The sequence below is a fragment of the Salvelinus fontinalis genome, chromosome 6 (genome assembly GCF_029448725.1).
Source record: "Salvelinus fontinalis isolate EN_2023a chromosome 6, ASM2944872v1, whole genome shotgun sequence".
NCBI classification, from domain to species: domain Eukaryota; kingdom Metazoa; phylum Chordata; class Actinopteri; order Salmoniformes; family Salmonidae; genus Salvelinus; species Salvelinus fontinalis.
The window spans coordinates 55,079,493-55,151,581 of record NC_074670.1 but is presented as its reverse complement, the minus strand read 5'-3'; the positions used below and the strand labels follow the sequence as shown (position 1 = coordinate 55,151,581).

At 42.4% G+C, this 72,089-nt stretch overlaps 4 protein-coding genes and 1 pseudogene across 4 annotated transcripts; 3 read left to right on the top strand and 2 right to left on the bottom strand.

Annotated features, from left to right (window-relative positions):
- Positions 1 to 23,414: 23,414 nt before the first annotated feature.
- On the bottom strand, positions 23,415 to 29,981 carry LOC129858162 (uncharacterized). Its single transcript, XM_055927173.1, has 5 exons — positions 29,830 to 29,981; positions 28,942 to 29,097; positions 28,663 to 28,791; positions 24,807 to 24,944; positions 23,415 to 24,714 (listed from the first exon to the last, which is right to left on the bottom strand). Exons 1-5 carry the CDS (start codon positions 29,830 to 29,832, stop codon positions 24,625 to 24,627), a joined length of 516 nt encoding a protein of 171 aa, XP_055783148.1. The 5' UTR covers positions 29,833 to 29,981; the 3' UTR covers positions 23,415 to 24,624.
- Positions 29,982 to 30,094: 113 nt separating this feature from the next.
- LOC129858161 (Bardet-Biedl syndrome 12 protein-like) lies at positions 30,095 to 32,869 on the top strand. Its single transcript, XM_055927172.1, has 2 exons — positions 30,095 to 30,203; positions 30,494 to 32,869. The coding sequence occupies exon 2, from the start codon at positions 30,506 to 30,508 to the stop codon at positions 32,429 to 32,431; it is 1,926 nt and encodes a 641-aa protein (XP_055783147.1). The 5' UTR covers positions 30,095 to 30,203; positions 30,494 to 30,505; the 3' UTR covers positions 32,432 to 32,869.
- A 1,690-nt stretch (positions 32,870 to 34,559) lies between these two features.
- On the top strand, positions 34,560 to 45,979 carry LOC129858163 (fibroblast growth factor 2-like). The gene is made up of 3 exons (XM_055927174.1): positions 34,560 to 35,277; positions 37,695 to 37,798; positions 43,445 to 45,979. The coding sequence occupies exons 1-3, from the start codon at positions 35,100 to 35,102 to the stop codon at positions 43,628 to 43,630; spliced, it is 468 nt and encodes a 155-aa protein (XP_055783149.1). The 5' UTR covers positions 34,560 to 35,099; the 3' UTR covers positions 43,631 to 45,979.
- On the bottom strand, positions 44,427 to 60,067 carry LOC129858639 (nucleoside diphosphate-linked moiety X motif 6-like; annotated as a pseudogene).
- An 882-nt stretch (positions 60,068 to 60,949) lies between these two features.
- Positions 60,950 to 67,220, top strand: afg2a (AFG2 AAA ATPase homolog A). Its single transcript, XM_055927171.1, is given in 7 exon segments — positions 60,950 to 61,152; positions 61,912 to 62,009; positions 62,205 to 62,357; positions 63,341 to 63,434; positions 63,436 to 63,864; positions 63,951 to 64,082; positions 64,223 to 67,220. Coding segments are annotated over 5 exon segments (735 nt in total). The 5' UTR covers positions 60,950 to 61,152; positions 61,912 to 62,009; positions 62,205 to 62,338; the 3' UTR covers positions 64,284 to 67,220.
- Positions 67,221 to 72,089: the final 4,869 nt, after the last annotated feature.

Sequence of the window (72,089 nt, the reverse complement as noted above, 5' to 3'; positions counted from 1 at the left end):
TGGCCAGGTCACAGTTGCAAATGAGAACTTGTTCTCAACTAGCCTACCTGGTTAAATAAAGGTGAAATAAAAATAAAATAAAAAAAGAGATTGGAACCAGAAATCTCAGATTAGGACTCATCAGACCAGAGGACAGATTTCCATCGGTCTAATGTCCATTGCTCGTGTTTCTTGGCCCAAGCAAGTCTCTTCTTCTTATTGGTGTCCTTTAGTAGTGGTTTCTTTGCAGCAATTCGACCATGAAGGCCTGATTCACGTAGTCTCATCTAAACAGTTGATGTTGAGATGTGTCTGTTACTTGAACTCTGAAGCATTTATTTGGGCTGCAATTTCTAAGGCTGGTAACTCAAATTAATTTATTAATTTAACTTTGGGTCTTCCTTTCCTGTGGCGGTCCTCATGGGAGCCAATGTAATCATAGCGCTTGATGACTGAACTTGAAGAAACTTTAAAAGTTCTTTAAATGTTCTGGATTAACTGACCTTCATGTCTTAAAAGTAATGATTGACTGTCATTTCGCTTTGCTTATTTGAGCTGTTCTTGACATAATAGGGACTTGGTCTTTTACCAAATAGGGCTATCTTCTGTATACCACCACCAAATTAACTTTAATCCTCATGAAGCTGGTTGAGAGAATGCCAAGAGTGTGCAAAGCTGTCATCAAGGCAAAGGTTGGCTACTTTGAAAAATCTAAAATATATTTTGATTTGTTTAACACTTTATTGGTTGCTGCTATATGTGTTATTTCCATAGTTTTGATGTCTTCACTATATTTCTACAATGTAGAAAATAGTAAAAATAAAGAAAAATCCTTGAATGTGTAGGTGTGTCCAGACTTTTGACTGGTACTGTAGTTCTCAATCAGGTTAAAGCCTTTACCAACAAGGGCTTGTTGCCCTATGTCGATTCCACAAACAGTGTGAATTGGTAACACCACAACCATGTCTTTCCAGGAGACGTGCAGTACCAGTAAACCTAAACAGTTGGTGGTTAAGGTATACGAGCCCTACACCACTTCTGGCAGTCTTATCCAGCTGGCCGGACACTGCAGACAGGACAAGACCATTTATGAGACTCCTGTTTCCACAAATCAAGGACGAAGATGTTATCGCCAAGCTAAGGTTGGTCAAAATTCTCTGTGCTACACCAAACTGTACCTATGCTGGGGGCCTCCCGGGTGGCGCAGTGTTCTGTGCAAGCTGTGCCACCAGAGATTCTGGGTTCGAGCCCAGGCTCTGTCGCAGCCGGCCGCAACCGGGAGGTCCATGGGGCGACGCACAATTAGCCCAGCGTCGTCTGGGTTAGGGAGGGTTTGGCCTGCAGGGATATCCTTGTCTCATCGCGCACTAGCGACTCCTGTGGCGGGCCGGGCGCAGTGCACGCTGACCAGGTCGCCAGGTGTACGGTGTTTCCTCCGACACATTGGTGCTGCTGGGTTCCGGGTTGGATGTGCGTTGCGTCAAGAAGCAGTGTGGCTTGGTTGGGTTGTGTTTCGGAGGACGCATGGCTCTCGACCTTCGCCTCTCCCGAGTCCGTACGGGAGTTGCAGCGATGAGACAAGACTGTAACTACTACCAATTAGATACCATGAAATTGGGGAGAAAAAGGGGGGTAAAAAAACTGTACCTATCCTGTAACTCGCAGTAATGTATACCACAAATATTTGGTTAAATCACATTATCTGGTGATCTACAATCTGTAGATAAGAGAACTGGTGATCAGCGAGGTGGTCATGATGAAATTGCCATTCACAAAGAAACACAGTAAGAAAATACATTATGATCAGTGTGGTAAAGTTCAGGGAACAGCTGTGGGAGGAGTGTTGTCATGATCAAACTGCCATTCGGCTCCTCTTGAATCATCTGCTTGAAATCCAACATAATGTCCAATCCATTGAGAGGGATACAGATCTGCTGCAATGATGCACGCAAGCAAAGGAATTCTGTTTCTCTCAATCTAGAATCCACTCCAAAAAGAAGCCCAGGCACCACACAGTATTGTCTGCATGACAATTTTTTTAAATTCTACTCTATTGTACAGTTTGAATGACAGTTGTTCTGTGCCAGCATAACATCAACAGGCACAGACATTATATTTAGAACAAATATTTTATAGTAAAACTAGCTTGTCAGAGATTTACAACAGTAAATTGTTGTATTATTGTTTCTCCACAGTTAGCTAGTAAACTTAGCTAGCTAGCTGGATAGCCAATAATTGTTATTTACATCTGTTTGGAAACTTATCTTGCATCATGCCTATAATTTTGTGAGATTGAAATGCATCCACGGTCATAATTATAACCTATGTCAACACTCCTCAATTATGTTACACAGCTAGCTAGTACAATTATTTACAGTTGCTGATGTTACACGTGTGCTAACAAGTTACAAACGGAAGGCATGGCGCATAACAAGTTAACAGGCGCCAGGCTAACTAGCCAGCCAACTCCAATCATGTGCTAACAATTGCTGGTAATCCTAGCTTTAGCCTGTGGCTGGTTGTAACGTTGTAGCTTGCTGTTTAGTGCCATATCTATGACTAAAAAGAGAAGAGGCTTTACAATTGAGATTCTAGATCTCTGACTGTAAAACCTTCTATTTTTAGTCATAGATATGGCTAAATGTCAGAGCAAAAACCAAGCCATGAGGTTGAAGGAATTGTCCATAGAGTTTCGAGACAGGATTGTGTCGAGGCACAGATCTGGAGAAGGGTACCAAAACATTTCTGCAACATTGAAGGTCCCCAAGAACACAGTGGCCTCAATCATTCTTAAATGGAGGAGGTTTGGAACCACGAAGACTCTTCCTAGAGCTGGCCGCACGGCCAAACTGAGCAATCTGGGGAGAAGGGCCTTGACCCAATGGTCACTCTGACAGAGCTCCAGAGTTCCTCTGTCGAGATTTGAGAACCTTCCAAAAGGGACAACCATCTCAGCAGCACTCCACCAATCAGGCCTTTGTGGTAGAGTGGCCAGACAGAAGCCAGTCCTCAGTAAAAGGCACATGAAAGCCCGCTTGGAGTTTGCCAAAAGGCACATAAAGGACTAAGACCATGAGAAACAAGATTCTCTGGTCTGATGAAACCAAGATTGAACACTTTGGCCTGAAAGCCAAGCATCACATTTGGAAGAAACCTGGCACCAATTCTACGATGTATAATGTTGTTGGCATACTGTTTTTTTTTTCAAAAACCTGCTACAGAGCGCTCAGGACCTCAGACTGGGGCAAAGATTCCCCTTCCAATAGGACAATGACCCTAAGCACACAGCCAAGACAATGCAGGAGTGGCTTCGGGACAAGTCTCTAAATGTCCTTGAGTGGCCCAGCCAAATCGAACCAGATCAAACATCTCTGGAGAGACCTGAAAATAGCTGTGCAGCGATGCTCCCCATCCAACCTGACAGAGCTTGAGAGGATCTGCAGAGAAGAATGGGAGAAACTCCACAAATACAGGTGTGGCAAGCTTGTAGCGTCATACCCAAGAAGACTCGAGGCTGTAATCGCTGCCAAAGGTGCTTCAAAAAAGTACTGAGTAAAGGGTCTGAATACGTAAATGTGTAATTTCATTTTTTTTGAATATTTTTTTTAACATTTGCCAAAGAAATTATTATAATAATGTTTTTGCTTTGTCATTATGTGGTATTGAAAGGCTGGTAATGGCTCACATCAACACCATTATCCCAGAAACTCTAGACCCACTCCAATTTGCATACCGCCCAAACAGGTCCACAGATGATGCAATCTCTATTGCACTCCACACTGCCCTTTCCCACCTGGACAAAAGGAACACCTATGTGAGAATGCTATTTATTGACTACAGCTCAGCATTCAACACCATAGTACCCTCAAAGCTCATCACTAAGCTAAGGACCCTGGGACTAAACACCTCCCTTTGCAACTGGATCCTGGACTTCCTGATGGGCCGCCCCCAGGTGGTGAGGGTAAGTAGCAACACATCTGCCACGCTGATGCTCAACACTGGAGCTCCCCAGGGGTGCGTGCTGAGTCCCCTCCTGTACTCCCTGTTCACCCACGACTGCATGGCCAGGCACGACTCCAACACCATCATTAAGTTTGCAGACGACACAATAGTGGTAGGCCTGATTACCGATAACGACGAGACAGCCTATAGGGAGGAGGTCAGAGCCCTGGCCGGATGGTGCCAGAATAACAACCTATCCCTCAACGTAACCAAGACTAAGGAGATGATTGTGGACTACAGGAAAAGGAGCACCGAGCACGCCCCCATTTTCATCAACGTGGCTGTAGTGGAGCAGGTTAAGAGCTTCAAGTTCCTTGGTCCAAACACACCAAAACAGTCGTGAAGAGGGCATGACAAAGCCTATTCCCCCTCAGGAAACTAAAAAGATTTGGCATGGGTCCTGAGATCCTCAAAAGGTTCTACAGCTGCAACATCGAGAGCATCCTGACTGGTTGCATCACTGCCTGGTACGGCAATTGCTCGGCCTCCGACCGCAAGGCACTTCAGAGGGTAGTGCTTTCGGCCCAGTACATCACTGGGGCAAAGCTACCTGCCATCCAGGACCTCTATACCAGAAGGCCCTAAAAATTGTCAAAGACCCCAGCCACACCAGTCATAGACTGTTCTCTCCACTACCGCATGGCAAGTGGTACCGGAGTGCCAAGTCTAGGACAAAAAGGCTTCTCAACAGTTTTTACCCCCAAGCCATAAGACTCCTGAACAGGTAACCAAATTATTACCTGGACTATTTGCATTGTGTGTCCCACCCAACCCCTCTTTTACGCTGCTGCTACTCTCTGTTTATCATATATGCATAGTCACTTTAACTATACATTCATGTACATACTACCTCAATTGGCCCGACCAACCAGTGCTCCCGCACGTTGGCTAACCGGGCTATCTGCATTGTGTCCCACCACCCGCCAACCCCTCTTTTTACGCTACTGCTACTCTCTGTTCATCATATATGCATAGTCACTTTAACCATACCTACATGTACATACTACCTCAATAAGCATGACTAACCGATGTGTGTGTATATAGCCTTTCTACTGTTATTTTCAAATGTCTTTTTACTGTTTTATTTCTTTACTTACCTGCACACACGCATACCTTTCTCTCCGCACTATTGGTTAGAGCCTGTAAGTAAGCATTTCACTATAAGGTCTACTACACCTGTTGTATTCGGTGCACGTGACAAATAAACTTTGATTTGATATTGTGTGTAGATTGATGAGGGAAACAAACTATTTAATCCATTGTAAAATAAGGCTGTAACGTAAAACATTTGGAAAAAGTAAAGTGGTCTGAATCCTTTCCAAATGCACTGTATACCGTAATGTGACTAACATGACTTTACTTCACAGTAAGTTTCTCCCTCAGGCCATGGATGAGGCAGGCAATGATTCAATCCAGGCTTAGATTCGTCTTGACAAAAGGTTTTTCCCCAGGTGCATGAACAATGAGAATATTTACTGAGATGTGGATGAGAACCGTTGGCCAAATGCTTAAGACGGGCTTGATTCAAACTAGTGCCTGCTAACTAGTTTCTTTCTTTTCACTATTTTCCTTTGTTTACTGTAATTTTGACTGTTAGCCTACATTTGATTACAGTAGACCTACTCCTATGGTGTAATTATATGTGAAAATCAAAATGACGATCACAAATGGAATGGAAATTATGGAAATAAGATTTTCAGTGCATTTTGATGGGTAGTATAGCCTAAAGTGAAAATAGTGTAATGTACTATATTACTTTCAGCACTTCAAAGGGCAATTTTTAAACATGTATGTTGCATTTTTTTGCTATTGGTTTAACTGGTTGTTAAAACGGTTAAATTGATATCATTATGTTGTGTTTTGGTGATTTAAACCAATGTACTCATTATATTTCACAGTAAACTTATATTTTGATCAAGGGTTGTGTGGTGAAAGTAATTGAATTAAAATAATCAGAACACATTTACAATATCAGTTATTTAATATTCTTACATTAAATTACATGTTTTTGATTAAATACAAAAAAACAACAGTATAGGATCATCAAAAATGATGAACAAATACTTTTTCTCCTATTTCATAAGTTCTCCACCTTTTCAATCGATTTAATCTCATTGTGAGATACTTATTTTTGATTTAATAAGATGCATAGTTTGGAGTAATGGGTGAGATATATGGACAACTAACAATGTGAGTAGCATACAAACATACAAACATGTTCATGTGAATAAATAAAGAAATATGAACAATCAAATGATAAACTGCATGGACATCTTCTTGCACTATAGGGCACCAAAAAGGCTGTCTTGTGGTAATAAAAAAAGAAAAAAACATTCTTTAGCTTGAGTAGGATAACACCATTTCATAAATAAATATGACATAAATAGAATAGTAAGGTGGCAGTAATGGCCATGCCTCTGATGTGTTCACAGAGTAGTGTCTTCTACACATTCCCATGTCTTTTCCCACGTTTTTTCCCCCCAATCTTTTCCTCACGCCAATCTACTGATGGCCTGAAAAACATATTTTGGTAGTTAGCACACTGCACACTACAATCATTTGCCTTCGTTGAAGTGTAGATGACATTGTTGTTAAAAGTCTGACTGATTTATAAAAACCTGATACCTTTTGAAGCAGAGATTCCAACTGTTGTACACATTTCTGGCTGTCCTTTGGATAGGAATCACATCCTTGGCAGACTGTTTTCTGAGGGAATAAAGGAACACAGAAAATGTTAGTTGGCTCTCACAATGTAACTTATTTTCTGGATAAAATGCTCATTTGAAGTTACTCTTGGATTTGGACTTAAAATAGGCCTAGTAAAGTAGCTATTTACCCCTAACATACTTTCCACGTTCCCTCAAATGATTATGTTGAATAATGATGATCATGATGATGCTAGTAATGTAATTTGGAAAATAATGGCAAGGCTCACCTCTCTCTCCTCCTGACTGCAGGAGTCCAGACTTCCCAACTAAAAACCCGAACAAAGCAACATGTTAATAGTTTTCCACACAGTCTTGCTATGTACATTTTTATATAAATATAAATTTTTCACATTTTCTTAAGTGACTCACAATCAGTTGGTTGTTGAGGTTTTTGATAACTTTACGCTGAAGCCTCTTATTTTGGGCCTTGAGATGAGGTACCGTGGCCCGGAAGCACTCCAAGGCAGATTGGGAACAGCACTCCTGTAAAAAAAAGCAAAAAGAGACACTAAATTATGGAATGGAACAAGACTGGTTATTCTCCACTAATTAAACTAGTTGTGGCAAATCAATTGATTGTATTTTGATACTCTGTTACACTCGCATGTAAACGTTGTAATGTGGAATAGGAACCACATGAGGGCGCTGCTGTATTTAAGTGATAATACGCACGAAGCCAGTGTTTATAGGATACATTGGCACTAGTGTTTAGTTTTGGGCTGGCAAACCGTGCGAATATATCCTCCAAACACCGGATTCGATGGCATTATCACTTTTATACAATGGGTTACCAACATATTCAAATAATGATTGAAATATTTTCATTAGTGCTATTTTGAGGAATTTATTCATACTATGTCATCCTTCCACGATATATAGTCCTGACACATCAAGGGTTGTTACCCAAGCCGGCTGGTCATTCGTTCTATCGGTTTGATTGCCAGGGACTAGACCAAGTCGTTGTCTTTTCGTTCGAAATCTATGAATTCGACCCAGTCACGTTTACTTCGTGCCAGCTCTTAGCCGTGGTATATTGCCCATATGCCACATCTCCTCGGGCGTTATTGCTTAATTAAGCAACATACAATCTTCAAGATAAATCAGCCATTCATCACACTGCTACATTTCATTAACCAGAACTTCTACCAGAATACATACAATATTTCCAGTTCATGCCAGCCAAATGTATTATATTGAGCCACATACACCTAATGCCCACAATGCCTATACTTCATAACATAACCCGCTCTCAAGTATGTTGGTCCTCTCATAGACATAGTTAAATTGTAATAAGACATGCATTTTCTTACAATTTATATTGATTGTGTTATCATTTGCTACAAAACCCTGACACACAATGGTCATATTCTGCTTATCAAGGTAAGACTTTCCCGTCTACCCTGGCACATCACATCCACACCCCGACAAAGAAACAATAATGTTTCCACCAATGTATCCAATACAGAATAATATCTTTCCCCGCTTCACTGAGATTAAATAGAGAGATGTTTTCACTGTTGTTACTTGCTGCCTGTTTCCAGTTTCTCCACTTTGACTGGGTGTTTCACAGAATAGAAAATAACTCTCTTTGCTGACATGACAACACATTTTCCATGTGGAGGCTTTCATTTGTCTCTACCATTAGGCAATGATATTTTCCCCATGCGGTGGGCCTCAAACTTTTGAGTCTCAAACAATAGCTGTTAGACGGCTACACTCTTAGAAAAAAGGGTTCTAAAAGGGTTCTTCGGGCTGTCCCCGTAGGAGAACCATTTTTGGTTCCAGGTAGAATAGTTTTGGGTTCCATGTAGAACCCTATGTGGAAATGGTTCTACATGGAACCCAAAAGGGTTCTACCTGCAACCAAAAAGGGTTCTTCAAAGGCTTTTCCTACGTGGACAGCCGAAGAACCTTTAAAGGTTCTAGAAAGCACCTTTTTTTCTAAGAGTGTACAGACACAACTTTATATTTAGTGTCAAAACGATAACATGGAAACATTTTGATCAAATGTTTACCTATTAAACATTGGTAACAGACTGGTTCCATGGTATACTAATGAAATATTTGGCCAAGTTTAGGACAACTATGTTCAACTCACTGTAAGATAGAGTCAAACATTTAGTAAAACCACAAGGAATTCTTATTAAAAAGGAATCTTTAACAGCACAGTAGCACAGTTTGTCTCTTGGGGATAAGCCACAGAGACATGGTAGTGTGATTACTCATTACAGTTCTCCTAAATGTGCACAAGAGACATGGAGCTCACTTTCATATTGACTCATTCATGCACAGAACTCTGACAATAACACATGCCAAACTGGATTGACTGTCAGGGCAACTGATAAATAGCTGAAAGAAAAATAATTCTCTTATCAAGTGTTTTTGTTTTATGAAAGAGTTTGTGAGTGTGTGGGCCTCTACTCTAATCATATGTTAACACTGTAAATGTATTACACCTACTAAGATAAAACCAACACATTTATTTTTTTTGTAGATTGTCCATTAATACTTTAAGTTAGTTTATTTGATTTAGTAATTCACATACCGTAAAACCAATTGACCCATGCTAGTAATTTAGCTGAAATGTTTTTAGTAAAACAAAATAGTTTTCCATGAAAATATGTAGTACTGTGTACCTTTCTACTGTCTCCACATCCTGTTATAATGACTAAAGGATTACTAAGTGAATTACATCAAATTAGACTATTATATTAAACTAAGTATTTACTCATTATTGGTGATATAGCTAATTAACTATACACATAATTTATGCAAATCTATTACACATGTAATTACACTGTTTATTGCTTTATAGTATTGCTGATTGTGTCATTTTTTTACCATAATGTATCAAACCATTATTTCCTGACCTCACAAGACCACATTTGCCTGCTCTAGTACTAGCGTCCTACATTATGCAATATACAGTAGGTGGGAGAGCATAAATGACCACAATAACAGAGGTCATTCATTGTTTGTGAGTTTTCTGACTGATGTTCGCGTGAGCTCCATATGTTTGCAAAGTAAATGAGCTATAGTGGATTTCCCTTTAAAAATCACTTACTTCCATATCCATTGAAGGAGTGTTCGACATCACACTGTTGTGCTGCAAGACAACAACAAAAAATGTTGGTACTGAGGTTGCATTTTATACATATCAGCCCCAGATATGTAGTATTACCATCATGGTAATACTTTCTGAGCCCTTCACAGCCTTTATAAATGTAAAAAGGCAATAGATGCATTGCAGTACACAGTATAATGCATAATAAAACATGCTATAATCATGCATAAAAGCTCGTGGTTTCTTGCAAGAGTCCATCAAATACATTAAGCGCTTATAACGCATAAGCTTTGAGAAAGTGTTAAATAAATTGCAGGTTGACCTACCTTCACACTTCTGTTGAGCACTTTTAATTCCTTTATTACTTCAGTCAGCTTCAGTAATCTCCTACTCTTGTCTGCATGCACCAAAACACAGGCGATGGCTAGAAGACAACAAACAAGCAGCTTCATCTTTTCTTAACTTTCTTTAACGATGGCACAAATTACCCAAAGGATGCTGTTCAAAATGTTTACTGGTAATGTGGACAGGTGTCTAACTTACCTATATATTTGTCCATCAGGACACAGGAAAACCACGTTTGAGATATTGGAAAACTGTGGAAAGTGATTGAATGAGTAAACACATTTTCTTTTCCACTGGCCATTACCACAGCGTGAGCTCAGAGTTGCATCAAGTGGTGGGTGCGTGGGGCGTACGGAAGCGAGAGTGACAACGAAAGCATGCTTTCTGCACACAAGGCAGGAAACTACAGAGCAGATTCACTCTGAATCAGAGGACCTATACATCTAATAGGTTTTATAGGTAACAATAGCCTAAATGTATCTGCAGACACATCAAATAGCTGTTTGTGTGTGGTTGGCCTCCTACACAAGCATAACCTGTAGGAACAACAGGAAATTCTTTGAAGGACAACAACAATGACATTACAATGGCTAAGGGAACTCCACAATATTTCCCTCTTCTGGGAGGATATACTTTTGTACCAACAGAAAGGAACCCTTTAAACCAGAGTCCCACCTGAAAGCTTCCCCCGAGACTGAGGCCTGCTGTTTATTACTCCTGAAATCTAAATAAAATTCAGCTCATGTTTTACTATCAGTGTCTGTCCTTGTAGTATTGCTCATTTTGGGAAATGTATAGTTTTGATAATTATGGTAGAATTCCGCATCAATCCCACAGTGGTGAAATCTCAAACAATTCCATAGAAACCAGTGAAAGCTGGAGAGAGGGCTGTTGATTTCAAACAGACATACGAGCTAGGGGGTGATGTTTCCAGCGTGTGTAGGACCCTGGCTGAAGTTCATCAGTACCGTATTCTCTGTGTATTGTCACATGTTATGATTGCATCTTTAGGTTGGTGTGGGGGTCGCTGAATCATAGAATCACTAGTCAGTAAGAATGTAATGAGTTCAGTCTTACATCATCTGTGGTGGCTGAGTGTGTTTCAAAACACTTCACAATTTCATTATCTCTGGCACTTAATTCATACATTTTAAATTGAACAAATGTCAAATAAAATATACAGATCATACCTTTACAATTACCCAATCTTATTAATTTGATAATCAAACTGGGGTAAAATGCTAGTGTTTTTTTACTTGGGGAACGTATCTTCAATGAACTATTTGTCGTTATAGCAGTACTTTAACACTTCAGCTGTTATTTTTTACCTCTTGTCATTTTTTGTTGTTTGATTCCAAACGGTGTCGTAATAATTCCCTGTTGGGGAAAACTGAACAAGCATCACCATGATTTCATGTGAGATAACCTCCAGTGTTAGTCAGACAGGAAGCTGTGTAGTGTCCAAGTGTGTGTAAGCCGGTTTCTGCAGCGTCAGCGGTCTGAGGTTACCTAAGGAGTTCCATCCTCTTACAGAGTGGATGCTGTACTACTGGCTTCTATCTGAGAGGAGGAAGTGAGCTTGTGACAGATTCAAGAGAAAACCCCTCCTTCCCTGTCGCGCTGGTCTTTGTTTCAGCATATAGGAAATAGTGGGTGGGGACTGGGCCTACGAGCTGTGAAGCGAGTAACACTAGCAGTACTCAGTGTCATTATATAGGGGAAAGACCATGGCGAGCACCCCTTATCGTCCTGTTGGAAGGCATATCTCTGTAGGACTGTTATTTCATTCCTAGGGAGTACATTTAGTTGTCTGAGAGTTGGTTATCACTCATGGAAGGCATTTCTGTCCTCAGGTAGACACGAGATGAATCACAACTTTCCTTGTCCAGTCATGTGAATCTACCAATACGACCTGGTGTGATAGTGTGCTATATGCTAGTGTGAGCAGTTTTGCATTGAGTGAAGGTAGCTGTCTTGGAGAATTCTGTCACTGTGAAATCAGAGTGAGAGTTGTTTTCTGTGGTCAACCGTGTTAAACGCAGTGCAAGACATGTGGCTTCATTACAGCTGTACAGACAATTTTCATTAACCGTAATAAGGAACTAGATACTGAACTACTCTTCATTACTTTCAGAACATTTGTGATAGTTAATGTACACAGTTGATGTACACATATTTTGTGATGGTTAATGTACAATAAAACTTAGGGCAGTAGTATAAAATGTTTGATTCAAAAGAATAGAGATAGAATCAAAATGTTGATGCGCATGGACCGTGTATGTGCATTAACACATGAATTCAAAATACAACTGTATGGCTCTTGCTCAAGGGATCACATGTTTTGTAATCTGTTATTATCAGGTGCTTGGAAGTAACCTGCCCAGAGACTACAGATGGAAATTAACGGTTATATATACACTGCTCAAAAAAATAAAGGGAACACTTAAACAACACAATGTAACTCCAAGTCAATCACACTTCTGTGAAATCAAACTGTCCACTTAGGAAGAAACACTGATTGACAATAAATTTCACATGCTGTTGTGCAAATGGAATAGACAAAAGGTGGAAATTATAGGCAATTAGCAAGACACCCCCCAAAACAGGAGTGATTCTGCAGGTGGTGACCACAGACCACTTCTCAGTTCCTATGCTTCCTGGCTGATGTTTTAGTCACTTTTGAATGCTGGCGGTGCTCTCACTCTAGTGGTAGCATGAGACGGAGTCTACAACCCACACAAGTGGCTCAGGTAGTGCAGTTCATCCAGGATGGCACATCAATGCGAACTGTGGCAAAAAGGTTTGCTGTGTCTGTCAGCGTAGTGTCCAGAGCATGCAGGCGCTACCAGGAGACAGGCCAGTACATCAGGAGACGTGGAGGAGGCCGTAGGAGGGCAACAACCCAGCAGCAGGACCGCTACCTCCGCCTTAGTGCAAGGAGGTGCACTGCCAGAGCCCTGAAAAATGACCTCCAGCAGGCCACAAATGTGCATGTGTCAGCATATGGTCTCACAAGGGGTCTGAGGATCTCATCTCGGTACCTAATGGCAGTCAGGCTACCTCTGGCGAGCACATGGAGGGCTGTGCGGCCCCACAAAGAAATGCCACCCCACACCATGACTGACCCATCGCCAAACCGGTCATGCTGGAGGATGTTGCAGGCAGCAGAACGTTCTCCACGGTGTCTCCAGACTCTGTCACGTCTGTCACATGTGCTCATGTGCTCAGTGTGAACCTGCTTTCATCTGTGAAGAGCACAGGGCGCCAGTGGCGAATTTGCCAATCTTGGTGTTCTCTGGCAAATGCCAAACGTCCTGCACGGTGTTGGGCTGTAAGCACAACCCCCAACTGTGGACGTCGGGCCCTCATACCACCCTCATTGAGTCTGTTTCTGACCGTTTGAGCAGACACATGCACATTTGTGGCCTGCTGGAGGTCATTTTGCAGGGCGCTGGCAGTGCACCTCCTTGCACAAAGGCGGAGGTAGCGGTCCTGCTGCTGGGTTGTTGCCCTCCTACGGCCTCCTCCACGTCTCCTGATGTACTGGCCTGTCTCCTGGTAGCGCCTGCATGCTCTGGACACTACGCTGACAGACACAGCAAACCTTTTTGCCACAGTTCGCATTGATGTGCCATCCTGGATGAACTGCACTACCTGAGCCACTTGTGTGGGTTGTAGACTCCGTCTCATGCTACCACTAGAGTGAGAGCACCGCCAGCATTCAAAAGTGACCAAAACATCAGCCAGGAAGCATAGGAACTGAGAAGTGGTCTGTGGTCACCACCTGCAGAATCACTCCTGTTTTGGGGGGTGTCTTGCTAATTCCCTATAATTTCCACCTTTTGTCTATTCCATTTGCACAACAGCATGTGAAATTTATTGTCAATCAGTGTTGCTTCCTAAGTGGACAGTTTGATTTCACAGAAGTGTGATTGACTTGGAGTTACATTGTGTTATTTAAGTATTCCCTTTATTTTTTTGAGCAGTGTATATAAATCTGGTGCAAAGCACAATTTCTCAGTTTTCTGATAAACATATTAAATAAGCCCTTGAAGGGAGGGGATAAAGTAAGTGAGACTCCTGAGAAATATTACTCACCACTTTCTTGGCAATGAATCCTTTTGATGGTAAAATAATTTATATTGTTAGTCTTTAGTTGACATAAATCTCTAAGTAAATGAGTTTGTGGTCATGCTAAACAACCCTAAACAGAGTAAAATAAAGAATTACATGGATAAATTAACAGCTAAAATCTAACTTCAAATTTGAAGTTTAAATCAATGGAATTCACTGCAGTTCTTTTGTGTACATTCCCCTACATATTTAATTGGACAGTGAAGCTAAAACCTATAATTTGGCTCTTCACTCCTGCATTTTGGATTTGAGATCAAATGAGATCATATAAGGCGACAATACATAATGTCACCTTTTATTTGAGGGTATTTTCATACATATCTGTTTTACCGTTTATGTTTTGGTTGTGTTTCAGATTATGTTGTGACCCGTAGAAATGAATGTAAATAAGGCATTGTCATTTTGGAGTTACCTTTGATTGTAAATAAGAGTAGAATATGCTTCTGAACACTTCCTTCATTAATGTGGATGCTACCATGATTACGGATAATCATGAATTCATCCTGAATATTGATGAGTGAGAAAGTTGCAGAGGCATAAATATCATACCCCCCCAAAACACTAGCCTCCTGTTATCGGTAATGGTGAGAGGTTAGTGTGTCTTGGGGGTAGGATCTTTGTTCGTCTGTCACTCATCATTATTCAGGATTCATTCAGGATTATACGTAATCATGGTAGCATCCACATTAATGTAGAAGTGTTCAGAAACATATTCTATTCCTATTTAAACACAATACATTATTTACCATTCATTTCTATTGGGCAAATCATAATCTGAAACACAACCAAAATAAACTGCAAATGCATCCAACAAGTTTGTAGTCACAAGCTTGTTGTAGTAATTGTGTTCTAGGAATATGGGACCAAATACTAAACTTTTGACTACTTTAATACACACATAAGTGAATTTGTCCAAATACTTCTGACACTTTCAAATGGGGGGACTAGATATATAAATTGCTTTCATTTCTAAATTGTAAAACAGATACAGTGCCTTCAGAAAGTATTCACACCCCTTTTTCCACATTTTGTTGTATTACAAAGTGGGATTAAAATAGATTTAATTGTCTTTTTTTTGTTGCAACGATCTACACAAAATACTCTAATATCAAAGTGGATGAAAAATCCTAACATTTTGAGGGAAAAAACGATCAAATTAGATAAGTAGTCAACCCCCTGAATCAATACATGTTAGAAACACCTTGTGTTTCTGGGTAAGACTCTAAGAACTTTCCACACCTGGATTGTACAATATTTGCCCATTTATTATTTTCAAAATTCTTCAAGCTCTGTCAAATTGGTTGTTGATCATTGCTAACCAACTATTTTCAGGTCTTGACATAAATTTTCAAGTAGATTTAAGTCAAAACTGTAACTCGGCCACTCTGGAACATTCACTGTCTTCTTGGTAAGCAACTCCAGTGTAGATTTGGCCTTGTGTTCGAGGTTATTGTCCTGCTGGAAGGTGAATTCATCTCCTGGTGTCTGGTGGAAAGCAGACTGAACCAGGTTTTCCTCTAGTGTTTTGCCTGTGCTTAGCTACATTCCGTTTCTTTTTCGTCCTGAAAAACTCCCTGGTCCTTAACGATTTCAAGCATACCCATAACATGATGCAGCCACCACTATGCTTGGAAATATGGAGAGTGGTACTCAGTAATGTGTTGTATTGGATTTGCCCCAAACATAAGACTTTGTATTCAGGACGAAAAGTGAATTGCTTTGTCACATTTTTTGCAGTATTACTTGTGCCTTGTTGCAAACAGGATGCATGTTTTTGAATATTTGTATTCTGTACAGGCTTCCTTCTTGTCACTATGTCAATTAGGTTAGTATTGTGCAGAAACTACAATGTTGTTGATCCATCCTAAGCTTTCTCCTATCACAACCATTCAACTCTGTAACTGTTTTAAAATCACCATTGACCTCATGGTAAAATCCCTGAGTGGTTTCCTTTCCCTCTGGCAACTGAGTTAGGAAGGATGGCTGTATCTTTGTAGTGACTGGGTGTATTGATACACCATCCAAAGTGTAATGACTAACTTCACCATGCTCAAAGGGGTATTTAATGTCAGCATTTTTTTTTACCCATCTCTCAATAGGTGCCCTTTGCGAGGCATTGGAAAACCTCCCTGGTCTTTGTTGTTGAATCTGTGTTTACGATTCACTGCTTGACTAAGGGACCTTACAGATAATTGTACTGTCTGTCTCAGGTACAGAGATGAAATAGTCATTCAAAAATCATCACTATTATTGCACACAGAGTGAGTCCATGCAACTTATTATGTGACTTGTTAAGCAAATATTTACTCCTGAACATATTTAGGCTTGCCATAACAAAGAGGTTGAATACTTATTGACTCAAGACATTTCAGCTTTTCATTTTTAATTAATTTGTAAACATTTCTAACAACATAATTCCACTTTGACGTTATGGGATTTTGTGTGTAGATCAGTGACAACACATCTCAATTTAATTTTATATTCAGGCTGTAACACAACAAAATGTGGAAAAAGTCAAGGGGTGTGAATACTTTCTGAAGGCAATGTATGTATGAATAAATACTGAAATAAACGGTGACATGCTATACTGTCACCTCATATAAAACATTTGATCTCAAATCCAAAATGCTGGAGTATAGAGCCAAATTTACACATTTTTGTTTCACTGTTCAAATAAATACGTAGGTGAGTGTCTCTGTTGCATTGGCTAATCATGTCATTATTGAACTAGGACAGGATTTTTCATTTGGTTATGATATAACAATCATGAAATACAAACACTCTTGATTGTGACAGATATACTTTGTACTCCCACCTACAGACATTTCCTACACTGCGGTCTCCTCACTGTAAAGTGTTAGTGAGCATTTCCGGAGAGGCTGACGATAACACTCAACATACTGGGCGTTTAGCCAATATGACGGCTTTTGATTGTTTATTTGTTATGAATATTCTGAAAACATTTTTCTCAAAAAATGGTGAAATCAAATTGGACCATGCAATCTGGAACTGTGTTGGTTAAATTTGGTCAGGTGTGCCTGCTTTCAGAATGATTCCAAATGAGAAAACAGAACAACAAATGGCCAATATTACGGTAAGTATACCGGAAGAACGAATTCCGTGGGTGGGGGATCGCCTCTGTTGGTCCTCCACATTAAAAGGGAACCATTGGTTCAACCTACTCAGGAACATACATGTATTCACATAATAGGTACCTATGTGTGCCTCCAAAAGGTTATCAAGGTGAAGGCTTGCTTCACTTAGATCAAATCTTAAACACAAACATGTCAGCATATCTCTTTTATTGAACTGAAACCATTTTCCTACTGTGAATAAGTAATCACACAGTGAATAAGTAGTCTACTTCAGCCTGCTGCTTTGTTTTCCATTCATTGTTGTTTGCCTGTATGCATTATACTATCAACTTCTTATACTCCTCAATTGAACATTCATAAATGACATACAAATCTCGTTCTGTTTGTTTGATTTGTCCAAAAATGTTTGTTTTTATTAGTTTTTCTATCTGATTTTCCTTACGTTTTTATTATGAAAGGAAAGGGTGACATTGACAGTTTAAACAACCTCATACACAGTGATGAATAACCATCATGCAACAACAGCCACCATCAAACATGGTACTCTGATAAATACACGTTTATTAATTAAAGATGGATATTTGTCCCATGTTTTATAATTGTACATCCTCTTGCAAAAGTGGTTTGATAAACCCCTCAAACTCCACTGAATTATACCGATTTACAATTTCAAATCTGGTCTGTTTCTAAAACCTTTCAGCAAATGTAATATTTTCTAATAACGACACCTCTCCAATTTCTAATACAGAGCTTGAAAGTGACCATTAAAATGATCTGGTGAACTTCAAGAATGTCACATACAGTACTTTCTATTCAAGCTACTCTAGAAGGTTCAACAGAATGGGAGAGTTCCATAATAAAGACGTACATACCAGTAAGGGAATCACCCTTTGTAAACCTCTACCAAGACCAATGTGCCACTTCTACTTTAGCTTATATCGCTGTTTAAATAATGGTTCCTTATAAATAGTCATAACAATGACACATACTTGACCTTTGGAGTTAACGGCTACCATCTTTTACAAGCAACGATGAAAGGGCAGTAGCGCTTTGGTGCTTGGGAAATGGCTTGATTTATGGGAATAGAGAAAAAGCAGCCTGCGTGTGGGAGTCCTTCAACAACTTGGTGAACTCAAGATTTTCAACCACAAGAATAGTAGAATAACACAACATTTATCAGGGAGTTTTGTTTTTACATCTACCTACATGTACAAATTACCTCAACTAACCTGTACCCCCGCACATTGATTCAGTACCGGTACCCCCTGTATATAGCCTCGTTATTGTTATCATTTTTTTTTTTTTAAATGTACTTTAGTTTATTTAGTAAATATTTTCTTAACTGCATTGTTGATTTAAGGGCTTGTAAGTAAGCAGTTCACGGTAAGGTCTTCTACACCTGTTGTATTCAGCACATGTGACAAATCAAATTTGATTTCAGTCATAGTGAGACCAAGGTCTCTACAGATGAGCCCTGAATTACAGAAAATTCAGAATGCAAGCAGAAAGAAAAACACGGTCATAAAAAACAAACACATTCATCAGTAATTAGGTCCTCAGTCAGCTTTCTGAATTTCCCTAGAAGCACCAGAATGTCAAATTTAAGAACATTTTGAAAATTGTTCCACATAAGGTGCAAGAAAACTAAAAGCTGATTTACCTAACTCAGTAGAGACCAAAGGAATTTCCAGAATTAGCCATCCCTGAGACCGGGTGTGGTAACTTTTATGTCTAATGTTTAGTAAAGATGTTCGGTACAGTGGGACTTTTTGTAAAAGGGCTTTATGAATGGAAAAATAGCAATGTATCAATCTATGTGACATCAAAGAGGGCCAACCAACTTTCTGGTAGAGAATGTAGTGATGAGTACTAAAATTGTTGCCTACACTAAAGCGCAGTGCACTAAGATAAACTGCCTCTAACAGCTTTAATGAAATGGCAGCTATGTTCATATAGATGATGTCGCCATAGTCTACGACCGATAGGAACGTTAACTGAATAATCTGCTTAATACTATTTAGCAAGAGGCAGAATCTATTTCTAGAAGAAACCCATTTTTATTCCCAGCTTCTGAACTAACTCATCAATATGCTTTTTAAATGACCTTTTTCATCCATCCAGATGCCCAGATATTTCTATGCAGGGACACGCTAAATATGGACACCATTCATATTTATTTTTATGCGCTATAGACAACAACATATACTTAAGTTTTACCTGCATTCAATACTGATTTCAGGTCAAAGTTTTTCTGTAATACAATGAAGGCAGACTGTTGTTCAGATAGAGCCTAATCAACCGTGGGGGCAATCGCATACGCAACAGTATCATTGGCATACAAGTGCAGGTTACAAGTCAATATGCCTAATGTAAACAGTAAAAAGTACAGGACCCAGAATCGACCCCTGCGGGACACCTTTCGTGATATCCAGGAAACCTGATTTAACACCATCAGTAGATACACATTGAGTTCTATCTGTCAAGTAATTTTTAAACCAGTTACATGCAGCCTGAACTAGGCCAATTGAGGAAAGCCTCCGAATTAACAGTGCGTGATCAACAGTATCGAAAGCCTTTGACAGGTCATTGAAGAGGGCACCCCAATGTTGCCTTTTATCCATACAGTTAACCACATAATTTATAACTAGGGATGCAGCAGAGATAGTGCTATGACCGATGTACAATTAGAATACATTTCAAAGATAAGATCTTAGCTGAGAATTCATAAAGAATTCTAGTATTTGAGCTAGGCAATAGGGTTTAGAAATAGAGAGATAATTATTTAGGTCACAAGGGTCATCACCTTTGTGAATATACACTACATGACCAGAAGTATGTGGACACTTGTCAAACATCTCCTTCCAAAATCATGGGCATTACTATGGAGTTGGTCCCCCCTTTGCTGTTATAACAGCCTCCACTCTTTTGAGAAGGCTTTCCACTAGATGTTGGAACATTGCTGCACGGACTTGCTTCCATTCAGCCACAAGGGCATTAGTGAGGTCCGGCACTGATGTTGGGCGATTAGGCCTGGCTCGCAGTCAGCGTTCCAATCATCCCAAAGGTGTTCGATTGGGTTGAGGTCAGGGCTCTGTGCAAGCAAGTCAAATTTTTCCACACAGATCTCGACAAACCATATCTGTATAGACCTAGCTTTGTGCACAGGGGCGTTGTCATGTTGAAACAGGAAAGGGCCTTCCCCAAACTGTTGCCACAATGCTGGAAGCACAGAATCATCTAGAACAGTGGTTCCCAAACTTTTTATCGTCCCGTACCCCTTCAAACATTCAACCTCCAGCTGCGTATCCCCTCTAGCACCAGGGTCAGCGCACTCTCAAATTTTGTTTTCTGCCATCGCTGTAAGCCACACACACACTATACAATACATGTATTGAACATAAGAATGAGTGTGAGTTTTTGTCACAATCCGGCTCGTGGGAAGTGACAAAGAGCTCTTATAGGACCAGGGCACAAATAATAATATAATAATAATCAATCATTTTGCTCTTTATTTAACCATCTTACATATAAAACCTTATTTGTTCATCAAACATTGTGAATAACTCACCAAAGGTTAATGAGAAGGGTGTGCTTGAAAAGATGCACATAACTCTGCAATGTTGGGTTGTATTGGAGAGAGTCATTTTACACACACAGACTGGGCCTGTATTTAGTTTTCATGCTAGTGAGGGCCGAGAATCCACTCTCACATAGGTATGTGGCTGCAAAGGGCATCAGTGTCTTAACAGCAACATTTTCCAAGGCAGGATACTCTGAGCACAGCCCAATCCAGAAATCTGGCAGTGGCTTCTGTTAAATTCAATTTTCAAAGAACCTCTTGTTGCAATTTCGATGAGGCTCTTTTGTTCAGATATCGGTAATTGGACTGAAGGCAGGGCATGAAAGGGATAACGAATCAAGTTGTTTGTGTCATCCGTTTCGGGAAAGTACCTGCGTAATTGCGCACCTAACTCACTCAGGTGCTTCGCTATACCACTTTTGACATTGTCCGTAAGCTTGAGTTCATTTGCACACAAAAAATCATACAATGGAAAGACCTGTGTGTTGTCCTTGTTAATGCAGACAGAGAAGAGCTCCAACTTCTTAATCATAGCCTCAATTTTGTCCCGCACATTGAACATAGTTGCAGAGAGTCCCTGTAATCCCAGATTCAGATCATTCAGCCGAGAAAAAACATCACCCAGATAGGCCAGTCGTGTGAGAAACTTGTCATCATGCAAGCGGTCAGACAAGTGAAAATTATGGTCAGTAAAGAAAACTTTAAGCTTGTCTCTCAATTCAAAAAAACGTGTCAATACTTTGCCCCTTGACAACTAGCACACTTCTCTATGTTGTAAAAGCGTTACTTGGGCGCTGCCCATATAATTGCATAGTGCAGAAAATACACGAGTTCAGAGGCCTTGCTTTAACAAAGTTAACCATTTTCACTGTAGTCTCCAAAACTTCTTTCAAGCTATCAGGCATTCCTTTGGCAGCAAGAGCCTCTCGGGGGATGCTGCAGTGTACCCAAGTGGCGTCGGGAGCAACTGCTTGCATGCTCGTTACCACTCCACCATGTCTCCCTGTCATGGCTTTTGCGTCATTAGTACAGATACCAACATGAGCAGCAGCTACGTTTGGCTACATACAGACCGTTAGTGGAATTCCCGCGAGAGAGTAACGGTTAATGTGATTGGATGTTAATTATTTGACTAGGCTACCTGTATTTGACATTGTGTTGTTATTTCGCTGAACACTAGATGGTTTCATTTTATTTTTGGCAGTGAAACAAGGCTACTCAGGCAAGAAAAAAACCTCACCCAAATGTGAATCACATTTTTATTTGGCGTACCCCAGTTTGGGAATACCTGGTCTAGAATGTCATTGTATGCTGAAGCGTTGATTTCCCTTCACTGGAACTAAGGGGGCCTAGCTCAAACCATGAAAACAGACCCAGACCATTATTCCTTCTCCACCAAACTTTACAATTGGCACTATGCATTGGGGCAGGTTGCGTTCTCCTGGCATCCGCCAAATGCAGATTAGTTTGTCGGACTGCCAGATGGTGAAGCGTGGTTCATCACTCCAGAGAACGCGTTTCCACTGCTTCAGAGTCCAATGGCGGCGAGCTTTACACCACTTAAGCCGGCCGCTTGGTATTGCGCATGGTGATCTTAGGCTTGTGTGCGGCTGCTCTGCCGCGGAAACCCATTTGATGAAGCTCCCAACAAACAGTTATTGTGCTGACGTTACCTCCAGAGGCAATTTGGAACTCGGTAATGAGTGTTGCAACCGAGGACAGACAATTTTTACACACTTCAGCGGTCCCGCTCTGTGAGCTTGTGTGGCCTACCACTTCACGGCTGAGCCGTTGTTGCTCCTAGATGTTTCCACTTCACAATAACAGCACTTACAGTTGACCGGGCAGCTCTAGTAGGGTTGAAATTTGACGAACTGACTTGTTGGAAAGGTAGCATCCTGTGACGGTGCTACGTTGAAAGTCACTGAGCTCTTCAGTAAGGCCATTGACTGCCAATGTTTGTCTATGAAGATTGCATGGCTGTGTGCTCGATTTTATAACTGTCAGCAACTGGTATGGCTGAAATAGCTGACTCCACTAATTTGAAGGGGTGTCCACATACACAATATATACAAAAGTATCTCCAGCTATCCACTAACTAGACATTTTTTATGAGATAACAATATATTTCTGAGGGCATGGTGACTGTTCACTAAACACTAGACAGAGGGGGTTCCTTTCTCAATCTCACTATGGTCACGTTGAGAAAGTGGACTGATTTGACTCATGGACCTATTCTCAAAATGCAATATTCTCTGCTGGTTTGTTATACATTTTGGTTACTTGATTAAGACACATTTGTGCATCAGATGCAAGGTACATTTCCCCAGATAGATTGTGTTTGTAATATGCACTAATGCAATTCCATCTTAAAGATTTGAAACACATTTGAGATAAATGTCTTTGATTAATATTTTCCATCTGACTCAATCTCTGAATCAGGTTATCAGAACTTTTACAATAACAAGCATTCTCAAAATAATACAGTTCTATGAGGCTTGGAAAAATACGTAAGCATTATATCCTGTTTATTTAGGCAGAGCGGAATGGTTCATTTTCTTACACCTCTACGTGTCATGATTTATCTGCATGCCTGATCATCTCACCGCACATCTCTGTATTGCTATGCTTGTAGTCATGTCATTAAAATCAAATCTAAATCAAATCATGTATGTCATCCATGTTTCTTTTATTGTATTGCTGTGTTTTGGCCTGTTAGCCAGGCATACTGGTTCTCAGATGACTTGCTTAAAGAAAGACCTGTAAGTCAAACGGCCAAGACCCTGTAAAATGTTCAAATCAATGTAATGATCCATGTAATTACAATATAATGACCCAGCATTTGTGGTAGCAGGATGGCAGTCTGCCATTGTCTGAATAAGCCAGACCAAATTAGTTATGGTTACTGACTCACCCAGTGATCACTTTTACTGACAGTTACTCATCTTACATTCAACCCAGTCATTTCTTATACCATGCATGGAGTTATCCGAGAGTGACTCAGTCATGACATTCAGCCAGCCATATTTTTATATTTAACTAGGCAAGTCAGTTAAGAACAAATTCTTATTTACAATGACAGACTAGGAACAGTGGGTTAACTGCCTTGTTCAGTGGCAGAACGACTGATTTTTACTTTGTCAGCTCGGGGATTCAATCTAGCAACCTTTCAGTTACTGGCCCAATGCTCTAACCACTAGGCTAGCTGCTGCCATAGCTTATGTTTATTTGATTCAGAGCTATACGTTTGTCTAGATAATGTGAAGTGTATAATCAAAAGCTATTTTAATAAGCAAGCTGTTTAACTGAACTTGAGAAAAAGAGCTAAATCATATGTCCAAGTTAAGACAATTATAGCTGCACTTCATTTCATATGTCACAAGAGGGAACCAAATAGCCATAGGAGCCATACAGTAATAGGTACAAGTGTCCTTGGAATAAACAATATAATTTCACTTCCATGGTAAAGAGGAGACCATAACTTAGACTTTAACTATGATTTAATTAAAATAGTCAAGATAAGTAAAATATGAAATATTTAAAAAAACATCTAAAATATTCAAAAATCTGTGTATAGATCTGTTAAATTTACAAGCCATATATATATAAAAAAAAAACACGAAACGCTATTTCATAAAGTACCCTTAAAACAATCAAAAGGCATCTAAGTGAGACTGTTCTAGCAGTGGAAGATAAACCTTGGGAAACATAAGACATTCAATATAGACTTGTCTTCTTCATTATCCTTAGAAACTCCTGCTCGTTGATCTCTCCATCTCCATCTCGGTCTGCTTCGTCAATCATTTCCTTTGAAAGATGCATTGTTTTAACAGTCAGGATTTCTGCATTGAGTATGTTTAGATGTGAGCAGAACGCCAACAAGTTACATCCTAACATACCTGCAATTCCTCATCTGTCAGGTTTTCACCTAGCTCCTTGGCAACTCTCTTGAGATTTTTGAAGGAAATTTTTCCTGTGCCGTCATCATCAAATAAGCGGAAAGCCTTTAGGATTTCTTCTTTTGAGTCTTTTTCACTCTGATTAAAAAAACAAACAATATATCAAGATTATGTATAGAGGAGACAAAATTCCAACCAAAGACCTGCCAAAAGATTTCAAATAAAAAATGATTGGTCATGTACACAGATTTGCTATCGCAGGTGCAGGGAAATGCTTGTGTTTTCTAGTGCCAACAGTAATATATATTTTGACTGGTACTAATATACACTATCGTTCAAAGGTTTGGGGTCATTTAGAAATGTCCTTATTTTTGAAAGCAAAGCAATATTTTTGTCTATTAAAATAACATCAAATTGATCAGAAATAGTTTAGACATTGTTAATGTTGTAAATGACTATTGTAGCTGGAAACGGCTGATTTTTAATGGAATATCTACATAGGCGTACAGAGACCCATTATCAGCAACCATCACTGTGTTCCAATGGCACTTTGCTGATGCTCCAGATACTCAACTAGCCTAAAGGCCAGTTTTATTGCTTCTTTAACCAGCGCAACAGTTTTCAGCTGCGCTAACATAATTGCCAAAGGGTTTTCTAATGAACAATTAGCCTTTTAAAAGGATAAACTTGGATTAGCTAACACAACGTGCCACTGGAACACAGGAGTGATGGTTGCTGATAATGGGCCTCTGTAGATATTCCATATAAAATCTGACGTTTCCAGCTACAATAGTCATTTACAACATGAACAATGTCTACACTGTATTTCTGATCAATTTGAATGGACAATTTTTTTGTTGCTTTTCTTTAAAAAACAAGGACATTTCCAAATTACCCCAAACTTTTGAATCGTAGTCTGTGTGTGTGTGTGTCTCTCTCACACACACAGTACCAATCAGAAGTTGACACACATACTCATTCTTTATTTTTACTATTATTCACATTGTAGAATAATAGTGAAGACATCAAAGCTATGAAATAACACATATGGAATCATGTAGTAACCAAAAAAGTGTAAAACAAAGAAAAATATATTTTAGATTCTTCAAAGTAGCCACCCTTTGCCTTGATGACAGCTCTGCACACTCTTGGAATTCTCTCAACCAGCTTCACCGGGAATGCTTTTCCAACAGTCTTGAAGGAGTTCCTACACATGCTGAGCACTTGTTGGCTGCTTTTATTTCACTCTGCGGTTCAACACATACCAAACCATCTCAATTGGGTTGAGGTCGGGTGATTGTGTAGGCCAGGACATGTGATGCAGCAATCCATCACTCTCCTTCTTAGTCAAATAGCCCTTACACCGCCTGGCCAGAGCTTGAGAGGATCTGCAGCGAAGAATTGTAGAAACTCCCCAAATACAGACGTTACAAGCTTGCAGCGTCATACCCAAGACTCCCCAAGGCTGTAATCTCTGCCAAAGGTGATTCAAAAAAAGTACTGAGTAAAGGGTCTGAATACTTATGTAAAATGTGATATATCCATGCTTTATTTTTAATACATTTGCAAAATTTTCTAAAAACCTGTTTTCGCTTGGTCATCATGGGTCATGTGTGTAGCTCTGGAACAGATTTTCATTAAGGATCTCTGTACTTTAATCCGTTCATCTTTCCCTTGATCCTGACTATTCTACCAGTCCCTGCCTCTGAAAAACATCCCCACCACCATGCGTCACCATAGGGATGGTACCAGGGTCCCTCCAGACACGATGCTTGGCATTCAGGTCAAATAATTCAATCTTGGTTACACATCAGGCCAGATAATCTGGTTTCTCATGGTCAGATTCCTTTAGCGGGTTGTCATGTGCCTTTTACTGAGGAGTTTCTTCCATCTGGCCACTCTACCATAAAGGCCTGATTGGTTGAGTGCTGCAGAGATGTCAGAGTAACCATCGGGTTCTTGGTCAAATCCCTGACCAAGGCCCTTCTCCCCCGATTGCTCAGTTTGGCCAGGCGGCCAGCTCTAGGAAGATCCTTGGTGGTTCCAAACATCTTCCATTTAAGAATGATGGAGGCCACTGTGTTCTTGAGGACCTTCAATGCTCCAGACATTTGTTGGTGCCCTTCCCCAGATCTGTGCCTCGTCACAATCCTGTTTTGGAGCACTACAGACAATTTCTTCGACAACATGGCTTGGTTTTTGCTCTGACATGCACTGTCAACTGTGGGACATTTTACAGACAGGTGTCTGCCTTTCCAAATCATGTCCAATCAATTGAATTTACCACAGGTGGACTCCAATCAAGTTGAAGAAACAACTCAAAGATGATCAATGGAAACAGGATGCACCTGAGCTCAATTTCAAATCTCATAGCAAATGGTCTTAAGTAAATATGTTTCTTATTTTTTATAAATTTGCTAAAACCTGTGTTCACTTTGTTATTATGGGGTATTGTGTGTAGATTGATGATAAAAAAAAAGATAATTCATTTTAGAATAAGGCTGTAACGTAAAGAAATGTGGAAAAAGTCAAGGGGTCTGAATACTTTCCGAAACGCACAGTATATAAAGGAAATTAATAAATTAGGCCCTAATCTATGAATTTCACATGACTGGGAATATAAATATGCATCTGTTGGTCACAGATACCTTAAAAAAAATTTTTGGGGGGGCGTGGATCAGAAAACCAGTCCGTATTGGGTGTGACCACCATTTGCATCATGCAGTTGATCAGGCTGTTTACAGTGGCCTGTGGAATGTTGTCCCACTCCTCTCCAATGGCTGTGCGAAGTTGCTGGCTATTGGCGGGAACTGGAAAATGCCATCGTACACGTACAAGCATCCCAAACATGCTCAATGGGACAGGTGAGTATGCCGGCCATGGAAGAACTGGGATATTTTCAGCCTCCAGGAATTGTGTACAGATCCTTGCGACATGGGGCCGTGCATTATTATGCTGAGGTGATGACGGCAGATGAATGGCATGACAGTGGGCCTCAGGATCTCATCACGGTATCTCTGGGAATTTAATTGCCATCGATAAAATACAATTGTGTTCATTTGACCATAACAGCACCATCAGGCACTCCGTTCACAACGCTGACATCAGCAAACCGCTCGCCCACACGACACCCTACGCGATGTCTGCCATCTGCCTGGTACAGTTGAAACCGGGATTGAAGTCAGCCCCGAAGTCAGTTACGAAGCCAAACTGCAGTCAGGTCAAGACCCTGGTGAGGATGATGAGAACACAGATGAGCTTCCCTCAGACAGTTTGTGTTGAAATTCTTCGGTTGTACAAACCCACAGTTTCATCAGCTGTCCGGGTGGCTGGTCTCATAAAATCCAGCAGGTGAAGAACGCGGTCTGCGGTTGTGATGCCATTTGGACGTACTACCAAATTCTCGAAAACGACGTTGGAGGCTGCTTGAACATTAAATTATCTGGTAACAGCTCTGGTAGACATTCCTGCAGTCAGCATGACAATTGCACGCTCCCTCAAAACTTGACACATCTGTGGCGTGGCATTGTATTGTGTGACAAAACTGCAGAATTTTAGAGTGGCCTTATTATTGTCCCCAGCACAAGGTGCACCTGTGTAATGATCATGCTGTTTAATCAGCTTATTGATATGCCACACCTGTCAGGTGGATGGATTATCTTGACAAAGTAAAAATGCTCACTAACAGGGATGTCAACATTTTTGAGAAATAAGCTTTTTGTGTATATGAAACATTTCTGGGATCTTTTTTTCAGCTCATGAAACATGGGACCAACACATGTTGTGTTTATATTTTTGTTCAGTGTATAATTGTGAACCAATCCTTTAATCTCTTCTTGACTAAGAAAATACATACCATTTTCTGTGTCATCATAGAGAGAAAGTCATTAAAATCAATGGTCCCAGAGCCCTCCTTGTCGATGTCTGCTATCATCTTCTTGATCTCTTCTTTCTTTGGTTCAAAGCCAAGGGCACGCATGGCAACCTGGAGCAGCAGAAATAAATTAATTGTTTATATTCAAGAAACAAAAGAAAAACGTTTTTTTGGGGGGGAAAACTAAGCATACGCTGAAACAGTGGATGGCATTATGGTGACTAGCTGAGTGAACCATTTATATTCTATGGTATAACCTACCTTGAGTTCCTTCACGTCAATTGTTCCTGAGCCATCTGTATCAAACAAGTCAAAGGCCTCTCTGATCTCCTGCTTTTGTTCCTCTGTCAAGTCTGGTTTAGGACCTGCTTTTTTCCTCTGGTTGGAATTGGTGTTGGGTTTTCGGTAGCCTGAAGCCTGTAACATAACAACAAACTGTCAGAGTTTACCTGTAAAGCTGATCATAAGGGAAACATTGATAGTATCACAATAAGCCTTATTGTAGATGGCTAGCTAATGTTACCCTATGTAGCTTGAATTGATGCGGTGCCGGTCCTACCAGCCGAATGCTGGTAACAGGTCAGATTTAACATCTATTCAGAATAGCAGATTTTGATGCACTCTGTGTATACTGCTGTTCTGAAGTGCATTGATAAATTGGATATGAATTAAAGGTATGTTGTTCCCTATTTAGCTAAACACCATGTGGCTGGTAAAGGGTCTGTTTTGGGCACTGCTGCTCAGTGAGATGGTACACATTAAAACTGAAAATATGTTGTGCATGGGGGAGGAAATGACTTGGAGAAACTATCAAGGAAAGGAAATGGCACTTGGGCCCCAAGTCAATGATGCTAACGCAATTAGCCAACGTAGCTATCTAGCTACATGCAAACTTTTAGCAAACGGAACTGCTGTAGTGGCTTAAAACCTGTGAAAGTGATCTTAAAAGGCTAACGTTATTTTTGCCACCAGCTAGCTAACGTTACTAGCGTTGCAGAATTGCTGCTGCAAAGAGTTGAGTGACGTTACAGTAGCTCACTAGCTTGAAACCCATCTGTGTAACGTTACCTAGCTCAGCGGACAAATAAAAACTGCTAGCTGACTATCTAGGAAACTATTGATAACAGTTACTAAAGTAGAGCTACATACCATCTCCAAATATCAGCCCTGCGACGAACAAAATAGATGTATTTGAACTCAATGAAGTGTATCAGGCGACATGTAAACAAAGCTTGCCTAAAACTACTGTGGTATGCGTTATTTTAAATGACAAGGGAACAGTTAATCAGAAAATGAGTAAACCTTCAGGAAATGACGATGAGGGCTTGCTTTGACCAATAGTGAAGTAAGTGGGTGGGACATAAGCGACTGCGACCGTTTGGTTCTTTTCGTGTCTCTTAGCAACAAGTGGGCGCTTGTTTGCGCATGCGCACACACGGATTACAACGAGTAGAGCTTGAGCCAGGCTGAAGCTCACAGAGAACCTGGAACTGTAACACGCCACACAAAGTTCTTAGGAAAAAGTAAGTTAATCTTTGTGTTGTGCTATAGATTTCCTCAATTAATATTATCTTGCTATCAAGCTAAGCCTTTCAATGTACATTATCCGATGTTTTAGGGCAGGACCAGGTTGATGTTAGCTATCACAGCTAGCTAGCATGCTAGCCAGCTACACTGCAGAACTACACCAAAGTATTTATTGCTCTATCTCTTACTGTGTATTAATGATCCTTCTGGTAAATAGTTTGGAAATGTGTTCTATTTTTACACAGAATGACCCTAATATAAAATTCCTAACATGTCTATCTTACAGGCGTCACAGAAAATGGGAAGTACAATTATTAGTCAAAGACTCCATGTTGGACTGCAGCAGCTCACAGCTTTGGCGGCTGTCACACATTCCTTTTTGGGCCCCAATAAAAACCACAAGTTTATTCAAGACGAGTCTACCGGGGAGTCGTCCTTGGTGTGCACATGTTTCCGTGTCTTGGAGCACTTAGACCTGACCTGCTCTGTAGGTCAGCTGGCCAATGAGACAATCCAAGCTCACCAGAAGGTCTTCCACTCAGGTGCGGGGTGCCTGCTATTTATGGCTGGGGTCTGGAGCAGGGCTGCCCTCGAATGTCTCCACAGAGGCATTTCAATCCCACATATTGTGTCAGCCATGTCTGAAGGGCTGGATATATGTTGCGAAGTCTGCAGGTCAATCAGTGTGTCGATTGAAGACGTTCGACCAGTTGCTTCTGATAGTGGCACACCAGTACTCCAGGGCTCTCCACACACAGTGTTACGTAACCCTGTCACAGGGATGAACTCTAGCCATGGGGCCCTTAACAACAAGAAACAAAGCAGAATAAAACTCACTCACAGCAGACATTTTTGTGCAAATGATAAAGCTGATGAGAACACCACACCAGGGTTATTTTCCCATGCAGTGAGTTCTAAAGGAGTCGATATTCCTCACCTCGCTGAAGCTGTGAGCCATGGATGTGTGGCTGCAATGAGCTTAGTGGTTGAGGTGAGCAAGATACAGTCAAAGAACAATGGAAGTGGTGACAGCTGTAGAACATTTGATGTCAACAAGCTGGTAACGTGCACTCTGCCAGGCTTGTCAGAGGACCATTCATGTGTTTTACCAGGTTGTGTTATTCTGCTCTCTGCAGAGCAGGCTTCCCTTGTACATCACATGAAAGAACAGAAGTGGCAAGTTGTTCTCATTAATGGAGATCTCAGTGAAAAATATCGCCATCTTGGTTTCAATAACAAGAATGACATCAGCCAAGTGACCAACAAGTTGGACTTGAAAGGCCTCAGCAAAGAAGATGATTGGGAAGACAATGTTTTAACAACTCTGTTGAAAAACAATGTGAATCTAGTTTTAGTCAATGGAGAGGCGAGTGAAAGACTCACCCAGCACTGCATGAGTCACCGTATACTTGTGGTTGAGAGGGTGAAGCCTGACATTTTGAAGGACTTTGCAGAAACAACAGGAGCTGTCCCTGTCACCTATGCCACACAACTGAGTAAGCACTGTGTCGGCACCAGGGTAGAAATCTCCATGTGGAGAGACTGCAGTGGCAACAGAAGGAGAGCATCAATGGCTGTGAACATTGTCGCTGATCGCACTGCGCTGGTCACAGTGGTCCTCACCACCTCTGTGCACAGCAAGCTGCAGACCTTGGAGGACTGTTTCTGGGGCTGTGCCTATCGCCTACACCACACACTGAAAGACAGGAAACTACTCCCCGGCGCTGGAAAGACTGAATTGCTTTGTGTTCAAACCCTTCAAAAGCACATTAAAGATAATGGTGAGCAAACAAGAGGCAAAGATGGAACCTCTGCCCCACAAGCTAAACAAGGAAGAGCAGGAAACCCACACAGGGCTGATGTGTTTCAACTCATGGCAGATGGTTGGATGGACTACATTTCCACTCTGATGTTGAACAGTGGAACATGTTCAAAAGTGGACGCTTGGACTACAATCAATCAGCAGCTGAAAGATTTCAATGGGAGATTATCTCTAGATGCTAATTTCTCAAGACTGCTATTGAGAGATGACACCGAGGATGGTATGATGTCCCCAAATATGAAGCGCAGTGCAGGGAAGGTCTATGACAATATGACAGTGAAGTTTGAAGCATGGAGGAAAGCCTTGGATCTTGTTTTCCTTGTGTTACAGACAGACACTGATATCATTACTGGCATAGATCCTAAACAAGTGGAGGGGCAATCAAATGTTATGGTGCTTTGATCGTTTTAAGTCAACACATTGCTGCTTACTATCATTTTTGTATATTATCATGAAATGCATAACATGTCTAAATGTGTTTTATTCTTTGAATCCAAATATACAGAAAAATGAATAAACTGTTGTAATTTGAGGTATAATTTAAGTTATTAGAGCTTGTCAGCCATTAGTAAATTGCACTGGCCCAGCAACATTTTCCCACATGGGGGAGACAAAGGATATGAACGTTAATCCATTTCACATGGTTTCCAACTCTATGGCTATATAAATAAACATGTCAAAATCCAGTCACTGAGGTGCTTGTGTGTTCAGATCTCAGTAAATGTTTTCGTGCTTATCCCCATCCTAGAATTACATGTAAATCATCTTACATCCCACCTCGTGCACAAGTTATATTATACGTTCCACCCAGAGCCAAAGTTACAGAACAAGCATTTGATATTTTTTTTTTTTTTGAACCTTTATTGAACTAGGCAAGCCAGTTTAGAACAAATTCTTATTTACAATGCCGGCCTACCCCGGACGATGCTGGGCCAATTGTGTGCTGCCCTATGGGATTTCTAATCACGTCCGGTTGTGATACAGCCTGGAATTGAACCAGGGTCTGTAGTGACGCCTCTAGCACTGAGATGCAGTGCCTTAAACCGCTGCGCCACTCGGGAGCCCTGAAGCATAGCATGTGACATGTCATATTTTATTAACCTCTTATCACTGACTACAAAATGAGCATTATAGGCTATTGAGGTGATGTTCACAGTATTGCATTCAAAAATGGAAGATCATAGCTCATCTTCTAAAACCCAATGAACAATAAATGCATGGTTCAAGTGTCACTGATATGGCCGAGGGAAATCATTTTTTTCTTCCAGTGTTTGCATGAGTCTCTATTTGCTTCCTTTGTGTTATTGGCCTATGTGTCTGCACTTTGAACACTGCATAGGTCTAAGTCCCAGCCAACAGGACATGGTTTCATGACTTGCTTGGTCCTGTTTGTCATAACATAGAATAGTTTTCAGAAAAATAAACATTTCTAGACAAAGTAAATGTGTCTGTCAGATCTGTATAATCCACAACCCTGGAAATGTGAAAAGGACAACAATGTCAACATTTCTTATTAGGTCCCAGGAGCTGCCTTGTTTTTATGTAACGGTAAACTTTAATTATGAGCTTGTCACCTTGTTTTGACTGACCATATTTCCATTGGCCATAGTCTAACAAAGGTGCTCCATAGGGATCGTAACAGAGACGGTGAGGGCTTTACTTTGGAATCAAGAGGAATTTTAACTCGAGCATCACTCAATGGTTGTGTTGCTGTGAATGGGTGGGGGTGTGATGACCAATGAAAACATGACATCTGAGAAGGAAATGGGTCGGACCAAACTAGTGGCAAATTTGGAAGTTCAAACTAGGGCCAATTTTTTAAAATGTCTGCTCACAACCCAACCTACATTGGAGGAGGGTCTGAAGCAAACCAAGGCCTGATGCTTCATCATGGCAAACAGAGAGTGAGACAGTGTACCTGGAGATGAATGCGTTTGTATGTGAAGTAGTGTCTGAAAATGATTCCCTTGGCACACAATGCCCACACAAAGACCTACAGTTTCAACACGGAATGATTCTGAAACGATTATCAGTCCATCTGAGGATAGCCAAGTGAATAGAAAGTATTATTTTGTGCTGAGCCATTGTGGTCGGCCTGTGGTTTAATGTTTCATTGATATGCATGCATCTAATCAAAATACAGTAATCTGTGTTCTGGTATGTGTCTAGTGCACACTTTGAAAACAGACATTTTTAGTTTTGACTCTGGTTAAAGTTGATTAAAAGTAAAACATATTGAAATGGTATAATTGAAATGAGCTGCTTCATACTGTTCACAACTCAAAATAGAGTTTCTATGTGAAGGGTCCTTTCAAATCTTCAATATTTACATATTTTCTTCAATTCAATTAGACAAGCTATTGTAATTTACTCTATTGTACTTTCTGCTGCATATTTCATTTGTTCTTCAATAATGTGGCACAGAATCACTGATTCTACCCAGAAGTTCTAAGAAGCTAAGCTGAAGCCACCACTCAGGTTGCACAAGCCAAGGGTCTCTTATGACGCAGTTCAATCAGTAAGCCCCAGTCTTACCCTCCTTTCTCTGCTTGTGCTGTGTAGGGTTGGCTGGTTCAGTTAGAACGTCAAAGTGGGCTTGTGCAAATGTGTGTGTGTGTGTGCTTGCCTCGGAGGGCGCATGCGAACAGAGGCCCATAGGGAAAGTCTCCCCATATTTCAGCCAGCTGCCCTGCTGTAAACATTTCAGCGCTTAAGAGTGGAGGAAGAAGACGATGGAAGGTGGAACACACAAATCCCCATCCAAACTACACTCGAATATCAACTCTTAGCACTTTCTTAAAGGAACGAGAAGAGGCCAGAGAGGGGTGGACCTTGCTGTCGCGGCTAACAAGCTCCTTTCCAAGTGCTGCTAGCGCTTAGATTCCTCTCGGTTTGGGAGTAGAGGGCATGCTGCAACAGAGGGGTGTTCTCAAACAAACTATCTGACCCTGGGGGTTAACTAAAATCAGGCTCTGTGAGGCTCGCTGGGGGAGGGAGGGGACAGCAGTTAGCATAAGGCTACTGTGGGGCTGCTGCACTGCTAGCACACAGCAGCAGCAGGGAAGAGGAGATGGCCACAGGAGAAATCACCACTCTACCCGCCACACCTGAAGATGGAGGCAGTGGCGGCTTCCTTCCAGGAAACTTTAAGGAGCCCAAGAGGTTGTACTGTAAAAACGGAGGCTACTTCTTGAGGATAAACTCTAACGGAAGCGTAGACGGGATCAGAGATAAGAACGACCCCCACAGTAAGTACTTCCAGTCCCTTGCATGGAAGACTAAGCTTCTTTATGCGTTTAAAGGGTAACAGGGACGTAACCGTGAGGGAAATCATGGAGGACTGAATGGAATTTTACAAATGAGTGTGTTTATTTATGGCTTCTACAGCATTCAAATGACAGTCGTTCGTGTAGTTCTTTTACATTCGCCTTTGCAAGTGCTTTCGTGAATGTGGTGGGTTTTGATCTCATTCAAGTCATCTTGATGTGTGTAACATGGCCATTCTTTAAATGTCACTGCTATTACGTCACATGTAATTCAAATGTCCAGAATTAAAATGTGTTTCGTGTTTCTTGTGAAATGTGCATTAACACAGATAGACCAACTCGAGTCCACATAAAGGCCATTGATAGAAATTGAAACACTAGGTTTGTGTTCTTATCAATTCAGTATAATATTAAAGTATCATTGATTAGCTTTAAATTTAACATGCAACAACACATTGAAACCACCTCACACATTGAAACCACCTCATAACTCACTATCTAGTTGTGTTTTCTTCAGTGTATGTCTCTCAGATTACATCAGTAATTGGGAGGAGGAGAAGGGGCCCATGTAGAAGAGGAGGTTTTCGTCACAGGAAGCACTGCTCAGTAGATCCTTGAGTGACAGATAGGGGATGGGACTTAGAACAGGTTCTATCAAACAGCTGTCCAAAAATCATCACAAGCAATGAACTACTATAGTAAGAATGGAGACAAGAGACTGACTAGTTTTAATGAAAAGGCCATTGGCCATTTCGATTATTGAAAAACAATTAGCATCTCATTTACTTTACAGCAACATTTATCTTCAATCAACAAGGCATATACAATATTCTGTAAGCGTAGTAGTAACCCATACACTAAACTGGATACACCACACTAAACCCATTCACTAAACTGCACTTTCTGTCATGATCATTCATTCAAATAGAACCATTGAAAAGGACTTTGCTTCCTCAATATGATTAAAGCAAGCGATGATGAAATAAAGCATTGCCGAAAGTTTCACTTAGGGCTGTGATCACTAGACCTGCTGTACAGATGTTCAGTAAACACTAGATGCTCCCTTGCATGCAACAACTACTAATTATGTATTCCTTCAGAGAGGAACATTAGTCATGACATTAGTCATTAAACAAACCCTAAGTGCACACAGATGCCTCTTATATAGAAGTTTACAATGTATCATCATTTACTATCTTGCCTTATGAGGTCTGTTTGATAAGAACTCTATTTTAGTTTAGTTTTTAAAAAACGATGCTATAAATATGCTATTCAAATATGCTCCGTTGGCGCAGCACACGTAGGCTTATCTGACTCCACAAAACGTTTGGAGTATTTACAAGATGATCGCTTCAACCAAATACAAGCTTTCAATAACTATTACGGCATTATTAATATTGTTTCTCAAAATGTGAAAACTGTGAAGAACAATGGTGAACCACAACTTCGAATGGTTATCTTGCTTATCTGAAGTTTTACAAAAAAATACTGTATCAACTTGTTTGCCACTGTTATATACTGAACAAAAATATAAACTCAACATGCAACAATTTCAACGATTTCACTGAATTACAGTTCATATAAAGAAATCAGTCAATTAAAATAAATAAATTAGGCCCCAATCTATGGATTTCACATGACTAGGCAGGGGCACAGCTATGGGTGGGCCTGGAATGACTTAGGCCCACCCACTGGGAAGCCAGGCCCAGTCAATCAGAATCAGCTTTTTCCCACAAAAGGGTTTTATTAGAGTTTCATCAGCTGCCCGGGTGGCTGGTCTCAGACAATCCCGCAGGTGAAGAAGCCAGATCTGGAGGTCATGGGCTGGCGTGGTTACACACGGTCTGCAGTTGTGACGTATTGCCAAATACTGTAAAACAACATTGGAGGCGACTTATGGTAGAGAAATGAACATTCAATGCTCTGGCAACAGCTCTGGTGGACATTCCTGCAGTCAGCATGCAAATTGCACTTTTCCTCAACTTGAGACATCTGTGGTATTGCGTTGTGTGAAAACTGCACATTTTAGAGAGGCCTTTTATTGTTCCCAGCACAAGGTGCACCTTTGTAATAATCATGCTGTTTAATTAGCTTCTAGGTATGCCACACCTGTCTGGTGGATGGATTATCTTGACAAAGGAGAAATGCTCACTAACAGGGATGTAAACAAACACGTACACAACATTTGAGAGAAATAAGGTTTTTGTGCATATGGGACCTTTTCTGGGATCTTTTATTTTAGCTCATGAAACATGGTACCAACACTTTACATGTTGCGTTTATATTTTTGTTCAGTATAATAGTCCGCTCTATCCGTCCTTGTTCAACACCACTAACAACTAGCATCAATGGAGTTGCTATCAATTCACTCTGAGACTAAAGTAATTTTTCATCTTCAGATAAGCTTCAACTCCAGGCGACCTCAGTGGGGGAAGTAGTAATCAAAGGGGTCTCAGCCAACCGCTATCTGGCCATGAATGCAGATGGAAGACTGTTTGGAGCGGTGAGTAAGCATTACCTTCCTTACAGCTACCAAAGCAACTCCATTCCATCTGTTTTGGTATTGTCATGGTCTACAACTCATGCTTTACTCTAACAGGGACAGTCCCATGCCTAAGATGAAGGGCTTTCATTAAGTTCATGCTGAAAGCAAATATTATCTTGTCATATACACTGACAACAGATTTTGCTTTCGTATTACACTTGTTAGTGTGGTAGCAGTGAACAGAGGTACTTCTGGGATACTGCAGAAGTCAGAGCAGATAACTGACTGGTGTGTTTCCTGTCCTGTTTCCTGAGTAAACAGACTAGGCAATGGACACACACTGGCAGACACATTACAGACATGGCACCTTCACTGATGTGGTCAATCATCCAGGATCTGTTCTCACACGTTCTCTCAGGGTGGGGGAAAGCTATAGTTTGGTGTTAGCATTTTGTAAATAGACTGTTGTGTTCAGGTTTAAATTGGAAGCTGGAGGTACTGTATGTTGTTCTGTACCTGTCCTTATTCAGCCCCACTCACAAGCTTTATGCACATGATCATCTGTATAGATCAAGCTTACTTTCTAATACACTCTAGTCATTTAACAATTACTTCTCACTTTGTCTTTTCACCTTACGTTTCCATTTTAGCACTGCCTTCCATGTCGGCATGGATAGTCTATATATATTCAGATATTAGGTCGTAGGGATTGAACTTTGTAGTCGATGTAAATTAATACACTTTTGTCTTTCCCAGTGTTGCTACCCTCTGAATTTATCTTCCAACTGTTTTTATTCTGTGTGCCTGTTATAAGTGCCAGGGATTGCTTCCATGTAGGGGTAGGTAGGGCCATACAAGTTATCCTCTATACTAGGTAGCCATGGTTGAATGGACAACAGGCCCCCTGTTGTTGGATAGGGCAGGGAATTATGTTGACACTGCTATCAAGAGATATTTGAGCCAGATGTGATTGATGTCATCAGATCTTCCACATGAACACAAAATCAGCGTGGACAGGAATAATCATTTTTTTTCTCCATTATTTCATGTAATAACAAAAATGTAATAACAAAAACCTGTCAGAGGGTATAAAACTGGGAGTTACTTCATTTCTATTGGACATGAGCAAATCTATTTCTTGCACATGGCCACTAGAACTGACAATTTGTTTTACTAATTTAAGAATGTATGATTATTCACACATCTTTGACTTGGCAAAACATCTAGTAAAACTATTGAAAAATATCTTCATTAGTGTGTGACATTAAACAGGATGTAACGCTCGTCGTTAGGTGGAAGAGAGGAGGACCAAATCGCAGCGTGGTACGTTTCCATATTTATTGGAACACTTCATAAACACGAACAAAACAATAAACAGAATGAAACCAACGACGCTACAGACCTGAACATGTGAACCTAGTGAAAACAAAGAAACGCAATGAACAGGAACAATCACCCACAAACAAACAGTTAAAACAGCATACCTAAATATGGTTCCCAATCAGAGACAACGTAAAACACCTGCCTCGGATTGAGAACCATATCAGGCCAATAATACATACCTAAACCAATGAAACACAAAACATAGAATATACCCACCCAGTTCACGTCCTGACCAACTAAACAAAGGAAATAAGGTCAGGAACGTGACTGTTCTGGAATCTCCACTGAAACAATGGAGGTATTGAGGTCTGATGTGTTTTACTGGATTAATAAAATTATTCAAATTTTTTTGTCAGCTTTGCAAGCTTTTCCCTTTTCTCCACAGAGCATGTAAAAATCAACTATATTTAATTATGTCTAAATGAAATGGCTTATTTAGAGGATATCACAATGACTAAACATTTGTGTTGACATTTAAATTTTCATTTAAAAATTTAAATTTAAATTTAAGTCATTTAGCAGGCGCTCTTATCCAGAGCGACTTACAAATTGGTCCATTCACCTTATGATATCCAGTGGAACAACCACTTTACAATAGTGCATCTAAATCTTTTAAGGGGGGGGGTTAGAAGGATTACTTTATCCTATCCTAGGTATTCCTTAAAGAGGTGGGGTTTCAGGTGTCTCCGGAAGGTGGTGATTGACTCCGCTGACCTGGCGTCGTGAGGGAGTTTGTTCCACCATTGGGGTGCCAGAGCAGCGAACAGTTTTGACTGGGCTGAGCGGGAACTGTACTTCCTCAGAGGTAGGGAGGCGAGCAGGCCAGAGGTGGATGAACGCAGTGCCCTTGTTTGGGTGTAGGGCCTGATCAGAGCCTGAAGGTACGGAGGTGCCGTTCCCCTCACAGCTCCGTAGGCAAGCACCATAGTCTTGTAGCGGATGCGAGCTTCAACTGGAAGCCAGTGGAGAGAGCGGAGGAGCGGGGTGACGTGAGAGAACTTGGGAAGATTGAACACCAGACGGGCTGCGGCGTTCTGGATGAGTTGTAGGGGTTTAATGGCACAGGCAGGGAGCCCAGCCAACAGCGAGTTGCAGTAATCCAGACGGGAGATGACAAGTGCCTGGATTAGGACCTGCGCCGCTTCCTGTGTGAGGCAGGGTCGTACTCTGCGAATGTTGTAGAGCATGAACCTACAGGAACGGGTCACCGCCTTGATGTTATTTGAGAACGACAGGGTGTTGTCCAGGATCACGCCAATGTTCTTATCACTCTGGGAGGAGGACACAATGGAGTTGTCAACCGTGATGGCGAGATCATGGAACGGACAGTCCTTCCCCGGGAGGAAGAGCAGCTCCATCTTGCCGAGGTTCAGCTTGAGGTGGTGATCCGTCATCCACACTGATATGTCTGCCAGACATGCAGAGATGCGATTCGCCAACTGGAAGGGGGAAAGGAGAAGATTAATTGTGTGTCGTCTGCATAGCAATGATAGGAGAGACCATGTGAGGATATGACAGAGCCAAGTGACTTGGTGTATAGCGAGAATAGGAGAGGGCCTAGAACAGAGCCCTGGGGGACACCAGTGGTGAGAGCACGTGGTGCGGAGACAGATTCTCGCCACGCCACCTGGTAGGAGCGACCTGTCAGGTAGGATGCAATCCAAGCGTGGGCCGCGCCTGAGATGCCCAACTCGGAGAGGGTGCAGAGGAGGATCTGATGGTTCACAGTATCAAAGGCAGCCGATAGGTCTAGAAGGATGAGAGCAGAGGAGAGAGAGTTAGCTTTAGCAGTGCGGAGCGCCTCCGTGACACAGAGAAGAGCAGTCTCAGTTGAATGACTAGTCTTGAAACCTGACTGATTTGGATCAAGAAGGTCATTCTGAGAGAGATCGCAGGAGAGCTGGCCAAGGACGGCACGTTCAAGAGTTTTGAAGAGAAAAGAAAGAAGGGATACTGGTCTGTAGTTGTTGACATCGGAGGGATCGAGTGTAGGTTTTTTCAGAAGGGGTGCAACTCTCGCTGTCTTGAAGACGGAAGGGACGTAGCCAGCGGTCAAGGATGAGTTGATGAGCGAGGTGAGGTAAGGGAGAAGGTCTCCGGAAATGGTCTGGAGAAGAGAGGAGGGGATAGGGTCAAGCGGGCAGGTTGTTGGGCGGCCGGCCGTCACAAGACGCGAGATTTCATCTGGAGAGAGAGGGGAGAAAGAGGTCAAAGCACAGGGTAGGGCAGTGTGAGCAGAACCAGCGGTGTCGTTTGACTTAACAAACGAGGATCGGATGTCGTCGACCTTCTTTTCAAAATGGTTGACGAAGTCATCCGCAGAGAGGGAGGGGGGGGGGGGAGGATTCAGGAGGGAGGAGAAGGTGGCAAAGAGCTTCCTAGGGTTAGAGGCAGATGCTTGGAATTTAGAGTGGTAGAAAGTGGCTTTAGCAGCAGAGACAGAAGAGGAAAATGTAGAGAGGAGGGAGTAAAAGGATGCCAGGTCCGCAGGGAGGCGAGTTTTCCTCCATTTCCGCTCGGCTGCCCGGAGCCCTGTTCTGTGAGCTCGCAATGAGTCGTCGAGCCACGGAGCAGGAGGGGAGGACCGAGCCGGCCTGGAGGATAGGGGACATAGAGAGTCAAAGGATGCAGAAAGGGAGGAGAGGAGGGTTGAGGAGGCAGAATCAGGAGATAGGTTGGAGAAGGTTTGAGCAGAGGGAAGAGATGATAGGATGGAAGAGGAGAGAGTAGCGGGGGAGAGAGAGCGAAGGTTGGGACGGTGCGATACCATCCGAGTAGGGGCAGAGTGGGAAGGGTTGGATGAGAGCGAGAGGGAAAAGGATACAAGGTAGTGGTCGGAGACTTGGAGGGGAGTTGCAATGAGATTAGTGGAAGAACAGCATCTAGTAAAGATAAGGTCAAGCGTATTGCCTGCCTTGTGAGTAGGGGGGGAAGGTGAGAGGGTGAGGTCAAAAGAGGAGAGGAGTGGAAAGAAGAAGGCAGAGAGGAATGAGTCAAAGGTAGACGTGGGGAGGTTAAAGTCACCCAGAACTGTGAGAGGTGAGCCATCCTCAGGAAAGGAACTTATCAAGGCGTCAAGCTCATTGATGAACTCTCCAAGGGAACCTGGAGGGCGATAAATGATAAGGATGTTAAGCTTGAAAGGGCTGGTAACTGTGACAGCATGGAATTCAAAGGAGGCGATAGACAGATGGGTCAGGGGAGAAAGAGAGAATGTCCACTTGGGAGAGATGAGGATCCCAGTGCCACCACCCCGCTGACCAGAAGCTCTCGGGGTGTGCGAGAACACGTGGACAGACGAGGAGAGAGCAGTAGGAGTAGCAGTGTTATCTGTGGTAATCCATGTTTCCGTCAGTGCCAAGAAGTCGAGGGACTGGAGGGAAGCATAGGCTGAGATGAACTCTGCCTTGTTGGCCGCAGATCGGCAGTTCCAGAGGCTGCCGGAGACCTGGAACTCCACGTGGGTCGTGCGCGCTGGGACCACCAGGTTAGAGTGGCAGCGGCCACGCGGTGTGAAGCGTTTGTATGGTCTGTGCAGAGAGGAGAGAACAGGGATAGACAGACACATAGTTGACAGGCTACAGAAGAGGCTACGCTAATGCAAAGGAGATTGGAATGACAAGTGGACTACACGTCTCGAATGTTCAGAAAGTTAAGCTTACGTTGCAAAAATCTTATTAACTAAAATGATTAAAATGATACAGTACTGCTGGCTGGTGAAGTAGGCTAGCTAGCAGTGGCTGCGTTGTTGACTTTGTTTGAAAGTGTAGCTGGCTAGGTAACCTCGATAACTGGCTAGGTAACCTCGATAATTACTCTAAACTACACAATTATCTTAGATACAAAGACAGCAAAGACAACTATGTATCTAGCTAACACTACACTAATCATTTCAACTTACATTTATTTCAACTTTTCCCCTGGCCGCTAAGACCGAGGCTAAACTCCAGTTATGTACATGAAATGTGGATCTTTTTTTATAATATAAACAACCATCATTGCCCAAAGCTTGTCACTGGTGGACATTCCCCATTGAACATGGCTTTTAGTTCAAGAGTAGGTTTATTCATCTGGGTTTGAGAATCCTGCCCATTACGTTTTATTTCATAAGACAAAGACAAGTTTTCAAAAGAGTTTCATTGGAGTTTCATTTATCATTGGTTCAGTTAACAATATGAAAGTGGATCAAGTATATCAAAGAATAATAGAACTGGATGAACAAATGTATTGTAAATTGATCTCTGATTTGCTATATCTTTCGAACATTCTCTCTCTCTTCAGAGACGGACAACAGATGAATGCTACTTTGTGGAGAGGCTGGAGAGTAACAACTACAACACCTACCGCTCTCGAAAGTACCCTGAAATGTATGTGGCACTGAAAAGGACTGGCCAGTACAAGTCAGGATCCAAAACTGGACCCGGCCAAAAAGCCATTCTCTTTCTCCCCATGTCGGCCAGACGCTGAGCTCACCTTGTCGTACCAATCTTAAAGTCAGCCTGGCTGTACACAAACAAACAGGACATGAAAAAATACAATGGCGCCTATTAAATGACTGTGACGACATAATCATCCTGTAGTTAGGTACTTTAACGGCAATTCAATTCAACTATATAATGTGAGTTTGACTAGAGCTGCTTCAAATATTCTAGTTTACTTTGATACTCTGCTTGTGGTTTAACAATTTTGAAGGTACATTATTTAAGACGAAAAAGAAAGTGATAACACACAAGATGCCACTTAGTAGCTCTGGGCTTTAAACATGTGCTTTTTACTGCACTGCAGTACAGGTTAGCTTGGTCATGCCCACAACTTTACTTGATCCAACTTTTAAATAGAACATTGGGTTGGCAAAGATAAATCGAGCACACCATTACTCTAAAGTCATTGCAACACAAACAGTAGACCTAGTACAATACTACAGTATATGATATTGCACCTCTCAATCTTAACATATGAATGATTAATTTGATTTTAGAGCTTAGTGGCCCTGAGGTTCTTTCCAAACAGAGTAGCCTATTTCTTCAAATTGTGTATATTTTTTATCTTTACAGACAAGAGGTACGTACGTCTTGTGATTTGTGAAAAATGTCCTTTACAGTGGTCATCATCGGTACCATTGGCTACACCCTCGTTCCCGTGTAACAGTTCAGAAAAACCTATTCCAGTCTGTAAAAATATACACTTCAAGTAGTATGGTGAAAGGCCATCCACACGCTCATATGAATAGCACTGACGTGTTCGTGCCATTAGCATCGATGCACTAGGCTAGGCAGGTCCTATCCTCAGGTCTAGTGTTTAAGTGCTGAGGCAGCACCCTGTGGTGCAGCTGTTAGAACCTCCCTGAGTAGACAGCTGGCAGCTCCTCCATAACCAGGTCAATCTTGTCGAAGCCCTGGTTCAGGCCGTGAAATAGAAGCCTGGCTAGGCGGCTAGTGATAGGAGTAGTGGAGCTAGTCTTGGTTAGCTCCAGCCACTCACAGCGCAGGGACTCCTGGGTGCAGAAGTTGATGTCGTATGTGAGGGGGCTGAGGCGGCAGATGATGTACATGTCGGACATACCAAAAGCACCTGGGAGGTTGTGCTGCTGCCGGATGCTCAGGAGGGACTTGAACTCTGAGCGGACTACCGTCTCCTCAAAGACCTCACGGACCGCAGTGAAGGCTTGGAAAAGAAACAAACAGAACAAAAGGAGATTTTATATGTTTGTACTGTTCTTTAAACATCTTTGTTTTGAAAACCCCATTACTGTACATCTTATCTGACTGCATGATAATGCTCACTGGACACAAATAAAAATGGTGTGATACAATGTGAGCGCCCTTAACAACATTTTTACATTGTAATTCATGAAAATGAAATTTGGTTCTAAAAAGGGAATTCGATTGTACTTTAATCACATACAATGCTGCTTCAGTAGGTGGGGCTTTGTACCAAAAGCTGCTTAAAAAAACAAGTTGAACTTGTAACTAGTAAAACGTTTATTTGAAGTCTGTTTTAAGTCTTAAAATTGTTTAGATATATGCTTGAGTGTAGTTCATATGAATGTCTGAGGAGGCAGTTTCAAAAAGTAAACATTCCTATGAATATGTATGTGTGTATGCATTTAGATATTGTCTATGTATGGTATACGTTATGTGGTTGCATCACTGACCAATGTTTTCTCCTGGATCAGAGAGCCCTCCAGGGAACTTCCATGCATTTACTGTCTGAAGTTAAGTCACAATAATATACTTTGAATTAGGATGCAAATTGAATGGGCTGCATCCAAGTCTTTTATTTGTGAAAGTGTACTCCAGTGTCCTTCAGCATTGATAAGTATGTTACAATTGTATGTGCATGGGCTCAAATCCTAACTTACATCCACCTAATTCACACTTGTCAAATGTATGCTTTAATGTTAAAAGTTATGCTTTGTACTCAGATGTAAAGATAGGATTCTGCCCGATGCGCTAAATATTAATTTTGATGTGATTGTATGTTGTTATTCTTGAGAAAATCTAAGCAATTAAGTTTGGTCTTTAGTTTCACCACTCTTAAACTATATTTAAAGACAGATCACTGCTGTTTAAATGGTGAAGTAGTTGTATACATTTATTGTAGCTTAATTAAAATTCTACTTTTTGTTTGCAATTATAAAACAATATTTTTCTGTATTTGATTTGCTTGATCTTGTTCAAAGTTTTGATGAACAGTAAAGCTTTCATAATTTGATTTATTTTTGTAAACATACATACCTACAGTGCTATATTTGTTGAAGCTACTTATATCTGCAACAAGATAGGAAAATTCAAGAATAAACGTTTCTTAACAATATACATAAAGTTTTGTGTGGTTTACCAAATTGTGTTCTGGTAAAGTGGCTGTGGTTCTAGATACAGGTTGGCCTACTGGTTATAACCACATCACACGTCAGAAAAGTACAAATGGACCAAATAGCAATTAAGAATCATGATCGTAATTCTTATCCCAATTCAACAGCCAATGACTCATATTGTTCTAAAACCTACGTCAACCCATTGCACATTATTTCATCAGATTTCAATACGGCAAATGACAAATCCTTTGTCTCTGCCACAAATCACCTAGCTACAACGCAATTACCAGGCATTCTTTTCTGTATGCTATGTTTGCTGTCTTGGTGCAGATGTCAGTGATAATGGCCCAGAGAGGTTCACTTTCAGGAAACACAACCCTAGAGAAGCTCTGGATGGCCTTAGCCTGCCAAACTCTGCCAATGGCCAAGGGCCAGACTGAGTGTATGAGGCCCTCTTCCAGTAAATGATGACACTCCTCTTACTTCCCAAACACTGACCGCTCACCTCTGTTTCCTACAATAACTAGAATTGCAGAAATAATGTATCCCTGAAACGTATTCTTCTGTAAGCGTTCCTACAAGTGATGTTTAGTAACTCGGGACAGACTTGCTGACGTGATGTCATGAGGCAAAAGTGTCGTATCATAAATGACATGCCACGATGCTGTAATTGTCTGAATAAATTGACTGATGGTCATATTAAACCACTCAATTCCTGGGCTTCAATACCTCTTTTTCCAATTGGCCGGGACCCTTTGCTGCCGACACGGAGCCCCGCCGATCCATCACGACTGGTCTGCCGACGTAACCGTCCGAGGGGGTTTCAACAGGCCCTTCCATTGCGACGTCCCCCTGAGGCCCATCTGCTAGCCCCGGCCTGCTAGCTGTCTGAATCGCCGTGTCTCCTGCTCGCCTAGCTACTCACTGGAGCCTATGATCACTCGGCTACACATGCCTCTCCCTAATGTCAATATGACTTGTCTATTTCTGTTCTGGTTAGTGATTTTTGTCTTATTTCACTGTAGAGCTTTCAGCCCTGCTCAATATGCCTTAGCTAGCTCTTTTGTTCCACCCTCCACACATGCGGTGACCGCACCTGGTTTAAATGGTGCCTCTAGAGACAAAACCTCTCTCATCGTCACTCAATGCGTACGTTTACCGCCACTGTACTCACATCCTGCCATACCCTTGTCTGTACATTATGCCTTGAATCTATTCTTCCGCGCCCAGAAATCTGGTCATTTTACTCTCTGTTCCGAACGCACTAGACGACCAGTTCTTATAGCCTTTATCCGTACCCTTATCCTACTCCTCTTCTGTTCCTCTAGTAATGTAGAGGTTAACCCAGGCCCTGCAGCCCCCAGTATCACTCCCATTCCCCAGGCGCTCTTATTTGTTGACTTCTGTAACCGTAAAAGTCTTGGTTTCATGCATGTTAACATTAGAAGCCTCCTCCCTAAGTTTGTTTTATTCACTGCTTTAGCACACTCTGCCAACCCAGATGTCCTAGCAGTGTCTGAATCCTGGCTTAGGAAGGCCACCAAAAATCCTGAAATTTCCATCCCTAACTATAACATTTTCCGACAAGATAGAACTGCCAAAGGGGGCGGAGTTGCAATCTACTGCAGAGTTTTGTCATACTATCCAGGTCTGTGCCCAAACAATTCGAGGTTCTACTTTTAAAAATCCACCTGTCACGCCCTGACCATAGATTGCTTTGTAAGTTTCTATTTTTTGTTTGGTCAGGGTGTGATGTGGGTGGGCATTCTATGTTTGTATGTCTATGTTGTCTATTTCTTTGTGTTTGGCTGTGTGTGCTTCTCAATCAGAGGCAGCTGTCTATCGTTGTCTCTGATTGAGAACCATATTTAGGTAGCCTGTTTTCCCACTTTGAGTTGTGGGTGATTATTTTCTGTTTAGTGTTTTTCGTCACCTTACAGGACTGTTTGTTTGTCATTTTTTGTTGTTTTGTTCAGTGTTCAGTTGTTTTATTAAAATAATGAACACTTACCACACTGCACCTTGGTCCCCCTCTCCTTCTCCCGATGACGAACGTTACACCACCTCTCCAGAAAGAAGTCTCTCACCGTTGCCGCTTGTTATAGACCCCCTTCAGTCCCCAGCCGTGCCCTGGACACCATATGTGAATTGATCGCCCCCCATCTATCTTCAGAGTTTGTACTGTTACATTACCTAAACTGGGACATGCTTAACACCCGGCCGTCCTACAAGCTTTTTCAAATTGAAATTTGCTTCCTGTAGCACTAATTCCAAAAAGGTTTGGACACTAAAGTCCATGGAGAATAAGAGCACCTCCTCCCAGCTGCCTACTGCACTGAGGATAGGAAACACTGTCACCACCGATAAATTATCGCTAATTTCAATAAGCATTTTTTTCCCAAAGCCCCCCCCCCGCTTATCCTTCACCCAAATCCAGACAGCTGATGTTCTGAAAGTGCTGCAAAATCTGGATCCCTACAAATCAGTTGGGCTAGACAATCTGGACCCTCTCTTTCTAAAATTATCCGCCGAAATTGTTGCAACCCCTATTACTAGCCTGTTCAACCTCTCTTTCATATCGACTGAGATCCCCAAAGATTGGAAAGCTGCCGCGGTCATTCCCCTCTTCAAAGGGGGAGACACTCTAGACCCACACTGTTATAAAACTATATCCATCCTGCCCTGCCTTCCTAAAAACTTGGAAAGCTAAGTTAACAAACAGATCACCGGACCATTTTGAATCCCACAGTACCTTCTCCACTATGCAATCTGGTTTCCGAGCTGGTCATGGGTGCACCTCAGCCACGCTCAAGGTCCTAAACGATATCATAACCGCCATCGATAAAAAACAGTACTGTGCAGCCGTCTTCATCAACCTGGCCAAGGCTTTCAACTCTGTTAATCATCGCATTCTTATCGGCAGACTCAATAGCCTTGGCTTCTCAAATGACTGCCTCACCTGGTTCACCAACTACTTCTCAGATAGAGTTCAGTGTGTCAAATTGGAGGGCATGTTGTCCGGACCTCTGGCAGTCTCTATGGGGGTGCCACAGGATTCAATTCTCGGGCCGACTCTTTTCTCTGTATATATCAATGATGTCGCTCTTGATGCTGGTGATTCTCTGATCCACCTCTACGCATACGAAACCCTTCTGTATACATCTGGCCCTTCTTTGGACACTGTGCTAACAAACCTCCAAACGAGCTTCAACGCTTCAACTGGTTAGACTGTAAACTCTCCTTCCAGACTCACATTAAGCATCTCCAATCCAAAATTAAATCTAGAATCGGCTTCCTATTTCGCAACAAAGCCTCCTTCACTCATGCTGCCAAACATACCCCCCGTCAAAACTGACTATCCTACAAATCCTCTACTTTGGCGATGTAATTTACAAAATAGCCTCCAACACTCTACTCAGACTACATCCAGTTTACTATCACAGTGCCATCCGTTTTGACACCAAAGCACCATATACTACCCCCCACTGCGACCTGTATGCTCTCGTTGTCTGGCCCTCACTACATATTCGTCGCCAAATCCACTGGCTCCAGGTCATCTATAAGTCTTTGCTAGATAAATCCCCGCCTTATCTAAGCTCACTGGTCACCATAGCAACACCCACCCGTAGCACACGCTCCAACAGGTATATTTCACTGGTCATCCCCAAAGCCAACACTTCCTTTGGCTGCCTTTCCTTCCAGTTATCTGCTGCCAATGACTGGAATGAATTGTTAAAAATCACTGAAGCTGGAGTCTTATATCTCCCTCTCTAACTTTAAGCATCAGCTGTCAGAGCAACTTACCTATCACTGTACCTGTACACAGCCAGTCTGTAAATAGCACACCCAACTACCTCATCCCCATATTATTACTTACCCTCTTGCTCTTTTGCACCCCAGTATCTCTACTTGCACATCAACTGCCCATCTATCACTTCAGTGTTAATGCTAAATTGTAATTATTTATTTATTGCCTGCCATTTATTGCCTACTATTTATTGCCTACCTCCCTACTCTTCTACATTTGCACACACTGTACATAGATTTTTCTGTTTTTTTTCTATTGTGTTATTGACTGTTATTGACGTTTGTTTATGTGTAACTCTGTGCTGTTGTTTTTGTCGCACTGCTTTGCTTTATCTTGGCCAGGTCGCAGTTGTAAATGAGAAATTGTTCTCAACTGGCCTTCCTGGTTAAATAAAGGTGAAATAAATAAAATATTACAGTGAATGTAAGCACTGCGCCTGACATTTATTGCAGTGATTGGGTACACTGAGAAATATTCAACCAAAGAGTTGCCATTGAGTCCTGTGTTGATACCTTCACACTGCAAATTGCTTCAGAAATACCGGTGAAGTCTTTAAGAGAACAGATGATGGCAATGTATGAAATGTTTGGTGTACTCAGCATACACAAGCAGGAGTTAAGGATGTTTGCTTGAGGTTGCGTAATGCTGTGGGGAGCTATGCTAAGTGAGACGGTGCTGCAGCAGAAGTCAAGGTAAAGTCTGTGAGAGGAGATGAATTCTCCCCATGGAGAGAGACAGGCTGAGGGCCAGAAGATGCCAGGAAACCTGCCTAAATAAACACAGATAATGATAGCCATTTATAACAGTGGAAAGGAAGGAAAACAACTACAGCCATTTACCGCTCAGTGTCGATTGAAGAGGCACATTGAGTTCCAGAGTTCAGACAGTATCACTGTGGCTGAAAAGCTTAAGTTTCAGTAACAAATCTCACAATGGTTTAGTTGTACTTCCCTACACTGACACTTTTAACCTCAAAGTCTAAGACTGCGTGCACACAGGTTAATGCTGTACGGTACATTTTACGTAGTCTTCACAATCCATGTGCCGCATCACAACAAAAACTGTCACACTACACATTAGAAACTTCTTTGTGGGTTTTCTACTGGTCCCGCACGGTGAAGCAAGCACAAGTTGAAAAAAATCCAATGCATGCGACACACTGCAGCAGTGCCAAGCACCACAAACTATGCCTACAGATGAGTCGCAGCAGTGCGATTTGCCTCCCAATTAAATGAATGGACTTCTGCCAGAACGCATTTGGCTTGATGCAACCAGTGTGCATGAGGGGGGGGGGGTTCTACTAAGCTAACATATGGAATTGTTTAAAGATAGCTACATGGATCATACAAAATAATTTGATAAATATAGAATTTGTCCTTTACTACTATAACCAATAGAAACACTTTGAATAACACATTAATTAATGCCAAAAAAAGACAGTCAACAAATATATCATAAGGAATAAGGTTTTGAAGTGTCTGTCCTATATCTAGGAGATATAAGAAAGCTTGGGAAATATTTTTGTTTTTTTGGACACATTTTACCCCTTATTTTTGTTGCCAGAAAAACGACCTCCATACTTCCATTCATTTGTATGGGTACCGTCTGAAGGTAACCGTGGGGTTATATTAGTTAGTAGGCCAAACCTTTAGGACACTACAGAGGGAGAAGAACGATTTTCGGGAGTCTCCCACATGCCTTTTGGCTAACACCAAATACGTTTGCAATTTTTTTTTCTTTAAGTAATGGCTTTTTTTTCTGGCCACTCTTTTATAAAGCCCAGCTCTGTGGAGTGTACGGCTATGGACAGATACGCCAATCTCCGCTGTGGAGTTTTGCAGCTCCTTCGGGGTTATTTTTTTAAATTTTAACTAGGAGTCAGTTAAGAACAAATTCTTATTTACAATGATGGCCTAGGAACATTGGATTAACTGCCTTGTTCAGGGGCAGAATGACAGATTTCTACCTTGTCAGCGGGGGGATTCGATCTTGGAACCTTTCGGATACTGGCCCAATGCCACTAAGCTACCTGCCACCCCGATATCTTGGGTCTCTTTGTTGCCCCTCTGATTAATGCCCTCCTTGCCTGGTCCGTGAGTTTTGGTGGGCGGCCCTCTCTTGGCAGGTTTGTTGTGGTGCCATATTCATTACATTTTTTAATAATGGATTTAATGGTGCTCCGTGGGATGTTCAAAGTTTCGGATATGTTTTTATAACCCAACCCTGATCTGTACTTCTCCACAACGTTGTCCCTGACCTGGTTGGAGGGCTCCTTGGTCTTCATAGTGCCGCTTACAGGGTGTTGCCCCTTGCTTAGTGGGGTGCAGACTCTGGGGCCTTTCAGAAGATGTGTATATATACTGAGATCATGTAACAGATCATGTGACACTTAGATTGCACACAGAAGGACTTTATTTAACTAATTATGTGACTTCTGAAGGTAATTGGTTGCACCAGATCTTATTTAGGGGCTTCTTAGCAAAGGGGGTGAATACATACACACACCACTTTGTTATCATTTTTTATATAATTATTTGAAACAAGTTATTTTTTACATTTCACTTCGCCAATTTGGACAATTTTGTGTCTGTCCATTACATGAAATCCAAATAAAAATCAATTTAAATTACAGGTTGTAATGCAACAAAATAGGAAAATAACCAAGGGGGATGAATACTTTTGCAAGGCACTGTAGCTCAGCCACCTTCCACCACAGATGCGGGAGACCAACATAGGCGGATGCAGTGGATTGAGACGCAGCTCATGCTGAAAGTTATCTCTACTTTAAACTGATAGATTAAGGGGGATTTTTAAAATGATGTTCATTAGATTGACACACGGGTGCGTGTTAAGCGGCGCGACACCGGGGAACCCAAGAGCAGACTCAGATGAGGAAACAGGGATGAATGAACCAAAATATTTGTTACACAGAGAGATATGGAGTGCAGATCCGGGGAAGCTCGGATGAGTTGCAGAAAAACCAATGTGGAGACAGAGGTTGGAGTTGGCTGAGTAGAAAATGCTTAACAGATCCCAAGGGGAATCCAAGGTAGTGATGGTGAGTAAAATCCAGAGCAAGGTAGTTGGGTGGTGAGATGTGGAACAGGAGACTGGAGCAAGAGACAGAGCAGTAAATGCAATGAGAGGATAAACGGTGTCAGGCAGGGAAACAGGCACAACAGCGTAACAGGATCTTGCATAATCATAAATGGCTAGAATAATAACTGACTGAGCAGAGATTACGATCTGGCAGAGTGGAAGTGGCAGGACTGAATATTTGTAAAGGTCTTGATTATGGAACGAGTTGCAGCTGGAAGGGATTTGCTCTGACTCCAGCACACCTGTCTCCAACCACACAATCACACAGAGAGGGCGAGAGAGTGTACTGGGGGAGTAACTGCAGGTAAAGAAAACACTGGATGAACACCAGAGGGCGTAGCAGGAGCAGATGTGACAGTGTGTCCAATAGATTATTAAGGATTGGTCCCTAATAGAAGTCGACATATGTCATAAAAGAAAACAAGTTTCAAGTTGAGCCTTATGTAATACATAAAACATGACAGGCAGAGAAACAGTCCAGTACCTTGTTTTTTATCTTGAACGACGACAACCTTAACATTTGACTAATCAATGACTGCACCTTGATGGATAGAAAAAAGTTACTAGCCAACTACAGTAAATACCTACCATCATCATAACAACATGCTAATAAAGATAATTATGCAATCATTCCAGAAGGCTAGTATCTATGTGCTGGTCCATACTCCAAAGAACCTTGACGACAGCTTCCAGAAAACTGACTTCCGACCAGGTAATTATTATTGGGTTTGAGAGAACATGAAAAGGTTTCATTAAACTGACCCATGTGGAGTGTGCACTAAGTGCCCTGGGGCCGGGCTTTATTCAGCCTGCCAGAGAGAGGAGCCAACACAACAACTCGAAAAACATCAGGAACTTGACCGATATTCAGACGCTATTCTCTTACAGTGAGGTATACTTAGTTGCGTCAACAAATGCTGGACTATATATACCACCATGGCCAGGCCAGACTAGAAAACAAGGTAATATTGCAATTTATTATCAATAACTCATCCTAAGTGAGTAAAGGTAGTGACAAATGTCAAGGTCCTTCCTACATTGTACAGTCTGTGTTGACATAGTCTGTAGTGAAACAGAGAGGGTGACTCGGTAACAGTTGTGAAACGTTTGCCATCCCTTTTGGCCTAGTGGGAGCACAGTCTTTTTTTGATAACTAAACCCCTTTTTCAACAGGTTCCCATTGGGCAAAAAATGGGTAAATCAACATTGTTTCCATGTCATTTCAACCCAAAAATGCAATTTGATGACGTTGAATCAATGTGGAAACTGATTCGATTTGAAAAAAGTAATCAATGTAAGGGAATTTCATATTTTTTCACCCAACTTTTAACCTTTTTGTTGATTTCACGTTAAATTCACGTTTAGTTGACAACTCAACCAAATGTAAATCAAAACTAGATGTTGAACAAAAGTTTGTGCCCAGTGGGTTGTGACTAAGAGGGCCAGCTATGTGCCTCTGTTGACAGCTCCAGGGCGAAGGAAATGGGCCCTTGTTTTTTCCGGACGGTGTCTCACCAGGACACACTCTAGTCCTTGAATGAATCCCCCAGATGTGTGACGAGGGATGGGTCGTCTAATCCCCGACTTGGCCTTCCGTGTGGAAATTGATGTCATCCCCCAGCCGGCACCGGGCACATCACAGGAGATTGCCCGGGTACCGGACTGAGAAGCTATAATTAGGTTAGCTGTGGAGGGGGAGAACATTTTCCTCCAAAGGCAGTGACAGCGTCTGTTCGTAAACTCGGGAATGACGCAACAAACCAAGTAATCAACAAGGGACTTCCTCTCATGTAAAACTGTTGGCTGCTGTGGTTGACAGCTTGGGTCCCGAATCAAGGAAAAACTCTCCCAAAACAACTCATTCCTTTAAATTTAGTGTTAAATAACACTGAGAATAATATTTTTTTTGTGAACAAATGTTTCATTTTGGTATTATAATAAGGTTGGTAGCAACATGGGGGAAAATATGTGGAAATCTGTTGCAGCTCTGTAATGGCTTTCTTCTTCCTCTTCATCAGAAGAGGAGGAACATGGATTGAACCAAGGCGCAGCGGAGTTTGTCGACATGATTTATTAAAGAAAAACACGAACTCGACTAATACACTAACAAAACAAATAAACGGTGTAGACAGACCTAGACGACGAACTTACATAAAACATGAAGAACGCACGAATAGAGAAAATAGGCTACACAAAATGAACGATGAACAAACAAACCGAAAACAGTCCCGTGTGGCGCAACGACATACACAAACACAGGAGACAATCACCCACAACGAACACTGTGAAAACACCTACCTAAATATGACTCTTAATTAGAGGAACGCCAAACACCTGCCTCTAATTAAGAGCCATACCAGGCAACCCATAAACCAACATAGAAACAGAAAACATAGAATGCCCACCCAAACTCACGTCCTGACCAACTAACACATATAACAAACTAACAGAAATAGGTCAGGAACGTGACATAACCCCCCCCATAAGGTGCGAACTCCGGGCGCACCAGCACAAAGTCTAGGGGAGGGTCTGGGTGGGCATCTGACCACGGTGGTGGCTCAGGCTCCGGGCGAGGTCCCCACCCCACCATAGTCAATCCCAGCTTCCATCTCCCCCTATGAATGTCCACCCTCATCTTACCCCCACAAAATCCTTTTGGTAACATCAACAACAGGGGCAGCACCGGGACAGAGGGATAGATCAAGACAGAGGGATAGCTCAAGAGAGAGGGATAGATCAGGATAGAGAGGTAGCTCAGGATAGAGATGTAGATCAGGATAGAGGGGCAACTCCGGACTGAAAGGCAGCTCCGGACAGAGAGACAGCTCTGGACTGAGGGGCAGTTCTGGGTAAATAGCCGCTCCGGGCTAAGGGACAGCTCATGACTGGCTAACGGCTCTGGATTCTCATGGCTGGCTGACGGCTCTCGACGCTCATGGCTGGCTGACGGCTCCCGACGCTCATGGCTGGCTGACGGCTCCCGACGCTCATGGCTGGCTGACGGCTCTCGACGCTCATGGCTGGCTGGCGGCTCTCGACGCTCATGGCTCGCTGACGGCTCTCGACGCTCATGGCTCGCTGAAGGCTCTGGACGCTCATGGCTCGCTGGCGGCTCTGGACGCTCATGGCTCACTGGCGGCTCTGGCAGATCCTGTCTGGTTGGCGGCTCTGGCAGATCCTGTCTGGTTGGCGGCTCTGGCAGATCCTGCCTGGTTGGCGGCTCTGGCAGATCCTGTCTGGTTGGCGGCTCTGGCAGATCCTGTCTGGTTGGCGGCTCTGGCAGATCCTGTCTGGTTGGCGGCTCTGGCAGATCCTGTCTGGTTGGCGGCTCTGGCAGATCCTGACTGATAACTGGCTCTAGTGGCTCCTGACTGACTATCGGCTCTGACGGCTCGGGACAGACGGGCGGCTCTAATGGCTCAGGACAGACGGATGGCTCAGACGGCGCTGGGGAGACGGATGGCTCAGACGGCGCTGGGGAGACGGATGGCTCAGACTGCACCTGTCTGGCGGAAGGCTCTGGCTGCTCCTGTCTGGCGGAAGGCTCTGTAGGCTCATGGCAGACGGGCAGCTTTGCAGGCTCATGGCAGACAGGCAGTTCATGCGCCGTTGGGCAGACGGCAGACTCTGGCCGGCTGAGACGCACTGTAGGCTTGGTGCGTGGTGCCGTAACTGGAGGCACCTGACTGAGGACACGCACTTCAAGCCTAGTGCGGGGAGCAGGGACAGGGCACACTGGACTCTCAAAGCGTGCTATATTCCTGGTGCGTGGTACCGGCACTGGTGGCACCGGGCTGAGTGCACGCACATCAGGATGAGTACGGGGAGAAACAACAGTGTGCACAGGACTTAGGAGACGCACATGTGGCTTAGTGCGCGGTGCCGGAACTGGAGGCACTAGGCTGGAGACACGCACTATAGGGAGAGTGCGTGGAGGAGGCACAGGGCTCTGAAAACGCACTGGAAGCCTGGTGCGTGGTGTAGGCACTGGTGGTACTGGGCTGGGGCGGGGAGGTAGTGCCGGAAATACCGGACCGTGAAGGCGTACTGGCTCCCTTGAGCACCGAGCCTGCCCAACCTTACCTGGTTGAATGCTCCCCGTCGCCCGACCAGTGCGGGGAGGTGGAATAACCCGCACCGGGCTATGTAGGCGAACCGGGGACACCATGCGTAAGGCTGGTGCCATGTAAGCCGGCCCGAGGAGACGCACTGGAGACCAGACGAGTTGAGCCGGCCTCATGACACCTGGCTCAATGCCCAATCTAGCCCTACCAGTGCGGGGAGGTGGAATAACCCGCACTGGGCTATGCACTCGTACAGGAGACACCGTGCGCTCTACTGCGTAACACGGCGCCTGCCCGTACTCCCGCTCTCCACGGTAAGCCTGGGAAATGGGCGCAGGTCTCCTACCTGCCCTTAAGCCCACTAACCCTTAACCCCCACTACCTCTTAGCCCCCCCCCCAAGAAATTTTTGGGGTCTCCTCTTGGACTTCCAGCCACGTCTCCTAGCTGCCTCCTCATACCACCGCCTATCTGCTTTCGCTGCCTCCAGCTCAGCTTTGGGACGGCAATATTCTCCCGGCCGTGCCCATGGACCTCTCCCATCCAATATCTCCTCCCAAGTCCATGATACCTGTGTAGAATCCTGCTCGAACTCACGCCGCTTGGTTCTGGATTGGTGGGTGATTCTGTAACGGCTTTCCTCCTCCTCTTCAACAGAAGAGGAGGAACATGGATTGAACCAAGGCGCAGCGGAGTTTGTCGACATGATTTATTAAAGAAAAACATGAACTCGACTAATACACTAACAAAACAAATAAACGGTGTAGACAGACCTAGACGACGAACTTACATAAAACATGAAGAACGCACGAATAGAGAAAATAGGCTACACAAAATGAACGATGAACAAACAAACCGAAAACAGTCCCGTGTGGCGCAACGACATACACAAACACAGAAGACAATCACCCACAACGAACACTGTGAAAACACCTACCTAAATATGACTCTTAATTAGAGGAACGCCAAACACCTGCCTCTAATTAAGAGCCATACCAGGCAACCCATAAACCAACATAGAAACAGAAAACATAGAATGCCCACCCAAACTCACGTCCTGACCAACTAACACATATAACAAACTAACAGAAATAGGTCAGGAACGTGACAAGCTCAAGTCGAATACAAATGCAATGCTCTCTTTATTGTCTGGCTGGCTAGCTAGCAAACGTAGCTGGTTACAATAATGCCAAAGACAATATTAGCATGTAAAGTAGCTAGTTAGCTGTAAAATCACCTAAACAAACTGCACTATTGTGAACGCTGCGTGTAACACATCCGGTATCAGGATAAATAAAAAGCAAGGTCTGCTAACTTTCTTTAATTATGTTTAATTAACGCAAACAATAAATGGCAAATGCAATTTTCGTATATACGGGTTCACTGTATCTCCGCGCAGGGTAGATCAGGGAACTGGCAGGAAGTACGTAAACAGCTGTTCTTATACCGTGATGACGTAGTTCCAACACATCTGTTGGCCTATCACAGTAGAGGCTGAGCGCGGTTTAGACTTTGCCCAGCCTATCACCGTTACTCAGACTGGTCCCCTTCTTTCAGATGTCATCTGGTCGTTGTGTAGATTAGATCCGTCTTGTGTCTGTCTACACTGAAACAGTTCCTAATATGGTATTGTCCAGTAATCTACCCTCCCTGTTTGGCCTAGAGAGATGCACCCCTCCCCTCTCCAGATTGACCACAGTTTTTATGGCCTGTCACTCAATGTTGGTCAGTCTTTACACACACATCAGTATTGTTTGTGTGTGTGTGTGTAACAAAACAATATGCTAACAGGCTATAGTGCATAAACATAAATCCTAACACTCAATTTAGGAGTCTTTAATCTCACCATGTTCAACCTGCAGATCGATGTGCCTGTCATTCGCAATGGTTAAATGACCACAAAATCAAGTCTGTACTTAAACCCCATTGAAAACCTGTGGTTTGAATTGAATAGGGCAGTCCATTGGCGCAGACAAAGGATATCAAGGTTCTGAAAAGATTCTGTATGGAGGAGTGGTCTAACAAATCTCCCAGTGTGTTCTCCATTCTCATAAAACGTTTTAGAAAAAGGCTCAGTGCCATTATCCTCGGAAGGTGAGTTTTTGAAAGGTATTGAAAACAGACGTGGAAATAATTTTGACCCCTATCTTTTTCAAAAAAAATTATACTACTTATTAAACAAAATCTCTTTCTCTGAGCAAATGTATTTGTATAACATAATATATTCGTCACACATTTTTTTCACATGCAATTTAGCTCATTATTTGTCATATTTATTTTAGTAATCTTTATCAACAGTGCCAATATTTTTGGACCTAACTAAGTGGCACGGTTATTGGTACACTCACCAATTCGTTTTTGACCCCAAAATATCTTCAGGGAAAGGAGCTGGTTGCTCGGTTTGACACTAAAACTCTAACACACTTACAGTCACAATGGTGGGGTCCCGCAAATCACTGTTGGCAACATGCCATCAGACCATGTGGACCAGGTTTTGGCCATCCTCCTTCCACAGACATGTTCTGACATGCTTGCATCCACTTTGGGGGAGGGATAAAGGAAACAGCATGCCACCTGGTGGATGATTGTGTTGGTGTTTATAAAATATCAAAAACTGCCATCCAACGTGCTGTTCCCTCCCCTGAACATTGTTGTCCACCCCCACACAGCCCAAGTCTATTTGTTTGCATGTCAAACACAAACTAAATTTGAAATAACTGATATTTGCCCCATGAATATTTCTGCACAAGCATGTGTGCAAAGGCTTTAAGATACCTGAAGCAGACCTGATTCTGAGCAGTATAAACCTGTGACATAGGTCAGGTTATACAAGGATTATACTACCTGCCACTCCATTCTCATGAGTAGCAAACCCGAGCAGCCTGCTCTGCCAATCTCCCAGCCACAGAGACAGAATTGAGCGGTCCTGTTTGGCGTGGTGGTAGGTGAAGCCATGAGCAGAGGCAGCTGCGGCACAACGGCTGAAAGAGATAGGCACATGAAGCCATTCTGCCACCCGGCAAAGGAGAAAGGCTCACTAACAGGGATGTCAACAAATTTGTGCACAACATTTCTGAGAAATACGATTTTTGTGCATATGTAAAAAACGCCACCCATGCCCAGTCATGTGGAATCCGTAGATTAGGTCTTAATACATTTATTTCAATTGATTGATTTCATTATACGAACTGTAACTCAGTAAAATCGTTGAAATTATTGCATTTATATTTTTGTTCAGTATATATTCGTTTTCCACCACTGGTGAGCGTGGCCAAAGATCTATATTTTCATGTCACCCAATATATAGCGGATGGTTTGAGTAAAAACAAATATATATACTGAGTATAGAAACATTAAGAACACCTCTTTCCATGACAGACTGACCAGGTGTTCTTAATGTTTTGTACACTCAGTGTGTGTATGTTTGACACCCAGGTCTACCTCGTAGTAAATTACTAAATACTCATTCGCTGATATCTGCCGAATATGTGCACTTTCCCAGACAAAACAATTACATTCCTCCCATGCTCGTTCTGTAGTTGTGACCGGCTTGCTGAGCATGTGAATTCTCGACCAACCCTCAATGACCCTATAGTATCCGTAAGGCGAAGCGTTTTATTTGAAAGCGCGTTTCTTACTAAATGTAGTAGTTTGCAAGTAAGAGTTAACATGTTATAAAAGACTTTAAATATATGTTCATGAAAAAGCGTCCCTGAAATATTACTTACTCGCGGGTTACATAAATACATAAAGTAAACACTGAAGTTGCATAAATACCGTTATATACTACTTCACATTTATGTGGACATCGTTGCTACATTATGTTGTGTTTTTGTAAGTTGCTAGCAAGTAAAATAATATCATTCAAAGCTATAGTATGTTTAAAATATATATATGTATTCTGACGCATTGTAATAGAACAACAGAGTAGCAAAGCAGAATTACTACGGCATTTACGGTAAAAGAAGCGCGACTGAACTTTAACCAGGACGTTTATCTCAGTTGATTCACGCATGCTGGTGTTAAAGCTGTTGTTTCACATGCACACTGTTGATGAATTAAAGACAAAGAAAAACAAAAGCAAAGTTAGGAGAGTCAATGATGGTGACAACTCAAGGGAACTGAGAGAGGGCTCTAGTGATTTAAATAGTTTACAAAGCTCGGGGCACGAAGCAGCAATCGCAACAACAACTAATTTACAGGTATTGACTCAGTTGAGAAAAGTAACTAGTTAACGTTAGTTAGCTAGTTATGTTGCTCTTAAATAATATCATGCCTGAATACAATGTACATTTCATGTACCATATATTTTCGTCATTTAGCAGACGCAGTTATCCAGAGCGACTAACAGGAGTAATTCGGGTTTAAGTGCACATCAATAGATGTTTAATCTGCTCGGGGATTCCGGTTACTGGGCCGACGCTCTTTTAACCGCTAGGCTACGTGCCGCCCCCAAAAGATGTCACAAACCTACCAAGAGAGGGCCACCCACCAAAACTGACGGACTAGGCAAGGAGGGCATTAATCAGATAGGCAACAAAGAGACCAAAGATAACGTGGGGTGGCAGGTAGCCTAGTGGTTAGAGCATTGGGCCAGTAGGTTGCAAGATCGAATCCCCCAGCTGACAAGGTAAACATCTTTCGTTCTGCCCCTGAACAAGTTCCTAGGCCGTCATTGAAAATAAGAATTTGTTCATAACTGACTTGCCTTGTTAAATAAAGGTAAAATAAATATACACACTAATTAACATGGAGGCATGCATGTACCTGCTGATGATGGAGGAACATTGCAATGAGTACATACATTGCCTTGCATGTAACCTCCAGCGGCCCCCAACTCCACAAGAAAGCCCCCCTCCCCCTGCAGGGATGTGTGGTATGCCAGCGATTTCACTCTTGACAAAACGTTCTCTTTTGCAGTTTAGAAAGTCCTAACATTCTATTTAAACATTTGTGTACAGCAGATTATAAACTTCCCAAAAAATTCAGGACATCAGCAGGGCTGAGTGTAAAAGCAGGATGACCAGTCCTATTGTCGAGCCATACTGGGCAACAGGAAGTATGTCAACAATGTTTATCAACATAATGGAATATTGTATATGTGCATGTGCTTATTGACAATGAATTGCACTGTGGGGAGACAATATCAACAATTGACACAGACACAGTTGATATGGTGAATAATATTAGACTGACACAAAGGCTGTCAGTTTATTTCCAGGCCAAGTTTCTATGCTGTGTTTGTTTTTTCTAGCTGTGTCTGGCCGGCATCATCTTTCCCCGGGAGTAAAGTGGGCCTACAGAAAAGTACTCAGAACAGCCTGAAAGTGAAGCCTGGGGATGGAGTGACTCTTCACCCCCTGATAGGGCCTGTGTTACAGGCAGAAGATGTGCATCTCTCCACCAGGTAAAGTAGTAGGTTTAAAGGCGTCTGTATGCTTCCTATCCAAAACTATTCAGAACAGTTTGTGCATATATTATGATGACGTTTTTGTTCGTTTTGGTCTTTGGCAAGGTTTTTTTTGTGTGCTTGTGCACAAAAAAAATTCTTGAGGCAACCTGAATTTCTGTACCCAAAGTTTATGCCCCTTCCTTGGTCGTAGGTCAACAGTACAGATTCTTCAATGAAGTGTTTGTTGTCATTCAACAAAAGACGACTCACTTTCATGTACATTTTTTCACTTGAGACTGCACCAAATATTGTATAGTTTGAGGAAGTACTCTGGCTACGGCATCTTAAGATGGACAAACAGTACTATTGCTGCTTTTTCAAGTGAAGGTACTTTAAGGGAGTATTCGAAGAACACTCGTTTGGAGTTTGGCTAGGTGCCAGCCAAACTGAAGCATTGGAAGCCTTAAGACTAACCTCACTTTACTTGTACAGCCATACGCCATAAAATGTTTTATACTTATAGATAAATGTCGCCATCTGCTGGTGAGACACCTGCAACAACAGTTTGACAGTCATTTGAGTGATGACTCAGAAATGCCATCACGGTTATGTTAATTGCATGATGAATGGTAAATGCACTCTTTTGCTTTTTATTTATAAATGCAGTCAGAAGCATGATGCGTTCCATTTGGAAGAATGCAGTAACTTCTTTCTCCGGGTGAGAGAGTTTTTTTTTCTTGGGACTACATAACAGGGGATATGTTATTATTTTTTCAATTTAACTAGGCAAGTCAGTTAAGAACAAATTCTTATTTACAATGACCTCCTACCGGGGAACAATGGGTTAACTGCCTTGTTTAGGATTGGAACGACATATTTTTACCTTGTCAGCTCTGGGATTTGATCCAGCAACCTTTTGGTCTAACCACTAGGCTACCAGCCGCGCCAAATATGTAATGTAACACTTTGCATTACATTACCATACACTCATATTTCAGATGGAAAGATCCCACTCTCTGGAAACTTACTCTCCCTGATGTATTTTGGCGGAGCGTGTAGTCTGCGGGTGACGGGGGTCGACGGCCTTTCCCTTTTCCCGGCCTACTCTGGGACTGGAGCCTGATACAGAGGAGGCCTCTGACGCTGGGCTCCACCTTCGCCCTGGGTTCCACCTCCGCCCAGGGCTCCACCTCCATGGACCTGAGGTGCAGGCCTGGGATCCGGGGCAGCCTGGTCCTGCATCCAGTACCCCCTGCAGGCCTGCCTGTGTGCCATGTGTCCCTCCAACTCTCCCCGGCAACCCCCAGACTCCCGCTGAGTCTGAACAGGGCAGTCTCAGTCTAGAGGTGGAGAATAAGGTGAAGTTCAGAGACGGGCACAAAGAGGCTCAAGAGGAGGAGGATGCGGCAGCCCTGAGATCAAAAGTCATATACAGTATGATCCCGAGAGAGACTTCTCCAACTACGGTACACAAATATATGGTTTTCCTTTGAATTGGAAAATTCTTCATCTAAAACAATATGCTATATCTCAAAACTGAACTTTGATTTTATGCATTTGATTCCATTTTTGTGCTTATGTGATGTTGAATATGTTATTGTTGCGTACAGGAATCACACCTCCTAGGGGGGTTCTCCTTTATGGCCCCCCGGGAACAGGAAAGACTATGATTGGATGAGCCATAGCCAATGAGGTCGGGGCACATATGACCGTAATCAACCGTCCATAAATCATGAGCAAGTATGGTCATATTATTGCTACCTAATGAAATGTGGTTGGGTACCAAGTACAAGATCATGTATTGAGGGTTAGTGATGCTCGTACATCCATATCAAGTGACCTTCATTTATTTTGTTATCATGTTCGACCTGTCTTTACAGATTTTATGGTGAAACAGAGGTCAGATTGAGGCAGATATTCACAGGAGCCTCTCAAAGGTAAATATTGAGAGAAAAAATACATATCAGCCTTAGAAATGCAGACTGACATCCAAAATATCCCCCTCTCTCCTGGACATCCTTCAGACATTCTCCCTCTGTCTGCTAAATCTTGATTTTTGTTCTGTCAGCGAATCAGTCTAATGAGAAAAAGAGAGCGCAGGCCCACGATCAGAGATGGCTCGACAGCCGCCCTCCGCCCCTTTAGAGAACACAGGGAGCCTGGGAAACCCATCACCGCTGGTCGCCATGATGTGCCAAATTGGCATCACGTTATGGCCAAGTATATCTTCATCTCCCCAACCCAGCTCCTTGGTGCAGATGGTGCACTGAAGCAGCCGCTCTCCCTCCTGCTATCTGTTTTCCATACCGATGCTAAGGCTTGTTGTATAATCCAAGGTCACCAACCACCAAGGGCCTGCTGCTGTGGAATGTGGCGAAAGCACTTCCTGCTCCCAGAATTCTTCTCTCCACTCTCACTGTAATTTATTTGTGTTTTGGTCCCTCTGCTGGGCCTGTGACATAGGGGGAGGTGGAAATAGCATTATTTCTCAGCCGGACCACCTATTTTAGAACATAGTACAAGGAGCTCTGTTATACTATTAATATTGTATTGCCAGATAATGCCTGATAGTGTCAGAAGATGTAAACCAGTAATTTATTAAGCCTTCAGACACATTTATGGTCTGGAAATGTCCTTTATGTTTGAGCTTTTAGTGTCGGGGTCATTGGTTAGGGCTAAGATTATTGATTAATAATTTATTACAACTACATGCTCAAATTCAAGCACAGTCATACTACCTTAAAAGCATACTTGCTTCATCCTACTGTTCCAATTGCTCTCTTACATTCAAACCCCTCATTTATTGATTTAACGCCTGTTTTACCAGGGAAGTTGACAAAGTTGAATGCACATTCTCATACCACTGTAACATTCCTAACTGTCCTGGTTTGTCTCTTCCTCCAGGAGGGCCACTCAGGCCAGCTGCTGGTCCTAGGGGCCACCAACTGGCCCCACGCCCTGGACCCAGCTCTCTAAATCAAATTTTATTTGTCACATGCGCCGAATACAACAGGTGTAGACCTTAACGTGAAATGCTTACTTATAATCCCTTAACCAACAGTGCAGTTCAAGAAAGAGTTAAGAAAATATTTGCTAAGTAAACTAAAGTAAAAAATAATTAAAAGTATCACAATAAAAATGACAATAATGAGGCTATATCCAGGGGGTACCGGTGCCAATTCAATGTGTGGGGGTACAGGTTAGTCGATTTAATTTGTACATGTAGGTATGAGTAAAGTGACTGCATAGATAATAGACAGCGCGTAGCAGCAGTGAAAAGACAAATGGGAGGGGGGCATTGTAAATAGTTTGGGTGGACATTTAGTTCAGGTATGCTGTTGATTACTTGTTCAGCAGTCTCATGGCTTGGGGGTAGAAGCTGTTAAGGAGCCTTTTGGTCCTAGACTTGGCGCTCCAGTACCGCTTGCTGCTCTGGTACCGATTGCTGACCTTCCTCTGACACCGCCTATTATAAAGGTCCTGGATGGCAAGAACCTTGGCCCCAGTGATGTACTGGGCCGTACACACTACCCTCTATAGCGCCTTACGGTCAGATGCCGAGCAGTTTCCATGCCAGGCGGTGATGCAACCGGTCAGGATGCTCTCGATGGTGCAGCTGTAGAACTTTTTGAGGATTTGGGGACCCATGCCAAATCTTTTCAGTCTCTTGACGGGGGAAAAGGTGTTGTGCCCTCTTAACAATTGTCTTGGTGTGTTTGAACCATGATAGTTCATTGGTGATGTGGACACCAAGGAACTTGAAACTCTCGACCCGCTCCACTTCAGCCCCAACAATGTTAATGGGGGCCTGTTCAGCCCTCCTTTTCCTGTAGTCCACGATCAGCTCATTTGTCTTGCTCACATTGAGATAGAGGTTGCTGTCCTGGCACCACACTGCCAGGTCTGATCTTTGGCGGTGATCACGCATACCACTGTTGTGTCGTCAGAAAACGTAATGATGGTGTTGGAGTCGTGTTTGGCCACACAGTCGTGGGTGACCAGGGAGTACAGGAGGGGACTAAGCACGCGCTTCTGAGGGGCCTCAGTGTTGAGGATCAGCGTGGCAGATGTGTTGTTGCCTACCCTTACCACCTGGGGGTGGCCCGTCAGGAAGTTCAGGATCCAGTCCCAGGGTCCTGATCTTTCACGTGATAAAAATAAAGAAAAACCCTTGAATTTTTTTAACTAGGCAAGTCATTTAAGAACAAATTCTTATTTTCAATGACGGCCTAGGAACTGCCTGTTCAGGGGCAGAACGACAGGTTTGTACCATGTGAGCTCGGGGATTTGAACTTGCAACCTATCGGTTACTAGTCCAACGCTCTAACCACTAGTCTACCCTGCCGCCCCATGAATGTGTCCAAACCTTTGACTCTTACTGTATATGAAGAAGCCATGTTTCTCACCACTCCATGTTGTGGTTTATTTAGAGCTGGATTACTGCGAGGCCTACAAGACAGAGTGGCTCACCACACCAACCCTCTGAGACTCCTGACTTAAGGAAGTGGGCTTGTACTTTGGCTTGTGGATCCCATTGAGGAAAACCTTCTTTAAAGTAAAACCCATACCATTTACTTGTTGTGAAATTCCTCATGGCCCATACAGCCTTAACCCTGCAACCCAATCCCCCTAACTGGGAAAACAGTGTCAGGAAACCAGGATGTTGGGGTGTTTCTGTGGTGGTCAGTTGTGTGTGTGTGTGTGTGTGCGAGACGCTGAGAGCCTCCTGGGTGGTCCCGGGGATATGGCATATTGCATTTCCAGAGGAGGCTACTACCTCGGCTCGCAGAAGCGCTCTGGCAAAGAGCGTGATTTACCGTCTGTAGAGGCCAGACGTGACTGGCAGTGTTTTCAGAGAAAACCCCTGGAGGGAAGAGATCCCCCCCCCCCCCCCCCCTCTGTCCGATCCTGAAACACAACGCACAAGACAAACACAGAACCTCACGTGCGCCAGAGGAAAAATGACCAGTCTCCAGAGAAGATTGGAGCTCTTTGCCGTGTCAGACATTTTACATTTACAATTTAGTCATTTAGCAGACGCTCTTATCCAGAGCGACTTACAGTAGAGTGCATACATTTTATTACATTTTTTACATACTGAGACAAGGATATCCCTACCGACCAAACCCTCCCTAACGACGCTATGCCAATTGTGCGTCGCCCCACGGACCTCCCGGTTGCGGCCGGCTGCGACAGAGCCTGGGCGCGAACCCAGAGACTCTGGTGGCGCAGCTAGCACTGCGATGCAGTGCCCTAGACCACTGCGCCACCCGGGAGGCCAGACCGTGTCATGGCTCAGTTAATAGCTCAATACGTACCAGTAATGCTATTTCATACAATTGGTCAAATGAACCCATTACAACCCACTCTGATTTTCCCTCTTCTGTCCTATAAAAAGGGTTAACACTACTGTATTGTACTAAGGGGGGGACAACTGTAGGATGTTTGTGTGTTTCAGCACGTACAATGTAATAACAACATCATGGAGATGGCCATACACAACCTTGTGGTCTTTGTTGAGTTGAGGGACAGACCCCTAGCAGACCCTGTCCATCCATCACCATGTTGATGTGTTTTTTCCTCTGCTGCCGTCATGAAAACATCTCAAGGAACCCCAGTTGTTTCCCCCAATTCCCTGTCCTCTTCTGGTAACAATGACCTGCAAGGGGGAACGTGCCTCGCTGCAGCCCCTCTTCCTGTAAAGATGGGGGGAGCAGCGTGGGTGTCACACACACGACCGGACCCCCCCCCCCCCCCCACCACACACACATCCAGTACAATGTTGCCCTGCCAGACCCGGCTGCATAAGGCTATTTGTAGCTTCTCCTCTTCAGCTCACTCTCCCTCTCTGTCTCGCTCTCTCAACTCACTCACCCAGGACCTCTGCCTTGCTACCACACTTGTCTGCTCTCCTGAAGCGTCTTAGGCTGTGTAATATCTCAGTACAGTGATGTCGTAGAATACAAGTGGTATTGGAAGTCAACACAAGCTGTTATGCACCATATTCACTGTGAGACTATGCTAGATTGCAGGATAGGTCAGCCTTCAATTGCAGCCTATGAGTAGAATTCATTAGACCAAGTATATTCTGCCTTACTCAATAGAAACCTCTAGTGGAGAACATTAGAACATAATACTTAGTTGAAGTGCTTGGAAGTCTTAAAACACCAGCAAATCAGCTCCAAGTGATTTTAATTTTGGAAATCTGCTCCAAAGAATTCCAACGCAGTAGAGAGAGATGTGATCGTATACAAATGTAAGCAAGGATTAAAATGATTGTTTCAGTCAAATATTATGTCTGTTTGGTTTCTGGCAGTCAATTTTTCAGTCAACAAATTATTTCTAATGATGTTCTGTCTCCCTGAACATCCCCTCAAAAAGGGCTGAATCTAGTTGATGGGTGACGTGTCTTAGGGAGTAGTTACAATATTCCTAAAATCCTAAAGTAGTCTTTTTCCCTCTCTCTGTCTTGGGCCGTAATTACATTTCACAATTAATAACATATAAATGGAGAAATCATTGATGGTGAAGAGTTAGTTATATAAACCTCATGAAGAACAATTGAAATGTGGCCTATTGTAGGCCTATTGATTTGAACAGACGTTTTGGTAAATCAATCTCTATTGTAGCCATCCATGATTATCCCTAGGTGTTTTTCCACTGTTTTGAGTGGAGATCAGTCAGCTTTCCTGTCATGCTGTCTCTTCCAGGGTTTTGGGCGTCTTTGTTGTCGTTGTGTTGGTGAACTGATCCTAGTTGTGGCAGATGAGTCATTTCATCAGTGTCATTAAACAGTGTCATTTGTTGTGTGCCAACAACCTTCTAAACAGGGAACCCCTTTGGTAGGGGAATAGGAGCAATGTACTGTGCTTAGACTATTGGTTGTTAAGTATAACTTATTTTTATATACACATTGCCATGTTTAAACTATATGCTTTTGTTTGTCCAAAAAGTACTTGAATTACATTTTGTGTTAGGGTTCATGTATGCCTAGCTAGCTTAGTTGATATATAGGTTTGTTGTGCTACAGGTATTGTTTTTTAACTCTAGGCCTTCAGATCGAGACGTTGGAATTTATTGTTTGAAGATTATTCATTGTAACCAGACAGTGACCTTGCTGAGGAGTTCTGGAAATCCGATTTTGGAATGGCAATTACTTTATTGCGTAGGTATGAGGGGGGAAAAATGACAGGGAGAAATGAGGTGAGTATTGTGTTTGACATAACTTTTGCAGCAAAGACATGAATGAGACAAACAGTGCTAAATGCTAGATGTGTGTTTACAGAGGCAGCCTTCCATATAAAGCACTTTTCCTGACTCCCCTGTCCTTTTAAAGACACTTTTGGAATTTTAGGACATGCTACATAAATATTGCCGGGTCAGTATGTGAAGTTTATTTTGGGGCTCTGTTTATAAAATCCGGAAATGTTTGCCATGTACTCTTTAACCTTGGTCCTTACCTTCACCTAATGGCAGCATTCTTGCTCGCTCGCTCTCGCTCTTTTTTCAAGGGGGCTTTATTGGCATGGGAAACATATGTTAACATTGCCAAAACAAGTGAAGTAGATAATATACAAAAGTGAAATAAACAATAAAAATGAACAGTAAACATTACTCACAGAAGTTCCAAAATAATAAAGACATTACAAATCTCTTTATGTGTGTATATATACAGTGTTGTAACGATGTGCAAATGGTTAAAGTACAAAAGGGAAAATAAGTAAACATAAAATGGGTTGTATTTACAATGGTGTTTGTTCTTCACTGTTTGCCCTTTTCTTGTGGCAACAGGTCACAAATATTGCTGCTGTGATGGTAAACTGTGGTATTTCACCCAGCAGATATGGGAGTTTATCAAAATCGGGTTTGTTTTCTAATTCTTTGGGGATCTGTGTAATCTGAGGGAAATATGTGTCTCTATTATGGTCATACATTGGGCAGGTGGTTAGGAAGTGCAGCTCAGCTTCCACCTCATTTTGTGGGCAGTGTGCACATAGCCTGTCTTCTCTTGAGAGCCAGGTCTGCCTACAGTGGCCTTTCTCAATAGTAAGGCTATGCTTACTGAGTCTGTACATAGTCAAAGCTTTCCTTAAGTTTGGTTCAGTCACAGTGGTCAGGTATTCTGCCACTGTACTCTCTGTTTAGGGCCAAATAGCATTCTAGTTTGCTCTGTTTTTTGTTAATTACTTGACACAATGAAAATAATTATCTATTTGTTTTCTCATGATTTGGTTGGGTCTAATTGTGTTGCTGTCCTGGGGCTCTGTGGGTTGTGTTTGTGAACAGAGCCCCAGGACCAGCTTGCTTAGGGGACTCTTCTCCAGGTTCTTCTCTCTGTAGGTTATGGCTTTATTATGGAAGGTTTTGGAATCGCCTCCTTTTAGGTGGTTGTAGAATTTAACGTCTCTTTTCTGGATTTTGATAATTAGCCGGGTATCAGCCTAATTCTGCTCTGCATGCATTATTTGGTGTACTACGTTATTTTTTCAGAATTCTGCATGTAGTCTCAATTTGGTGTTTGTCCCATTTTGTGAATTCTTGGTTGGTGAGCGGACCCCAGACCTCACAACCATAAAGGGCAATGGGTTCTATAATTGATTCAAGTATTTTTAGCCAGATCCTAATTGCCATGTTGAATTTTATGTTCCCTTTGATGGCATAGAATGCCCTTCTTGCCTTGTCTCTCAGATCGTTCACAGCTTTGTGGAAGTTACTTGTGGCGCTGATATTTAGGCCAAGGCGTGTATGTTTTTTTGTGTGCTCTAGGGCAACAGTGTCTAGATGGAATTTGTATTTGTGGTACTGGCAACTGGACCTTTTTTGGAACATCATTTTTTTGGTCCTACTGAGATTTACCGTCAAGACCCAGGTCTGGCAGAATCTGTGCAGAATATCTAGGTGCTGCTGTAGGCCCTCCTTGGTTGGTGACAAGCACCAGATCACCAGCAAACAGTAGACATTTGACTTCAGATTCTAGTAGGGTGAGGCCGGGTGCTGCAGACTTTTCTAGTGCCCTCGCCAATTCGTTGATGTATATGTTGAAGAAGGTGGGGCTTAAGCTGCATCCCTGTCTCACCCCACGGCCCTGTGGGAAGAAATCATCTGTTTTTTTGCCTATTTTAACTGCACACTTGTTGTTTGTGTACATGGATTTTATAATGCCGTATGTTTTTCCCCCAACACCACTTTCCACCAATTTGTGTAGCAGACCCTCATGCCAAATTGAGTCGAAGGCTTTTTTGAAATCAACAAAGCATGAGAAGACTTTGCCTTTGTTTTGGTTTGTTTGTTTGTTTGTCATTTTCATTCAGTGCTAAATCCTACTTATGCCAAATGATGATTCCACCCGAGTCTCGGCCTCGTTTAACATTTTAATGTTTGATTGATGGTAGTAAACTTTCTCTATAGCTTGAGGGACACTGAGTATCTATGTCTCCATGACACCATGTTTCCAGTAGGATTATGATGTCCTGTCCCTTGATGTTTTAAATCAATTCTGGATGTGTTGTTTTATAATCAAAATGTGAAGAGTATAGGCCCTGGATATTCCAAGAGCTGATAGTTAATGATCTCATTTATAATAAGTGATATTCACTGGTTTGAGTAAAGTACATTGAAAAACCTAAATAATATATATATATATATATATATATATATATATATATATATATATATATATATATATATATATATATATATATATATATATATACACACACCATTACATATAATAATTATTATAATACC

Bases quoted from the DNA above. Each gene is read 5' to 3' on its own strand.
- LOC129858162 (XM_055927173.1), bottom strand. The intron at 28,792-28,941 runs GTAGGTTATACC...CTGCTGCTCCAG, and splicing joins TTGACGTGAAGGAACTCAAG to GTTGCCATGCGTGCCCTTGG. The intron at 24,715-24,806 runs GTATGTTAGGAT...CATCTTTCAAAG, and splicing joins TGACAGATGAGGAATTGCAG to GAAATGATTGACGAAGCAGA.
- LOC129858161 (XM_055927172.1), top strand. From the start codon at position 30,506: ATGGGAAGTACAATTATTAGTCAAAGACTCCATGTTGGACTGCAGCAG.
- LOC129858163 (XM_055927174.1), top strand. From the start codon at position 35,100: ATGGCCACAGGAGAAATCACCACTCTACCCGCCACACCTGAAGATGGA. The intron at 35,278-37,694 runs GTAAGTACTTCC...TTTCATCTTCAG, and splicing joins AGATAAGAACGACCCCCACA to ATAAGCTTCAACTCCAGGCG. The intron at 37,799-43,444 runs GTGAGTAAGCAT...CTCTCTCTTCAG, and splicing joins ATGGAAGACTGTTTGGAGCG to AGACGGACAACAGATGAATG.